Below are 69,626 nucleotides of genomic sequence, written 5' to 3'. Positions count from 1 at the left end.
AGGTACAGGAGTTAGACCCTGACATGCCTTTTTAAGGGGTATATTTAACCATCACCATTACCACCCCCACTTCAGTAAATCTTCATTGACCATGAACGACATGCCAGCCAGGGGCACTGCAGGTGTATTTCATTTTTGAGGCCACAGTCTAGTGGGAGAGGCAGACACACACAGGTGACAGCACAATGGTTTTTAAACCAAGTGTAGAAATAAAGCATATGGGCCCACAAAAGAGAGCAAGTAACAGTATCTGGGGTGAGGTGAAGCAGGGAGCGTGACGTGTGTCCTATCAGTCAGCAGCTCTTTATTAGGCACCTACTATGTGCAAGATATTTTAGGGGAAAAAAAGTATATATATGAAAAAAAAAAAAAAAAACAGAGTAGGAGAATGAGCCTGAACTTTGGCTTTGGAGGCAGAAAGCCCTTTCATGCAGGCTTTAATCTATCTGTGCCTCAATTTCCTCATTTCTAAAATGGGAATTCTAATAGCACTCGCCTCCAAAAGTTATTGTTAGGGTAGAGTGTAATCACTCAGGCATTCAGTCAGCAAATATTTATTGAATATTTTCTATGTGCCAGGCACATCATGTACAGGAAGGGGCTAGCCTGGCATCAAGAAAGCATTTAATAAATGTCAGTTCTTGTCCTCTTTCCCCTGACTCACAAGTTACGTACAAGTTCAGGACAGAAATACGAGAGAGGTCACCAGGCAGGACCAGCTAAAAGCCAAGTGAGGAGCATGGGATCTGTGGTTAGAAATAGTGAAGACCTGGCCAGATAGGTCGGCAAACACATCCTGGGGGAAGTGGGCTTTTAAATCAGACCCTGGAGCACAGATAAGAAGGAAAGGAGGGAAGAAACTCCAAGCAGCGATCATGATGGGAACTGGGGTGAGATTTCTTGGGAAGAAAAGTAGGTTTGGGCCAGATTGTGACTTTTCTGCAGGATTCTAGGGGGCAACTGAAACATCATGAAAGAGAAGTTTTCTAAATTTAAAATTAAAAAAAAAATCAAGGGTAAGTACACAAGAATGTACTTAACCATATCACATGCATTTGCATTTCCTTAAATTTTGCTCCAACTTTGGTGTCACTTTTTATGCAGGCCATTTCCTATAGGGAGTGGTTCCCTATGTTTCCACTACGTTTCACTTGTCCGATTTTCTCACTCCACCAAGCTCCTTGAAGGCAGGGGCTGGATCTTCGCACCAGCATCTCCTTTGTGCTCAGCCCAGTGCTTGGCATTTCGTCAGTGCTCAATAAGAATTTCATTGAATGAATAAATTACTTTGAAGCTTTTGTTTTACATAAGAGCATAACATGGTGAATGGTCTGCTATAATTCATGGAACTAGGGAAAGTGTAATATTAATAGCACAATACCCAGGCCGGGTAAGATTGTTTAGTTGAAGACAGCTACTGGAATGACCAGCCCAGAATGTAGTAGGACAGAGCCATACCTAAACGTACGAAACCCCAGGCTGTGCTGTAAACCCATCAGGCTGTGTTGCTTTAAACTCAGGGTCAGCCAACCAAAGGGGATGCAAAAGACCTTACACAGGCTACAGCTTGAGACTTGAAATAGAACAGAAAGGGAATTCACAGGACTCAACCTTGTCTTCTGGCTGGAGTCCCTGAGGCCTGAGGATGCTGGCTGGGCTAACTCTAGGTTGAGATAAGAAACAGCAGCTTCTTGAAGGTTTATTTTGTTTTTGGAGCCACCAGATCCAGTGGGTGGATTGTGCCTTGAAATAGAACATCTCGAAAGGCCTGCGAATCATTTCTTTGTGCCGGCCAGCAAGGTTTCATATCCTGTTCTCAGAGTTACCTTGGGTACTGTGTGCGTGTGTGCATGCACGGGTATGCGTGTGTATTGTTTTCAGGGGCGTTTGCTTAGGATTTGGTTTTGAAACTTTTACTTTCTTTTAATAGGCTTTTTTTTTTTTTTTTAAGCTGGAAGAATTTTTCAAATGGCTTTTGCGAGAAAGTTCAGACCCTGGAATGACTAAGTCTCTGGAAGAATTTGGACTTTGTAAAAGGAATTTGTTTGTATTTGGTCTGAATCACCCAGTCACTGATTTCTGCAGCTAGAAGATCTTTGGGGAAGTTTTAGGTCAATTCTCTCATTGTACTGGGGAAACTGAGGCTCGGGGAGGGAAAGGGGTTCAGCCAGGGTCACACACATTCTCAGTGGACATGATGGGACTGAAAGGCAGGTTGACTCCCGGAGCCAGATTCGGGTTTGCAAGAGGCTCTCAAGCACCCGGTCTACATTTAGGTGGGCACATTAGCAAGAGCCATAAGGGAAAGAAAGAGAAAGAGGATTCTGGAGAGTCAGAACCCATCCAGTACAGGCCGTAGGAGGACAGTGAAAGGAAGGAATGTATGAAGATACATACCTTGGATGCATTACCTCATTTAATCCTCCCCAGGGATTAACTATTAGAGCATTAGTTCTCGACCAGGGTGCAAGGTGTCCCCAGGGGACATTTGGCAAGGTCTGGAAACATTTTTATTAGGAGGGGAGGCTGCCCTTGGCATCTCATGGGTGCAGCCAAGGATATGCCTTAATATCTTATGATGTGCAAGAGAACCCTCACAACAAAGAATTATCTGGCCCCAGATGTCAACAGTGCCGGAGCTGAGAAACTCTGCTATATAAAGGGCACTCTTCTATAGCACAGCCCCGTTTAACCGCCGAGAAAGCTGAGTCTCAGAGGTACAATCACTCACTAGCTGTGTCCTGGGCAAATGACTTAACCTCCCTGTGCCTCAGTTTCTTGCTCTATAAAATAGAGATCCCAGTACTTCTGTCAATGGTTGTTATGCTGATTATATAAATTAATATTCATAAGCCACTTAGACCAGTACCTGGCACATATTAAATTTTAAATGAGTATTTGCAGACAAAAATAGTAAAATAAAAATAAACAAACAAACCTGTTCAGAATAAGTGGAAGAATTGTAATGAAAGCCTAAAGACACTTAAGGGGATGGGAACTGGAAGACGGAAGACCTTCTGGCGGTCTGGCCATGAGGTTTTCCTTCTCAGGTTCTGCTGCCTTAAATGCAACTTCATCTTTTTATGTTGATGTGATATGCACTGTTAAACATGAATATCTTCAGCAAGTCTGACATGGTAAGCCACGATCATTCATCAGTAATTGCTCAGGATACATGAGTTCAGCTCCCTCCATTACAGCAAGTCAGCCCATGGCTCCCTTTCAGGACTCCTCAAGCAGGCCTCCAGACTAGACCAACCCCATGCCCTGCCCCTCCTTGCACCCAACTTCAGGGCCTGCTCCTGATCCTCCCACCTGCAGCTCTGATGGCTCTTTTACCCAGCTGGGCCTTAGTCTCCTTTCTTTTCCACTTGACCCTCTCATCCTGTCCTCAATCAGGGCTCAGATGCCTCCACTGGCTGCTGACATCTGCCACGTCTCTGAGTGGTTACCATGTACATCCTCCAAGACCTAGCTGCTCAGTCCAGCTCTCTCAGCGAGCCCTGGGAAGGCAACCAGGCAGAGGAGCGTTATGAGAGCAGATGGAGGAAAAGCCAAGGCAAGGATCACCCATGCCTCCCCTCTGCCTGGGCCCACGTTATAAGCCTATTCCCTATACAATAGGTGCCACTTCTTGAGCATCCTCAGCTAAGGGTCTTACATACTTACAACAGCTCTTACCAGCTGTGCCCCACTCCCCCATCCCTAAGAGATGCCCATTTAAACTCTGTTCACTTTCTATTACTGCAATAACAAATCACTACAAATTTAGTGGCTTAAAATGATACAAATTTATTATCTGACAGTTCTGTAGATTGGAGTTCTCCTGTGCTGCAGTGGATTAAGGATCTGGCATTGTCACTGTCATGGCCTGGGTTGCTGCTGTGGCGTGGGTTCAATCCTTGGCCCAGGAACTTCCACATGCTTCAGGCACAGCATCTCCCCACCCCCTCCAAAAAAAGAAGTTTGAAAAGACTCTCACTGGGATAAAAGCAAGCTGTTTGCAGGACGGTGTTTCTTTCTGAATGCTTTAGAGGAGAAGCCACTTCCTTGCTTTATCCACCCTCTAGAAGTTGCCAACATTCCTTGGTTTGTGGCCCCTTCCTCCATTTTCTTTTCTTTTTTTTTTTCTTTTTTTTTTTTTGGCCACGCCAGTGGCATGCAAATGTTCCCAGGCCAAGTATAGAACCACACCACAGCAGTGACAATGCCAGATCCCTAACCACTAAGCAACCAAGGAACTCCCTCTTCCTCCATTTTCAAAGCCAGCAACATGGCACCTCTCTGACCTTGTTTCCATTGTCACATCTCTGAATCTCTTCTTCTCCCTCCCTCTGCCACTTTTAAGGATACTTGTGATTACATTGGAGCCAACAGAAAATCCAGGACAACCTCCCTATTTTAAGATCAGCTGGATTGTTATGATCATTATACAACTACAGATGTGATAAACCCATTTGAGTAATAAAGAAAAAAAAAATCAGCTGATTAACAACCTTAGCTCCATCTGCAAACTTGATTTCCACTTGCCATGTAAGGTAACATATTCACATGACATATTCATGTCCCAGGGATTAGGATGTGGATACTTCAGAGCAGCCGTTAATCTGTGTACCTCAGTAACCAACAGGGAGTGGTGGGGACCATGGCAATCAGAGAGTACATACTCCTTTTAAAGGGAGTACCCGGAGTTCCCGTCGTGGCGCGGTGGTTAACAAATCCGACTAGGAACCATGAGGTTGCGGGTTCGGTCCCTGCCCTTGCTCAGTGGATTAACGATCCGGCGTTGCTGTGAGCTGTGGTGTAGGCCCGCGTTGCTGTGGCTCTGGCGTAGGCCAGCGGCTACAGCTCTGATTCGACCCCTAGCCTGGGAACCTCCATATGCTGCGGGAGCGGCCCAAAGAAATAGCAAAAAAAAAAAAAAAAAAAAGGGAGTACCTGCTACTCAGCCCTAGTTGAGTGCATCAGGCACACATAGAGGTTCAGTGTGACTGGATCTGCCAATAGTTCAAATGAAGCTGGAAAAATCAGATTTTCAGGTGAAAATTTCTAATTATGAAATCACTGGGCAGGCCCAAAAAAGAAAAAGAAATTCTCACGGGCTAGATACGGCCTGAGGCCATCCAGGTGTGACCTCCAGGTTCGCCTCCACCCTATCAGCCACGGTGAGATGATGAGATGTCCTCTGACTTTTACAGGCTCTGTACCCTGCGGGGGGTTGAGGAACCAGCTGGGCCTGGAGGTGGGAGGAAACGTGGTCAGGAGCATAGCAGCTACTGGAGGGGGTGCCTCGGGGGAAAGTTTAGAGGGAGAAGGGACCAACCATTTCCCTAAGGGACCAACCATCACCTGCAAGAAGCAGTGGTGCATCAAAGGGTACAGGAAACCAGGCAGAAGCTGACCTGAAGAAATCAACCAGACTGAGGTAGACTTTATGCCTTGTGGCTTCAGAACAAATCAAGCACACCCTTTCTAATTTCAAAAGGTATCAGTTCTTCCCTTCCCCCTGAAAACACAATAATGCTGGCTGGCTGTGTGGAGAGACTGGCAGGCTGAAGGGATGGCAGGGGTGGGGGTGAGAGGGAGCCTTTTCACCCTATGACTTTTCTCGATGCTTTTCGAATTTTGAACCAGGTGAAAGTGTTACCAATTTAAAACCTTGAAAGCCTTTTATTCATTACAAAAATTTAAAATACAGTAGCTTATGTTAAAGGTAAAAACATGAATGCAGTTGTCATGGCGATTCCACTGCCCCGCCACAAAGATGAGATGTGTGACCTCATAACTAGAAGGTTTAGAAAGGGGAAATGTGAATAATGTTAATAGGAGCTCCCTTGTGGTGAAGTGGGTTAAGGAGCTGGCATTGTCACAGCTGTGGCTCAGGATCCATACCTGGCTCAGGAAATTCCACATGACATGGGTGTGGCCAAAAAATAATAAAAGTTAATAAACTTGGCAATTACTTTGGACCCATCATCTTAAGTGCTGCTTTTCCTCATCTTCACACACCAGGACTTCAATAAACTAGACTGGCATCTTAAGTTCTACTCTTTTTTTTTTTTTTTGTCTTTTTAGGGCTGCACCCACGGCATATGGAGGTTCCCAGGCTAGGGGGTGAATCGGAGCTGTAGCTTCTGGCCTACACCAGAGCCACAGCAATGCCAGATCAAAGCCATATCAGTGACCCACACCACAACTCACGGCAACACCAGATTCGCAACCCACTGAGCAAGGCCAGGGATCAAACCCATGTCCTTGTGGATACTAGTCAGATTCATTTCTGCTGAGCCGCAATGGGAACTCCTTAAGTTCTATTCAATTGTATCCTGAATGGCAAAGAACTAAGGCTCTAAAGTTTGTCAGCTTGCCCCTTCCACATTGGAGACCTTGAGCCAACATATTTAACCTCTCAGAGCCTCAGTTTTCACATCTATAAATTAGGGTAATGATGAAATCATGGTACCAATTTCATGGGTCGTTACAGAGATTCATGAGTTAAAGCACTCGAAACAGCACAAAATCAGTGTCCAAAAATAGAAACAGTACAAAATCAGTGTCCAAAAATGCTGACTTAGTATTTAACTATTTTTGCTATTCTCTTTAACTTTGTTTCTTTTGAGTGGGGTAATTATTAAAACCATAACAACTTAAGACATTTAATGTATGTGGCCAAAAAATGAAGTTCATTTGGTCCCCCAAATTCTTACAACCACACTCTGAAGGAAATACCATTGTCTCCATTTCACAGATGAGGAAATTGAAGCCTGGAAAAGGTAAGCAAGTTGCTCAAGGACAACTGAGTTTGGAGACAGAGAAGCTAGAGACTTGGACCTTGAATCCAAGATTCCAGATCCCATGAGTTTCCATTCAAGTCTGTCCTATGCTGTGATTATATGGTGTGATCACAAAATAACAGGGCTGAGTGGGACAGTTGGATTTCAGTTTGTTAGTTTGGTCTGGGGACAGCTCCTCCCTTGTCATGGCCCCAGATCCAGTAGATTCCAAGGTGGGGGTGAGGTCAGGTCTCTGGCTCTCATTCTGGTCTCAGTTTTGGAGCCAAGTTCCTCTCTCCCCTGGGAGGGAGACAGGGTTGAGGAGGGGGTGACAGAGCATGGGGACTGCCACAGATGACCTTGGCCCAGCTGCTGCCTGTGCTTTCTCACGAAAGAGGCTCTCCCAGTGTCCCAAATCCACCCCCGGCCCTCCGTCATCTCCCTGTGACCCTCGTCATCTAAAGAGCAGTTGTTGCAGCTTGAAAACATGTCTGGCACCAACCTTGGGAATTACATGTCCAGGAACGATGGAGGGCACTGCCCAAGCAGACTTCAGGAAGTGAGAGAGTCCAGTGATCAAGAGCACAGCTTTGTAGGTTTCAAACCTGGCTCCTCTACTTCCCAGCTGAGTAGCTGTGGGCTTCACCTGTCTGAGGTTTCCACACCTGTGAAATGGGATCACCAGAGTATCTATTGAAAATGTGGCTGGGATGTTTTCCTTCTTTGTTTTGTTTTTTTCTGGCCAAACCCTGGCATATGGAAATTCTCTGGCCAGGGATTGACTCTGAGATGCAGCTGCAGCAATACCAGATCTTAAACTCACTGTGCCACAGCAGAAACTCTGGAACACTTTTTATTTATTTATTTATTTATTTATTTATTATTGTTTTTTTTTTTTTTAGGGCCGCACCTGAGGAATCTGGAGGTTCCCAGGGTGGGGGTCAAATCGGAGCTACAGCTGCCAGCCTATGCCAGAGCCACAGCAATGAGGATCCAAGCCACATCTGCAACCTACACCACAGTTCACAGCAACGCCAGATCCTTAACTACCGAGCAAGACTGGGAATTGAACCTGAAATCTCATGGTTCCTCGTTGGATTCGTTTCCACTGCACCAAGATGGGAACTCCAATTATAGAATATTTTCATCACCCCTCCAAAAAAACCCCTGTACCCATTAGCAGCCACTCCCCTTCTGCCTCTCAGCCTGAGGCAACTAATCTACTTTCTACGTCTATAAATTTACCTTTTCTGAAAGTTTCACCTAAATGGAATTATGCTCTATGTGGTCCTTTTTTTCTTGCTCCTTTCACTTAGTCTAATCTTTTTGAGGCCCATCCATGGTTGTATACATCAGTAGTTTGTTCCTTTTTAAATTGCTGAATAATATTCCATCTCATGACAATAATACCACATCTTGTTTACACATAATCAATTGATAGATATTTGGGTCATTTCCAATTTTTGGCTATAATGAACAATGTTGCTATGGATATCCCCTCTACAAGTTTTGGGGTAGACATGGGTTTTCATTTCTCTTGGGTAAATACCTCGAAGAAACACTGAGTCATATGGTCAATTTATGTTTAACTTTTTAAGAAACTGCCAAACTGTTTTCCAAAGTTTTCCATTCCCATCAGCAATATATGGGCATTTGTTGAGAGAATTAAAGGAGATAACACAAAATACTTAGCATTGGAGTTCCTGTCGTGGCGCAGTGGTTGACGAATCTGACTGGGAATCATGAAGTTGCAGATTCGATCCCTGGCCTCGCTCAGTGGCTGAGGATCTGTCATTGCCATGAGCTGTGGTGTAGGTCACAGACATGGCTCAGATCCCTTGATGCTGTGGCTCTGGTGTAGGCTGGAGGGTACAGCTCCAATTGGACCCCTAGCCTGAGAACCTCCATATGCCTCGGGTGCAACCTTAGAAAAGACAAAAAAAAAAAAAAAAGTACTTAGAATTGTGCCTGGTCATAGCAAATCTTCAGTAAATGGTAGCTGGTATTACTAGAAGCCTTACTAGAAGTTCCCATTGTGGCTTAGTTGGTTAAGAAACCAACATAAGCTTTGTGAGGATGCAGGTTTGATCCCTGGCCTCGCTCAGTGGGTTAAGGATCTGGCATAGCCACAAGCTGCAGCTTCCATCCGACCCCTAGTTCAAGAACTTCCATGCCGCAGGTGCACCCCTAAAAAAGAAAAAAAGAAAAAAAAATAGAGGTCTTAATGGAATCAGGTTAGTGATAGCAGCCACAGTACTGCTGCATTCTTCCTTGAAAAGAAAGCAGATTTCCAGGAGACAGTCCCTTGGAAGTATTAATGCCCACATTCTTTATGCTCTTAGCCTGGCATTCAAGGCTCTCCACATACCCTACTTTCATCCACCTATTCAGTCTTGGCCAGCATTCACCCTACTTTCTAGCTTCTGCCCAGCCAAGCTAATTAGCACCTTTGCTCACACCATTCTTGCCCTCTCCTTCCTGCCTTCTTACTGCCTTCTCCTCCAGCATCAAAATCCCACTTAGCCTTCAAGACTCAGCTCAGGGAGTTCCCACTGTGGCTCTGCAGGTTAAAGGCCTGACATAGTCTCGGTAAGGATGCAGGTCCGATCCCTGGCCTTGATCATTGGGTTAAGGATCCAATGTTGCTGCAAGCTGCAGCGTAGTTTGAAGATGCAGCTCAGATCTGGTGTTGCTGTGGTTGTGGCATAGGCCCCAACTGTGGCTTCAATTAGACCTCTAGCCTGGGAACTTCCCTATGTCGCAGATGTGGCCATTAAAAAAAAAAAAGACTCAGCTCCGGTGTCCTTTCCTCTTCAAGGTCTCTCTTGAACTTCTAACTAGATAGACCAGCACTGTCTGATCAGTTACCACCGGCCATAGGTGGCCACTGAGCACCCGAAATTTGTCTAGTCTGAACAGAGGTGTGCTGAATTATGAAGCAGACACCATATTTTGATGACTTTGCATGAAAAAAATAATATAAATTAATAGGACTTGTGGTATTAATTACATGTTCAAATAATATATTGGATATATTGGGTTAGGTAAAACAATTATCGAGGTTAATTTCACTTATTACTTTTTAAAAATGTGACTGCTAGAAAATTTTAAATTACGTATGTGGCTCACATTTGTGGCTGAATGCTAGTTCTGCTGGACAACATTGGTAACGACGATCAATATCCTAACAGCCGCTATTTACTGAGCACCTAATTTCTTACATTGTTACATCTGCCATCTGACGTAATGCTTAGTGCAATCCTGTGGGGTAGATATTATGAATATCTCCTTTTTGCAGATAAGGAGACAGAGGGAGGGCGTGACCTCCCCAAGGTCACACAGATGGACACTGGCAGATTCAGGATTCAAACCCAAGTTGTCTGCCTCCAAAACTCAGTCTTCCACGAGATTTTGCTGCACAGTCTACTAAAGTACCAAGGGCTTTGGGGGGGTCTCGCTGGGGTGTCTTGGCCTGGAATTAGAACAGTTCTGCATGGTAATGAATCATGGTAATTAGGACCTCTGAATGCTTGTCTTTCATAAATACAGAATGAGAAAGCAGATTAATTAATGTAAGGAATGCATTTGGAATGAATCTTGGGATCTGTGGGTATAATAAAAGGTTGAGGACCACTGATCGAAATAAATATCTCATTTTACAGGTGGGGAAACTGATGCCCTGAAATGAGAAAGGATTTGTCCAGGGTTGTTAGAGAGTGGCAGAGCCAAATTCAAATGCTGGGTTTCTGGGCCCCTGGGCTGGGTCCCTCTGCATGTACCTCACTGACTTTACATGGAAGGCCCCTGCCCCCAGCCACCTGGAAGTCTTTTGTCTTGAACCAGCCCCCTTCCTCTCCCAAGACTGTCCCAAAGACCACAGAGGAGGGATCCAGGAGACCCAACCCACTTCCCATCAGGGTCCCAAGGCCACCATCCGGTCCTGGGCCAGGAATTCCTTTCACAGACTGAATTAAACTGAGCTGAAAATAATTCTGAACTCTTGGAAGCCTTCACCAGCTCCTATTCCTACTCTATCCTGGTCTAGCCCGCCAGGCTTCCCCAAGTCTCCTCTCTGCCATCTTCTGGGCTCCCCAAGACTTCCCCTGCCAGTTCCCATCTCCACACATATACATGTGTAGGGAGAGTGATGTTTAAACAGAATGCTGACATCCCGGTTTCCCTCTTCTCTGCACTCTCCAAACAGGCAGGAGAAAGGGTGGCAGAGACTGTGCTAATCCAGCACCATTCCTAGGAGCCAACTGTGCTAATCCAGTACCATTCCTAGGAGCCAACCCCGGCCAGAGGCACAAGAAATAGATAGAGCAGAGGACACAAAGAGCCATAGACTGTGTCTGAGACAAAGAGAGAAGAAAAAGCCTAGATGTTTAGATCAAGATAAAGGCACGGAGCTAGAGACAGACGAAGAGAAGACAGATAAGACAAAGAGAAGGAGCAGTGCTCTTGCGATGCAGCGGGTTAAGGATCCAGCACTGTCAATGCGGCAACTTGGGTCGCTGCTGTGGCGCAGGTTCCACCCCTGGCCGGGGAACTCGCACATGCAGCAGGGGCCAAAGAGACAGAGACAGAGACGGAGAAGGAGGTGAAAATGAAAGGGATTCGTGAAAAGGAAAATTAGAAGAGAAAGCAGGAAGACGAATTCAAAATTGAGAAAGCGGACCGAGGGAGGGGCAGACAGAGCCGGGGCGCGATGGAGGGGAGAGGAGGGCGCCGAGAGCGCGTGGGAAGGCGCTGGGCCTTGGGGGCGCGGGGGTCCCGGGGGGCGGGCCCTCCTCCCGGCGCCTCGTCCCGCCGCGGCGGTCGGAGCGGCCACATTCCTCGGGTTTCCCACACACTCGCCATCAAAGCGTCCCCAAAGCCCCGGCTTTTCCCGCGCCCCTCCCCCGCCAGGGCCGGGGAAGCTATTTTTCACCCCCTCCTGGTCTTTAATCTGTTGTGGGGAAAGAAAGCGGCTTTTGTTGGGCGAGGGGCTGCGCGGGGGGCGGGGCGGGGGCGCCGGCGATTGTGTGGCCCGCAGCTGCGCGCCTGGGGCCGCCGGGGTGGGGCCGCCGGGGCGCGGGGCGCGGGGCGCGGGCGGGGAGGGCACCGAGGTCGAGCAGGGCCGGGGCGGGTCGACCCGGCCGGGGTAGGGGCAGCGGGGGCGCGGGGTGCGGGCGGCAGGGTCGCGGGGCGGAGGGGGGGGCGGTGAGGGAGTGGAGGAAAAGGCCACCCGGGCGCGCAGGCCCATTGTCCCCTTGGCCCTGCTTTGCACCTGGCCCGGAGATTGGGGGAAGATGGACACACGCTCAAAGGGCACACAGGGAGAAGGCTGCACACCCGGAGGAGGTCGTATACCCAGGCAGGGGGCCATGAGAGCTCTGGGAGATACACCACACATTTAAGCAACCCTCAGGGAGACACGCGCATGCACACACACTCTCTCTCACAGACACACAACCCTCAAGAAGGGTCCCACAGCCAGAGAGGGACCAACACACTCAGGGAGAAACACAGATTCAGAAAAGAAAGACACACACACACACTGCCTGACACCATAAAGTTCTGTGGAACAAAATGGATTTCCCATATGAATTTCCTTCTCCTTCCATCCCTAATTTCTCCTTGATACACCCCCATTCTCCACCTTTCTCCCTCCAGGTGGTAGCCTGGCTCATGCTTCAGAGGACACACTCTGGTCACAGGCAGCCCTGCTCTGCCTCTCAAGAGCAGTGTGACCTTGGGCAAGTCACCTTACCTACCTGAGCTTCCATCTAACCCTAACCCTAACCCTAACCCTCTTGAGAGAGATAGTATATGTAAGATGCCTGACTCATTGTTCTATTGTTCATCCTCGAAAGTTAGCTTTAAAGAGCGTGCTGTTGCTTGGGCCGCTGCAACGACACCCAGGAGCAGCTTTAGCCAGCAGGAGGCTCTCTCTGAGCTGCAGCCATTGTCTCTGCTTTCTGGCACCCCTGCATTTCTGCCTCACTGCTCCACTGGGCGTGTAATGGGGGGACCCTTCCCCTCTGGCAGGGTCAGTTCTGTCCCCAGGCCAGATCCCTCCTTTCCTGACCTTTGAAGTGCTGCTAAGATCTGGGCCAACATAAGACAATATCTGGGCAGGGTAAACATTGCTTTTCAAGGCATTTTTTTTTTACCTTCATCTTTTCTTGCCTCAGATGCCATCATCTTTCCTTTTCTGAACCACATTACTGGGAGCTCAAATCCAACTGTCAGCCTCTGTCTGTGGCAAAGAACATTATTCCTGGGAGCATAGCATCAGAGTCATCCAGCACAACTTGCATTTGAGACTTAAATCCTCTAAGCGGTCTCCCTAACGTAATAACTGAAATTAATTCAGTACATCTCTACTAATTGTCCCCTCTGTGCCAGGCACTGTGAGAGATACTGAAGCCAGGGAGACATTTATGACATGACAAAGCGGATGAGCTATAAGCCTCACATGATGGTAGGAAGTGTTCAGGAACCTTGAATGAACGTGCTTTGGAAATAGCAAAGCTTCTGCAATATAGTCCTTTCCTTTTGTTATCTGTTCAGTCAAACTCCCACACAACCTGCTCATGCTCTCAAAAATCGAAAAGTTCCAAACTTTTCTGAGCAGGGAAATGAGGTTATCCCTCTCTGTCCTCATTAGAGGACAGCGTGAGGGAACCAGTCTTTGTGGGTCTGGACACTGTGTGCAGTTTGAATGTCTCTCTCCTTCTTTGTGTGTATCAATGTTTGAGCCACAGGCCTGAGTTCAAATTTTGATTGTTGGAGTTTTTTTTCCTGCCAGCTCTGGAGACAGATCTCTTTGACTCTCACTATCTTTGTCAAATACCTACCCCAAAATTCTCTAGAGAAGATTATACAAGACAGAATTTATAAAGCACCAGTACCAGATAGTTTCTCAGAAAATAAACTCTCTTCCAACTTCCCTGTGGTTGTCTATCCACACACACACCCAGATTCCAAGCCAGTCCCTGGACATCCTATGACCACTGCCTACCTGCTGAAGTAAGGGGTTAGTTAACTTCAGGGTAGTATGGCTGGACCAACCTCAGCTGGCTTTGGGTTGAAAGAAGGAGAGAGGGAAAAATTCAACTCCAAAACTGACTCCTAAAAATAGGAGTAGCCATCCTCCACTTTGTTTAAGAATAAACATTCCTTGAAGCATGGATAAGAAGGGGGTTTTTTTTTGGGGGGGGGGTTCACATTTCCAAGAAATTTCCAATGCTCTCTGATTCTCTCTGCTTAGAAAACATTTCCCCTAATGTCCCCAATACTTTAGCATATGTCTTCCGACATAATGCATGCTGCCCTTGCTTTTGTCCATCCAGTAGAATAAAACCCTCTCAGGTCCAAGCTGCCCTCCCAGGAGGTCATTTGAACGGTCAGAAAGAAAACTATAAACACGGAAGGATAAAAGGTTTGAGACCGGTAGACCTGGGTGCAAATCTTAGATCTGCAACTTATTAGCCATGTGACTGTAGACAAACACATCAACATTTCTGAGCCTCAGTCTCCTGGTGCATAAAATGGGTCCATGAGATGATGTAGAGAAGACAAGCAGAATTTGGTAAATAGTTAAGATTTAGTGAAAGATGATGATGGTGATGGCACCAAGTATTTCTGAACCATAGAGTAGCGCATCTCGGAGGCCCCCGATGTCCCCACTCTAGTAAAGGACTCATGCCTTAGATCCAGATGCTTTGCACAATTCTCTTCTCAGTATTGCCCATATTCCTGAGAACAGTCTTGGCAGGAACCATTAAACTCACTTGGCACTGCCTAGCTCACTCACCACGGGCTACATCACATCACAGCACATGAAAATAACTACTTCCTATGGCACTTTCCATTCCTTGTCCTCTTGATCCTCCCAGCTGTAAGGTAGATGGTTGTTATTTTCTCCCCATTTTACAGGGCAGACAGCTGAGGCAGAGGAAGGACAGGTAGTCCATGCAAGGATTTGAGCCTGGCCTTGATTCTGAATTCTCTGTGCCCTCCTTGTATCACATGAGTCTCAAGCAGTAGTTTGAGGTCTAGCCTTTCTAGGGGGAGGAGATGGGGTATGTTCCCAAGTGTATGGCTGGGAAGTCCTCAGCACATCTTTAGATGTACTTGGTGAGCAAAGAGGTACATATCAGGAAATGCAGGGTCTGAGGTTGTTCTGAGATACAGGGGACCACCCTAAGACTAATGAGAGTTAGAGGGTAGAGTGGACAGGGAGCCAAATGAGGGAGGTGGCCTGGGTCCTGGCCCCAGGTCAGAAGCTGATATCCACAGTAATCTTGAGCAAGATTCAAGGGTTCCTTGATCCCCACTTTTAACATAAATGGCAAAAAAATAGAAAGGCAGACAGATAGATAGAAGCCCAGTTTAGGCAAAAAGACATCTGCAATTCTCATCATCATTACTTTGGCTTTGAAATTGACATCTCAGAGACCCCCCACCAATTTTTAAAATTTTAAAGACAAAACAGTATAACTTAATACTTTTGCCAACTTTTAAAAAAAGAAATCAGAGAACACAACACTGACTTTTTTTCTTTTCTTCTCTTTTTTTTTTTTTTTTTTTTTTTTTAATTTTGGCAAAGGAAGATTCAGTTCCTGGAAATGCTTACAAAATGATTCCTGACACTGGGAGGAGATAGTTAAAAAAGGAAGAAAATGATGACAAAAAAATTATAAACATATATAGATAAAGGAAGAAGGTGTAAAGAAAGAATAAAGGAAAGAAAAGAAAGAACTAAAGGAGAGAAAGAGAAGAAAAAGACTTTAAAGGGCTCCAATTCAAGGAACGTTATCAAGTTCTCAGCATCTGCAATTCACAAGCCGCTCGCCGGCAGGGGCGGTGCAGGCCCCGCCCCTTCCTCGGGTGTCGAGCACTCATTGGTGGGGGCGGCAGTCGCCGGCCGGTGACTGCCCGAGGAAAGGTTGCCTGGGACACGCATCCCTGTGTGAACGCATGACGTCCCACCCTGGCGCCAGGCTGTCTGGGGCTGAGTCTTAGATCAACACAGCTGTGGGACCGGGACCCACAGCTGGGCAAAGGAGCGGATTCCTCAACAAAAAATAGGATTGTGAGAAAAGTTCTGAAACAAAAACAGCGCAGACAAAAGCCTTAATGACATCCTTTCATAAAAATAAAAAATGCAAGAGGGGGAAAAAGCTGGTAAAAGGAGCAGAACTGGGAACAGAAAGTTCAGAGGCATTTGGAATAAGAGACTGAGGCCCCACCACCGCCAAACAAGTTGCAGAAGGCCTGAGCTAGCTCTGGCGTCTGACGTTGGGAAAAAGAAATCTTTGGGGTTCAAACTTTATTCAGGATTCTCAGTCTTAACCTGTTTCTTTCAGAATCAGGATCTTACTTTGGAGAGTTCCCGTAGAGGTCATTTGCCCCCCCCCCCTTCCCTCAATTTTACAGAAAATGAAGCCCAGGAAGGAAAGAAATTTCTTTCAAGGCTCTTTGCAGGTTATTGGCATGACCAGGACAGAATTCTGCTTGCTGATGCCCCTGCATCCCTCTCGGGTCTATGTCACCCAGCTCATGGGCATTTCAGCCTGAATGCATCTTGGGAGATAATGTAAAGGTGCTTTGCAGATGGCTGTTCAAGTCTAAGGCATCAGTGGTAGTAATGGAGGAGGGAAAAGGAAAGAAGGGAATCTGTGTGGACCTGTGGACTGAGCACACAGCACTCAACCATCCCCCTGCTGGGTCCTCAGCCACCAGGGAGAGGAACAGGTCTGAGGGAGAGAGAGCATGTCAAGTGCCTTGCTAAAGATATAAGGTGGGTCTAGTTAGTTCCATTTTATAAACTGGAAAATGGAGGCACAGAGAGGTGACTTACCCAAAGTTCCCATTCTTAGTAAAAGAGAATGGGGATTTGAACAGAAATCTGCCTGGCCCTGCAGGCCGTGATTTTTATAGAACCTGGGCTTGACTGTTTTACACAAACCACAGAAATCTGCATGAGAAAAGGAAAGGGTTTTCTACTTGGTCATTCAGGAGTCTTCATAGGCACCATTTCCCCTTCCCCCATGACCAAATATAGCTGGCACACTCTTCACTTGATGTCTGTAGCATATATAGGCTGATTTGTCCATTCACAGGACATTTTCACCCTCTTTCTTATATTAAAGAGGTCCTTGAAAACATTCATATTTCAGGAAGAAATCTTTTCAAAGACCTCTTTTTGGGGGCACAGAGCCCTGTGGTATGATGGCAAAGAACAAGACTTCAAGTCTGGCTCTGCCATTACTGGTGGTGTGGTGGTGTGAACTTGGAAATATTTTATAGCTCCTTTCTGAACTTCACCATCCCATACCTGCCTGTCCAAATTTCAGAAAGGGTTAGACCTCCCTTTATGAGTTGGAAAGCTTTTTAAATAATCACTTCGCATCATCTCCCCATTTTATTCACAAGGCAACTAAACAAAACCCAGAGTACCTGGGCTTGTTCAAGATCACATCACAAATGAGTGGCAAGCTAGGATGTTGAATCTAGGACTCCTAATTCCCCATCTAGTGTCCTTTTTACTATGGTTATTTTGAGACTCTCCTCACTCTGAGCTCCCATTGTCCTGTTAATCAGTGCCACATACTATAAGAACTCTTAATGGTTTCCTGTGTTAATCTTGTCTCCCCAAATTGTGAGATTCTTGAGAGCAGGAGCCACTGTTTTATGTGGAGTGACTCCATAAATATTTACCAACTAATTGATTAAGGAAGCAACCATTGGGGGCATCCCACTTGGTCAGTTCCGAGATGGAAACCAGTATTTCCATGCTTCAGATTCCCCAAAAGTCCAGAGACATAACAAGAAGACAAAAAAAGAAAACCTAATACAATGTCCTGTTGCAATAGGAGGCTTACTTGCCTGTCTGCTGGTCCTTTCCTGGGCTTTCTGATAGAGCTGGAGCCATTTCAGCAAGACTAAGAATAATCAAGTCCAGGTGGCCTGCCCTTCCATAGCAGAAAAGCAGTCGGGTGATGAAATTACTAAACTATTGTTTTCTGCATAGAGATGTGGAGAATAGGGAGAAAGGAGAGGGTTAAAAGAGATTCACTGACCCAGTGGGAGCTCCTAAAAAGGTTATCTAGAAGTCATTCCTCTGTCACCCCATATTCAAAACTCTGTCCAAAATTCTAATCAAACTCACTTCCAAAACATAACTGGCATGTATCTGGCTCCTTATGGAGTGCATAGGGCCAGAGAGTGGGAGCCCTTTCCTTCCCCACGGAAAAATCACGAATTCAGGCTGCTTTCTTCTTCTTTTTTTTCTCTTCCTCCCCTTGCTCGAATAAATAGTGTTCTTTGCTCAAACCCCCTTCCCCCCCTCTTTCTGCAATCTCAGCGCCTAGCTCAAATCTGTTTTCTTCATTGTAACCTCAGCTTCACCGCAATTAATTTTTTCCCCCTCTGGTCACAAGATAATTCCTGACGCCAGTGAGTCTGGAGGTCAGACGAACAGCAAATTGGGGAACAAGGCGGCACTAATTCCTTACAAGTTTCCCTTGAAAAATCTTTTGCTTAAAAAAAAAAAAAATCTTCTTTGCTGTTCGGATTTATGACCTCGGAGGACTGTGGGTTCGAACCAGTGTGGGGCTGTGGGTGGACTGGCAGGGGAGCTCTAAGATCTGGGGCGCTGCCAGGAAAAGGCAAATTCTTGAAGTTAATGGTTTTAAGCGATTTTTAAAACCCTTGCTGGCAAAGAGGCCCGCCTCTCTTCAGTATCAGCGCTTCCTCATTCTTTGAACCCGCTGCTCCGCGGTATTCGGCGTCAGATCTGCCAGAGGAAGCCTGTTTGCAATTTAACCGGGTTGTGAACGCCCAGGGTTGGCAGAGGCGGGGCCGAAGCAGGCTGTTTTGCATAAAGGGGCGTGTCTCCCAGGCGGGCTCTATAAATGCAGACATCGGCGCGTGTACGCGCATTGCAAGCTGTTTAAGGGGTTCTTTGGGTTTTTTCTTCTTTTCTGTACTTCCAGTCTCATTCCTCAGTATGAAGGCGCTGAGCCCTGTCCGCGGCTGCTACGAGGCGGTGTGCTGCCTATCGGAACGCAGCCTGGCCATCGCGCGGGGCCGCGGCAAGGGTCCAGCAGCTGAGGAGCCGCTGAGCCTGCTTGATGACATGAACCACTGCTACTCGCGTCTCCGGGAACTGGTACCCGGAGTCCCGCGAGGCACTCAGCTTAGCCAGGTGGAAATCCTGCAGCGCGTCATCGACTACATCCTCGACCTGCAGGTGGTCCTGGCCGAGCCCGCTCCCGGACCCCCAGACGGCCCGCATCTTCCCATCCAGGTGCGCGTGGGCGTGCTCGGGAGCCGGGGCGGGGCTCAGCTGAGCTCCAGGGCAGGGATACGGCGGGACCCCGAGAACTTCCAAGTGCCATGCCTTAACTCTCTCCTCTTTTCCTCTTGTCAGACAGCCGAGCTCGCTCCGGAACTTGTGATCTCCAATGACCAAACGACCTTCTGCCACTGACCTGGCGGTCCTGGTGCTTCCAGGTGAGTGTCCACGCCTTCTCCCTGGGGCGGGGGAAGCGGCTTGTGCTTAAACGGCAAATCCGGGAGTTAGTAGGCCTTTTGCGGGATTACTAACCACTCGGTTTAGGGAAATCGAGGCCAGAGCGGTGCAAGCGACTTGCCCGTGGTCCCATCAAATGAATGACGGAACCAGTTCCCATCCAGTGTCCGTTTCAACCTGAAACGCACGTTGTCCCTGGCCTTACCCATGGCCAAAGACGCGCGAAAATAGGCGCAGTGCCGACTAAATAAAATAGCTAGTCTGTTTGTAGCTTGGAGTGGTAAAAGGAGCGATGTTTTCTTCAGCCCCCTCCTAATTAGTGCCAATTCCAAAAGGGAGGGGTGGTGCAAGCTCGCCTGTGGTCCTTTGGCGCCAACTGGGTCGGGGGGGAGCGTGGGGCGCGGAGTTATCAGCTGGAGGTAGAGACCAAGTTTCCTCCCTGGCGCCGGCCAGTCTGCGGACGGCCCCCGCCTCGGCGCGCTCGGCGGAAACTGACGGCTCCCTGGTCTTCTTTCCTCCCCCGCCCAGAACGCAGGTGCTGGCGCTGGTTCCGCCTGGGACCCTGGGACCCTCTACGGCCGGAAGTCCTAGGGCATGGATGGGCCCCAACTTTGTCGTGCCCACTTGACTTCCCCAAATCCCTGCCTCGAGGCTGGACCTGCGCCCGGGAGCGAAGGACTGTGAACTTGGGTGGCCTAAAAAGCCAGAGCTAGCTCTGGCACCAGCTGGGCGGCCTCCCGCAGCCTCCACCCCACCCCCAAGTTTTAAAGACTGTCTTTCAGTGTGTGGAGGTGTAGGGGGGTGGTGGCTACACTCCAAACTCTGCCAAGGCAGCGGTAGAGCTGGTCTTCTGGTCTCGGAGAAAGGCTCTGTTGCCCTGATTATGAACTCTATAATAGAGTATTTAGCTTTTGTACCTTTTTTGCAGGAAGGTGACTTTCTGTAACCATGCGATGTATATTAAACTTTTTATAAAAGTTAACATTTTGCATAATAAACGGTTTTTAAACACTTGTGTTTATAATTTGATTCATTAAGTGCTAACACTTTCTCACAAGGGTGAATTTAGGGAGAAATAAATTAATGTCTTTCTTGGAGCTTGGGAAAAGTAAACTTGCCTATTCCCTTAAAAGGGAGATGAGGGAATACCCAGCTAAGACTGGTGGGTAAGAGGGGGGAGTAAAGAGGGCTCATAATGGAGCCCCACATCCACTGGGTGCAGAGGAGACACTTGCCCTGTCCCCTCCTTTTACAGATGAGGGAAGACTGGAGAGAGTAGGTGACTGGCGCGAGCTCACCAGCAAGTTAGGGGCTCAGGGTCTCAGCTCTTAAGGTCCCTTGATAGTTGTTTTGCTAACTAGCAGGTGGCTATCCTCAATGGCATTAATTATTCATAATGTCTTTCTAGCAGAGGATGTGGAAGAGGAGCCTCACCTGGTACACAGACAGGGGTGGTGGTTGATAGACCCGTTTCAGAGATGAGTAAACAGATCATTGGGGCTGGTTTCATTTTCCTCCTCATATTCTCTGGTTTAGCCTCCTTTTGGGATTCCAAAGTTGGACAAAATAGGAGAGGGGTCTCTTCCCTCAAATCCCCAGTCACTCTGATCAGAAGGAGTTTGGTTGGGAAATATGGGAACCAATCCCTCTACTACCAGTTAGATGGAGACTCTAACCCTAGACTAGGAATCTAAGAAAGAGGCCTTAACAGCCCTCACATCTGGTACTTCCTTCCCATCACACCTCCAGTAGGAACCTACTCTAAGCATCTTTAGCCCTGTTTCAGAAATGGAGATATTGGGGCTCAGTGGATAATGGGTCTGAACCAGATTTGCATAGCCCTCTGAGAGGCAGAGATGGGATTTTTGGCTTCTTTTTTTTTTAGGGTCACACCCACAGCATATCCACTACAGGTGTGGATCCACAGCAATGCAGGATCTGAGCCTCATCTGTGACCTACACCACAGCTCATGGTAATGCCGGATCCTTAACCCACTAAGCAATGCCAGGGATCAGACCTGCATCCTCATGGATGCTAGTCAGATTCGTTAACCGCTGAGCCATGACAGGAACTCCAGAGATGGGATTTTAATATTAACGTCAGAGACTACAATTGTAGTGAACAAGAGCAAGGGCTGAGACTAGTTCTTCCATGTGGCCAGGCCTGGGAGTCTAGCAGAAGACAAATCCCCCAAATCATGCTATCCTCCTTTTCCCCCAAAGTAGCAGTTCCCCAGGTGGGTTCTACCAGGCACCTGGCCTCACTAGATTCCCGTTTATGATATGATCTCATCTATGTGTTGGCCCCTGGCATGAGTTACTTCAATATTTCATAACAAACAGGACACGTCATCACCCTTCATGCCTGGTGAGCTTTTGGGGGTGAACAGGGGTATGTCATGTGGGGAGGCAAACTTTGTCTTTGCCAACCATCCTCCTAGCTGACCTGGTCTCCTCCAATGAGCTGATGGAAGGTATGAGCATTTTCTTCAGAAAATAAACACACGCACATACAGCTTTTCAGAGCAATGCATTCCTCCAATGCCCTGGGAAGCACTCAGTCCCCATGTGAGGAACTCTTGCTTCAAACCAAGAAAGTATCCAGGCTGGATCATTTGTTAGGATTTCTGTGCTAGCTCTGGAGTCAGCCATTCAAGCATGCAGGTCCTTGCTCTGCCACATACAGGCTGTATGACTGCCAGCTAGCAGCTACCTCGATTGAGCCTCAGCTTCCACATCTATATGAGATTGCTGATCTTGAGGATACAGTTCGGAGGCACCTGGCCCCACATTATACCATTAATTGCAATAGAGGCAGGAACTGCACTCGAGGTCCCATGCCCTTTCTGCCACTGCATGCAGCTTCCTGCTGGCTTGAAAGTTGTGGGACTATGGAAGGTTAGGAACAGCTGAATCGCTTATCTGCCATGTGACCAGGAGCAAGCCACCTCACCTCTCCAAGCCTCTCTCCTCCCTTGCTCAGCAGTTGGTGATTCTTATACTGCTGCCTCCCTGGACAGAAGATAATGGTGGGAAAGTTCTTTGAAATGCATCACACACCTACAAGGTATTATTAAGCTAATTCCAAGGAAATTGCCTGTCAGGTCCGCTGAGACTGAGCCGTTCAGGTGGCTGGGACAAAAGCTGAAACCAGCATGCCAATTCATTAGTCATTAGAGAGTGAAAGCAATTTGGCCCTCGGTCGGAAAACTCTGAGAGGGGAGAGCTGTCATAAACACCTATTGAGTGCCCACCAGGTGACAGGCTCTATTGATCTTAGTTTTTTTCTATTCCTCACCACAACCCAGCAAAGTGGGTATCATTATTCCCATTTTACAGAGGAGACAGATTCAAAACAGCTGAATAACTTGATCCAGGTGACACAGCAAGGAAGTGGTACAGCAAGGATTAGTGTATCCAGCTCCATGTAGCTTTAAAGCCTATGTTCTCACTTCTACTCCAGGCCAAACTTACCCCTCCACAGTCCCTGCACCTGGCACATATTTGGCCCCAGTAGGTGCTTTTGCTGAAAGACCTAAGCCCACCCCAGCTCTCCTTCTCATTTATGGAATGGGGTGATGGTACTCTCTTTACAGGTTTGTGGTTGGAATTAAAGATAATACTCAGGAGTTCCTGTCATGGCTCAGTGAAAACGAATCTGACTAGTATACATGAGGACCCAGGTTTGATCTCTGGCCTTGCTAAGTGGGTTAAGGATCCAGCGTTGCCCTGAGCTCTGGTGTAGTTTGCAGAAACGCTTTGGATCTGGCATTGCTATGGCTGTGGCGTAGGCCAGAGGTTACAGCTCATTTGATCCCTAGCCAGGGAACCTCCATATGCCGTGGGTGTGGCCATAAAAAGATTAAAAAAAAGAAGTAACATTCATAAAACACCTACCAGGCTCCCTGAAAACACAAGATCCACTATTAACAGAGTCTTAGGTTCACTGAAGCATCAGCTCTAAAAAACGGACTTTTGGAAGGGGTTTTTACTTTGTAAATTAGAAAAAACAAAACAAAACAAAACAGGTTCAGAACAGACAAGTAACTTGCCCTTGCCCACACAGCTCCTAAGTAACAAAGCAGGGATTCAAATTCATGCCTGTGACACTGGAGATGGTGCCCTTTCCGAGAAGGCCAGTTATAGCTCTCCTTAGCTGTGGATGCGCCAGACAACCTTCAATTATCTGTCTTCCCGGCCTCATCACCTCGCACAGCCACCACTCTTCTCTGTTCCCCGAGCTACATCCTAAAAAGCTCCTGCCGCTCTCTCTTTCTCTCAGAACTGCTCCCCGCCCTTCTGGGAGAGATGCTCCCCACCTCCACTTCCAGGCGCCGGGGCAGGGGCGGAGCCTCGGCCCACGTGGCCCAGAGCCCAACTGGGCGGAGCCTATCTGGTCACGCCCTCGCCCCGCCCCGCCCCGGCGACCCGCGCTCCCCCCCTCGGGCCCTGGGGGCCGCTCGCAGGTGTTCGCTGGCGCCCGGATGTCTGAGCTCTGGCTCCGCTCTGGCTCCGGCTCCCTCCGCAGCCTGCGGGCGGGGCTCCCAGCCCATCCGGAGCCTCGCGGCGCCCCTGCCGCTCTGCCAGCAGCGCGGCCTCCCGGTTCCCAGCCTCCCGGCCTGGGGGGCCCCCCCGCCCAGCCGAGTTGCTGACCCGACTGCTTTCCCGCTGCCCCCAGCTGCGCTCGGGCCGCTGCAGCCTCGGCGCGCCCCCACCCCGCTTCCTGCCTCGGCAGCTTTGCCCGGACCGGGCGGCCGCCCTGGATCGCACCCCGTTCCTTCCTTCCTTCATTCTTTCAGGCAACTCGCATTCCTCGAGCGCCTGCGACGTGCCCCGTACAAGGCCTCTCCGACCTTCGGAGTGTGGCCCACCGGGGTCCTCCCAGAAGCCTCTGCCCTCCTCACCCCGCCCTGGACTCTCCTCTCTGATGTCCTGTTTCACTCAGAGGGTAGCATTTAATTGTTCTCTGATTATTTCTCCTGTTAAGGGTCAGTCGGTGGCAAGGTCAAGGGAGGGCTTTGTGACCGAAATCAGGGGTCAGTCTGAAAGTAGGGTGAGGGATCAGAATGTGGCCAGAGTTGGGGTTCAGCCAAACCGTGGCAGGATTTGGAGATAGTGTGGGTAGGAGTTGGCAGCGCTCTGTCTATGGCCAGGCTTTATAGACAGGGAGGGTGTGAGGGTTAGTGTGAATAGCATCAGTAGCCAAGATTAGTGAGTCAGTCTTTCGGTAGGGTCAGTGGACAATCTGGATCAGGGTAATAGGTCACCCAGAGACCAGGATTTGGGGGTTGACTTTGACAAGCCAGTTAAGGGGAGGAGGGCGCTGTAGCTTTCTGAACTCACATTAGTGGTTCCTCTGTGGGCAGGGGGTGGGGGTGGTGGTGACCATAGCTTCCCCCTGCATCGTCCAGGTGGAGCTGGCCTTCCGTCTAGGACACTCATTGTCCTCAACAACACCCTGCTTTGATCATGTGCCAGATGTAGGGGAGGGGTAGGTAAGGGGGGCAAAACTCTCATTGGATCAGACCATGGTCAGAATGGCAGTAACACTGGCCATGGCAGGGAGGCCCTAGGTGTCCCAGGAACCCCATCTTGGAGTCACCCATGTTTAACAGGTAAGTTGATGCTCTTCCCTGGACCCTCTGTCATTTTTTCATAAATCTAAAAGTTATCAGGGACGGAAGGGCCCTTAGAGGTCACACGTGACCCAGAGAGGAGAAGGAGCCTCCTCAGGGACACACAGTAAGTTAGTGGTTAAGACAGGGCTCGAACCCATGCCGCTGTCTACATTCTATCTAGGACATTTTCTGTGATACTCCGCCTACCCTGGGCCAAGATTTTTCTTCCCACTCTAGAAGTGGGGCAGCTGAGGCCCTGCGAAGTTTCGGGACTCACACAGCTCTGACAGAGGGGCTCCTGGAGGCTGGTGGACAGCACAGCACCTGCCCCCTACCTGAGGATCTGGAAATGTGAAGTCAGGCAATGGTGGTTCCCCAAAGCATCGTCTCCTTGTCCCTGCCACCCAGCCCCCCTCCCTCACACCCTCATTAGGAACAGATGAAACAAGGGTGGCCAAGCAAAGCTGGGGAGGGGAGAGAACACTTTTTAAGAACGGCTGGGGAAAAGCTTAGCTGGGTTCTTAGGGAAACATGTGGAACTCATTACCCCAAGTCGAGGTGGTCGCTGGCCAGCTGGCAGTTGGTCGGTTTGGGGCTAAAAGTGTGTGTAGTGTGGCACCCAAGGGCAGACTCCCCAAAATAATCGGCTTGCTCCCTGATCCAGGCTCTTCCTGAACCTGGTTTTGTTTACAGCCTATGCCATTTTTAGCATTTGGAAAAAAAAAAAAAAAAGGTTTTAAGACACCTAGTCCTGGACCGCTATGGGTTTTGAGGGGAGGAGACAAGGACTTGGGGGTCATCAAGACAGACACCCCACCACCATCTACACCCTGACTCATACCTGTTCCTTTCCCAGCAGGGCCCCTGGCAGGTCTTACAGTGGGACCAGATGTATGAAGGCATTGACTTAAAAAATATGCACAACCTTAAAGGTGAGAGTTAAGTTTTATTTGGGGACAAAATGAGGACTGTAGCCTGGGAGGCAGCATTTCAGAGAGCTCTGAAATCCTGCTCCAAAGAGGTGGGGGGAATGTGGGTGTAGATGTGATTTTGGTGAAGGGAGAGGTTCCTGCAGCCATGCACACGCTTCACAGAAGTTAGCTGCTTGTCTCCCGAAGGTCACTGCTAGTCCCGAGGAGCAGGTGTCACCATGAAGGATTTTAGTGCTTTTCTAGATACGAGGAGACGCAAGAATCGGGCTCATAAAATCTCCTGAAAGCATCTATCTATCTGAAGACCTGTTCTGCCAGTTTTCCCAGAACACAGGTTTGACTCCATAGTCAAATACAGCAGCAAGAAACTCTTCAAAAGAGGCCATTTGATAGGGCACAGCATTTTCATCTCTGTGGTAATAGGAGATGGGGGTTGGGGGCTGCCTCCATTTCAGCCTTGCAAGGCTCACAGATATTAGGGGACCTGTCAGATGTCACCCTGGGGTAAGTGTCAGAGCCCAAGTCTCTAACCTGTTGATGTCTGCAGCTCTTTTAAATCTTTGTACAAACCAACGCCGCATAGAATGGTCTTCAAACAGCCATCACAGCCCTGCTGTGCTTTCTGTGAGTTCGGGAATCAGACAGATGCTGGTTGAAAATGCGGGCTTTGTCGTCTAGCAGCTTTCCCATCACAGGTAAGTCATTTATGCTCCCAGAGCCTCCGTGGTTACTGTGATGATTCAAGTAGATGACATATGTAAAGCACCTGGCACTTGGGAGGCCCTGGGTGACCCCCCACCCCAGGGCCTGCTGGGCATGGTTGTCAGATTCCTCACAGAATTCTTCCATCATCTCTCCTGGTGGTGGTGTGGTTGGCCCAGTCCAGTCACAGCATCTCAGCACTGCCTGTCCAGCCTCTGTGCTCTTCAGAGCCCTTCCACACACATGCAGGAGTATCTGATCAGCAGGACAGCTCGGTGCAGGGACTGAAAAACTGGGGCTGCACCCCGGGGTCCCCACTCTTAGGCTCTGCCACTTCGAACAAGCTCTTTCACCTCTCTGAGCCTCAGAGAGCCACCACAGAGCCCTGCTGAGGGTTTAGTGAGGAACTAAAGGCAAGCATCTAGGGGCCTGCTAGCACGTGGAGGCACTCAGTAAGTCAGAGGCAGAGTTAGGAATAGTCCTATTTCACAGAAGAAGAAACTGAGTCCCTCAGGGGGTAAGTGATTCATCCAGTGTCATGTGGAAAGATCCCTTCACAGACCTGGGATTAAAAACCACATCTTCAGAGTTCCCCTTTGTGGCTCAGCAGGTTAAGAACCCAACAATTGTCTGTGAGGATGTGGGTTCAATCCGGGGCCTTGCTCGGTGAGTTAAGGGTCTGGCATTGCCACAAGCTGTGGTGTAGGTGGCAGATGAGGCTCAGAGCTGGCATTGCTGTGCCTGTGGTGTATGCCAGTAGCTGCAGCTCAGATTTGACCCCTAGCCGGGGAACTTCAATGTGCCGCAGGTACAGCCATTAAAACAAAACAAAACAAAACAAAAAAAAACGGAAAAGGAAAAAAACAGATCTTCATGCTCCCAGTCAGTACCCAGTTACGACTTTCTCGTTATTTGAATTTGTAATTATTTCATGACAATCATGTTTGCAGTTGGTTGGAAGGACAGAGCTTCAGACCCTGTGAGCCTGTCCTGGCTCACCCTGATCCAGAACCAGCTCACCTATGAAAGCACCCTCCCTAGAAGAGAACAGGGCTTGGGGTGTGGGGTAAGAAGGACGTGACCCAGAGGCCAGAGGACCTGGAGGCCAAACTTATTATCATAGGTACGAGGCAGTAGTTTTGTGATCAGACTGACCTGTCTCTGCCACCACTAGCTGTGTGACCAGCTAAATGACACCACCTCTCAGCCTCAGTTTTTCATCTGTAAAACTCCCAGTAGGGTCTCTTTCATAGGGTTTGTTGTAGAAATTAAATAAGACATCAGAGGTAGAGTACCTGGCACAGGTGAGCTGCTTGAAATTGGCTGCCCTTATAATTTTATCAAGATAAAGTCCAGGAGTTCCCACCGTGGCTCAGCAGTAATAAACCCAACTAGTATCCATGAGGACTTGGGTTCTATCCCTGGCCCCGTTCAGTGAGTTAAGGATGCAGGAATGCTGTGAGCTGTGGTGTAGGTCACAGACCTGGCTCAGATTCCATGTTGCTGTGGCTGTGGCATAGGCCAGCAGCTACAGCTCCAATTCAACCCCTGGCCTGGGAATTTATGCCAAAGGTGCGGCCCTAAAGACAAAAAAAAAAAAAAAAAAAAAGATGAAGTCCAGCAGGAACCATCCACTTCTTTGTCATTATTCTCATCTGTGAATCTTTTTGTAAAGTTTCAATTAAATAAAAAATGAATAATACAGATGTTCTAATACTTGGCTACTGAAATGCCTGTGAGTGCCCACACTCCTCCACCTACTTGTAAATTTGGACAAATCCCTTAACTTCTTTTGTCCTGAGCATATGCATCTGTAAAATGGGGATAATAACGGAGTTCCCTGGTGTCTTAGCAGGTTAAGATCCAGGATTGTCACTGCTGTGGCTCAGGTAGTTGCTGTGGCGCAGGTTCAGTCCTTGGCCTGGGAACTCTGCATGCCATGGGCATGGCCAAAAAGAATTTTTTTTTCTTTTCTTTTTTTTTTTGTCTTTTTCCTGTTTCTTGGGCCATTCCTGGGGCATATGGAGGTTCCCAGGCTAGGGTTAGAATCGGAGCTGTAGCTGCCAGCCTATGCCACAGCCACAGCAACAAGGGATCTGAGCTGCGTCTGCGACCTATACCACAGCTCATGGCAACGCTGGGTTGTTAACCCACTGAGCAAGGCCAGGGATCGAACCCCGCAACCTCATGGTTCCTAGTCGGATTAGTTAATCGCTGGGCCACGACGGGAACTCCCAAAAAGAATTTTTTAATAAAAAAATTAAAAATATAAATAAAACAAGGTAATAAAAGTCCTTGCCCGAGGCAGTTGTGAGGATTAAATTAGTGAACACATAGACCTCTTAGACTAGCTCTTATGTCACATAATAGGAAGTGTCCCCAAATGCTAGCTGTCATTCATTATCTTAGGATACCGTGTGAAGTTTTTCTCTATATTCTATAGCCATGTAGGCTTTTATATAAAATTGTAATGTCTGGATTTTTAAAAAATAAAATTAACATTTCAGAAAGAGGTATGGATTTTTATCACATGGTTTTGTGAGACCAGGCACCCAGCCAGCTTCACACCCAGACACACACACATGCATGCATGAAGACACATATATACACACACTTTGAAGAGGGTCATGCTATGCTGCGCTGCTTTCCATATGGGCTGAAGCAAGCCCTCTTAGCCTGAGGTACTGCCTGCCCACTCCCTCCTGCTCATCCTGCTCTGCAGAGGGAGGCTAGATGCTACCATCACCTTTCAGCAGGAGAATTCCTTGGCAAAACTGACCTGAGAGGAAGCCCTGGCTCCAGGTCTCAACCTGTCAGAGCCCAGGACACAGTCCTGGTTCTATCCCCCCTTGCTGTGCAACCCTGGGCATGTAGCTTCCTCTCTCTGAGCTTTGGCTTTTCATCTGTGAAAGGGAGCTGATTGTTTCTACTTTTCAGGATTGTTGTGAGAATTAGAGAAAAGCACAAAACATGCCTGGCACATAGTCATTGCACCGTAAATGAGAGTTCTTCAAAGCCTGGCTGTTTTTTTTTTTTTTAACTCAGGGAAAGCTATCTTTGGCCTTTTTTTTTTTTCTTTTTGGCTGTGTCTGTGGCATGCAGAAGTTCCTGGGCCAGGGGTAAAAACCCTCCCTATGGTAGTGACCTAAGCCACAGCAGTGACAACACCAAATCCCTAACCCACTGAGCCACCAGGGAACTCCAATTTTTCTGTATATTCTTAAATAAAACAGAATTATAGTCTGTGTGCCTTACAAAGTTAATGCGCTTTATTGCTTTTTAAACACATCTGCTAGGAGTTCCCTTGTGGTACAGCAGGTTAAGGATTCAGTGTTGTCACTGCAGCAGCTCAGGTTGCTGCTGTGGTGAGGGTTCAGTCCCTGGTCGGGGAATTTCCACATGCTGAGAATGAGGCCAAAAAAACAAACAACAACAAAAATCTATTAATCCAATAAAGGTGGTTTTCCTCCTAAAATCATTTTCTATTTTATTCATATGTTACAAACTATAGAAATGATCCTTGAAAGTAGAGTCTTTCATATTTTACAATGTCTGGGCACATCACTGAGGCCCACTGAGCCTCAGTTTCCTTATCTCTAAATTAGGGGGGAAAATGCCTTCCTTACAAGGTTGTTCTGAGGAGTCAGTGAGATGCTGTATGTAAAAGTGCTTTGTACCTTTTAGTGTAAGTCCAATGGGAATAAGAGATTATTATTTCCTATTTTATTTATTTATTTGTCTTTTGTCTTTTTAGGGCCACACTCATGGCATATGGAGGTTCCCAGGCTAGGGGGTCTAATCGGAGCTACAGCTGCTGGCCTATGCCAGAGCCACAGCAACGCCAGATCTGAGCCACACCTGTGACCTACACCACATCTCACAGAAACGCTGGATCCTTAACGCACTGAGCAAGGCCAGGGATTGAACCCACAACCTCATGGTTCCCAGTCAGATTCGTTTCCGCTGAACCAAGACCGGAACTCCTCTGTTTTATCTCTTTTTTGGCCGCACCCACAGCATGAGAAAGTTCCTGGGCGAGGGATCAAATCGGCACCACAGCCACAGCAGTGACAATGTGGCGTCCTTAACCTCTAGGCCACCAGGGAGCTCCAAGGTTATTATTTTTTTGCACCCTCCCCTTCCCTCTCACTAGACTGAATTCCTCAAAGACAGAAGGGAGTTTTATTTACCTTTGTATCCTCAGCATTGAATGTGTAGTAATAAATTGGATAATGACATTAATGACAATAAGAACATTCATTTCCTGAACACTTAACTGTGTGCCAGATTCTGGGCTGAGTGCATCTTGATGGAGAGATGAATGATAGACATTTAAGTTTTGGGTTCCCTCTGCTGATTCTTTAAAGGTGAAGACAAGAGATGCTTTTACTTTCCCCTTGGGTGAGTCTGTCTTCCATTCTGCAGACAGGTTATTTTCATTCTTGGGTCTTCTACATTACTTGGCCAATCCCGTTGAATAACAGTAAGAGCAATCTTTAGTTTCCTTATCTATAAAATGGGGCTAATGATCAACTTGCCTCATATAAAGGTGTCTCATAAATGACAGTAACTTTCCCTTACTCCTTCCTTTCCTCCCCACCTATCCACACCCTTTTCCTGGAGAAGAAGGTGGTGACAGGACAAGGTATTAAACTTGGTGGCAGAGAGCTGTGACCCTTCACCTCTCTGGGGTTTTGTTTCTTTCTTTCTTTTTTGTTTTGTTTTGTCTTTTTGCCTTTTTTTCTAGGGCCGCTCTGGCGGCACATGGAGGTTCCCAGGCTAGGGGTCCAATCGGAGCTGCAGCCACCGGCCTACACCACAGCCACAGCATTGCGGGATCCAAGCCATGTCTGCAACCTACACCACAGCTCACGGCAACGCTGGATCCTTAACCCACGGAGCAAGGCCAGGGATCGAACCCGCAACCCCATGGTTTCTAGTCGGATTTGTTAACCACCACGCCATGACGGGAACTCCCCCCCCCTTTTTTTTTTTGATCATGCTGGTAGATCTTTCAGGGATAATTCCCCGATTCTGGGACCCTCCAGGTCTTGCTTCCTAAATAATCTCCTTTATCTGCAATAGCACCAAAGATTCAGTTTACCTGAATACTACTTGCCCCCCTCATCATGTGCTGGATATTCCAAGTAGATTTAAGTCCTAAGTCTGAGAAGGCAGAGTTGTATGTTAAGAGTTTGACTTCTATTTTTCCAAGCATTTTCTTATCATCGTCTCATCTCATCCTTTATAAACCTTTCAAATCCTCTAAGTCACACACGAGGCTGCTAAGGCCCAGAGAGAAGGGAGGGAGCCCACCCTATGATCCGAGACACTCCGTGAACCCGTCTGAGCTCAGGTACCCTCAAAGCACCTTCCTGACACCAGGCTTTGTACTGGATGCTTCCTCACAATAATTTTTGTAAAGCAGGTGCTGCCCCCACTTTCTACATGAGGAAACTGAGACTGGGGCAGGTAAAAATCACTTGCCCAAGTCACACAGCATGGAAGATGGAATCGTGATTTAATTTAATACCCTGAGGTCTCAAGCTTTGCTGTTTCTTTCTTTCTTTTCTTTTTTTGAAAAATTTTTTAATGGAGGTTCCCAAGCTAGGGATCAAATCGGAGCTGCGGCTGCCAGCGTACACCACAGCCACAGCAACGCTGGATCCTTAACCCACTGAGGGAGGCCAGGGATGGAACCTGAGTCCTCGTGGATATTAGGATTCATTTCCACTGTGCCACAATGGGCACGCCCTGTTTTGGAGCCTCAGAGATAGCCTTCTCTGAGTCTCTGCAGCAGTAGTGTTTTAGCCCAAAGCAAAGAGTGAGTTCCAAGTCTGACCCCCACACCCAACTCTCTCAGCCCCAGCAGAAGCCAGGGTCAGGGGATTCATGGAGCAGGGCACACAAGGGCCCTGCATGCAGTGATATGCATGGAGGGCCCCCCATCCCTAAATCCCATTGTCTCCCCAGAAGACAATACAGATAAAGGACCCAGCCTAGTGGGCTGCCTGCATCAATCTGTAACCATGGAAACCCCTAGAGAGACATTTCCAAAGCCCTTCCCATCACCCTCCACCCTGCAGCTGTGGCTCCTGGGAACCCAGCCTCCAGCAGGAGGGGCATTGCTGATAATTACCCCACCACCACCACCAAATATGACAGAGTTGAGCTCCCCTAACATGTATCCTCCCTGAGCTAGTGTGGGCAAAGAGGCCCTGGTTGGGTTTAAGGCCTTAACCTTATTTCTCTTGCAAGAAAGTTAGTTCCTGTGAGACTCCACACCGGTGAGATGGCATTGATTGGCACAAGGTTGGGCATGGGGAAAAAAAGACCTCAGCAGAATTCTTAACCTTTGAATAGGGCCCCTGGGGAAGGTATTAGGTCTTCAGCGCATGACTGCCCCTTAGTGGCCAGTTGCTGCAATAGTCAGTTTCGGCTCTAGATAAACAAAAACTATTGCTTCTTTTTTCTGAGTATCTCCTGGGTTCCAGGCGCCCACACAAGTTAGATCTAAACCTCACAACTGCCTTGTGAGGTGAGTGTGCTTATCCTACTTACATATGCTGAAGCCAGGGCTTTCAGATGATATCCAGAAGGAAATTTAGATGGCAGAGTGGTTGAGAGGGTGATCTCAGACTGTCCTGGCTCAAAATCTGCTCCACCATCACCTGCCTTATGATCTTGGGAAAATTACCTAAACACTCTGAGTCTCAGTTTCTTCATCTGTAAAGTGGGAGTGATAACAATACACACTTCAAAGGGATGTTATGAGGACTTTACAAGGTCAGAACAAGTGGCACATTGTAGATAAAACTCTCTGCCCTGACATTTCTTAAGCTGTGTGCCTTCAGGCATATCATTGAGCTACTTCTGGCCTTAGTTCTTTCACCTGTAAAATGGGGCTAATTGGGACTTCCTCTTAGGGCCATTTTGGTAACTAAAGTGAATTTGGGGTATGAATGCTTTGCTACTGTTAGTATCATTCTTTTTCTTTTTTGGCCACACCCATGGTATACAGAAGTTCCTGGACCAGGCATCAAATCCAAGCCACAGCTGCCACAACCCTGGATCCTTAACAACCAGGTTGGGGATCAAACCCACTCTGCTGCAGAGATAGCGCTGGATCCCTAACTTGCTGCACCACAGAGGGAACTCCGATTAGTATCATTTTTAATCTGCCTTTTGGGGGAAGAATGATCATAGGGGCAGTGATGAGCAGAGGGTGCTCTCCTCGCTCCACAGGCCAGGAGAAGGAGATGTCTGAGAGTTCTGGCCCCTGCGACCTCTGGCTTGCAGTCTTAGAGCCTCTGACGGTGATTTTCCTGGGAAGAGATTGGGAGTGGCCTCTTAACTATTCCAAAAATCTTTCACTGAATTCAGTTCAGTAAGCAATTCTTGGGCTTCTCTGGGATGGGCACTGGGCTGGATGTTAGGGTGTGAAGATCAAGACAAGGAGTGGCTTCAATCGGACTGAGAAGGACAGAACAGAAATAGAATTACAATGTGAAATGATGACAGAGGCCTAACAGGACAAGGGATCAGAGTCAACTTCTGAGGGATGGGTGCTGTCACCTATTGCCCCTCAATCTCATGCTGTGGCCTACACCACTTGGTCTCCCAAAGAATGTCTTGCTTATTTAAAAAAAAAAAATATCCAAGTCTTATCTCCATTCTTTTCTTCCTCCCTTCCTTTCCTTCTTTTTTTGCTTTTTAGGGCCACACCAGTGGCATACAGAGGTTCCCAGGGTTAGGGTCAAATCGGAACTGCAGCTGCTGGCCTACATCACACCTACAACAAAGCAGAATCGACCTGTGTCTGCAACCTATACCACAGCTCACAGCAACACTGGATCCTTAACCCACCGAGCAAGTCCAAGTATTGAACCCTTATCTGAATGGGTACAAGTCAGGTTCTTAACCCACTAAACCACAACAGGAACTCCCTGAGCCTTATTTTTCAATGTTAGCAACTGCTCTGGATTCTTGGGGTTTTTTAAATTTGTTTCTGTGGCTGCACCCACATGTGTAGAAATTCCCTGGCCAGGGTTTGAACCCACCCCACGGCAGTAACCTAAGCCACAGCAGTGACAATGCTGGTTCCTTAACCCGCCGAGCCACCAAGGAACTCCTGATCTAGAGTCCCGATGTTTCGGTCCCAGGTTTGAATTCTGTTAGACTGAAGAGTTAAAATACACCCACTTTCACTGAGCACCGTTTGAGATCACGTATACAAATAGGGTACACAGCATGTTCAGTGACTTGTGTATCTAGAAACTTGTGTCTGAGAGCAGGCCTTTTTATTTCCTGGTGGAAGAGGTGGAGAGAAGCACCCCAAGCAGAGAGAACAGCATGGGCCAACATGGAGAGCAGGGAGGTCAGAGGGGGTGTCAGAAAAAGTGTGTTTGATCAGAGGGGCTGGCAGAGGGTGGGGTGGGGTGGGGTGGTCAGGCCATACTGGGGAGCTATTTGCAAGACCTTAAGCCAGAGAGTGACAGAGTTAGGTGTGTGTTTTAAAGAGTTCCTTCGTAGAGAATATATCTACGTCCAGATGGCCATTAATTCCTAACCCCCTGTGACTCAGTTTCCAGGAAGAAGAGGGCAAAGAAACCATGAGACTTATGGGACATTTCCACCCCTAGGACCCCTATTGGACAAGGACTAATATTTGGTAACTGGGTAAGGCCAATGGGAGAAAACCACATCTTTCTGGACCTCACGTTGGTACCCCTCCCATCTTTAAGGGATAAAAACCCCTATAAGACCATGGGGGGGGGCTCTTCTCCCCCTTCTCTATTAGCTGTCCTGGGAGCTATTTGCTTTCCAGTAATGAAGACTTTGCTTGCATGGAGTTCCCGTCATGGTGCAGAGGTTAGTGAATCCGACTAGGAACCATGAGGTTGCGGGTTTGATCCTTGGCCTTGCTCAGTGGGTTAAGGATCCAGCGTTGCCATGAGCTGTGGTGTAGGTCGCAGACACGGCTCGGATCCCGAGTTGCTGTGGCTCTGGTGTAGGCTGGTGGCTACAGCTCCGATTGTACCCCTATCCTGGGATCCTCCATATGCCATGAGAGTGGCCCAAGAAATGGCACAAAGACAAAAAGACCAAAAAAAAAAAAAAAAAAAAAAAAAAAAGACTTTGCTTGCTTGCAAAAAATAAAAATAAAGACTTCCTTCAGAAAAGGGAGGGAGTAAGTTGATGATCCCATGAATTGTAGGTCGTGCTTCCCCAAGTTCCTCTGGGCACCTCTAGTGGCAGAGTGGGGCCACATCCACCATACCCAACATCTGTGAAAAATATCTTCAGGGTCTGGAAACATCTGGAAGGAATCTGGCCAATCTGATTGCCGTGGCATTCCCAGCAGGGCTGCATCTTTCACATTCTTTTTCTCCTCCCTCAAGTCCATAGGGAGTTAACCTGTTGGATAGGTAGGGAGTGCCCATTGTGGCTCAGCTGTAAAAAATCCAAATCTGAATAGCATCCATGAGGATTGCGGGTTCAGCCCCTGGCCTTGCTCAGTAGGTTAAGGATCCGGCATTGCCACAAGCTGTGGCATAGATCGCAGACGCGGCTCAGATCTGGCATTGCTGTGGCTGTGGTGTAGGCAGGAAGCTACAGCTCCAATTCGATCCCTATCCTGGGAACTTCATTATGCCACAGGTGTGGCCCTAAAAAGCAAAGCAAAACGAAACAAAACAAAAACAGAACTTGTTGAATAGGTAGTCTCTCATGCTTTTGGCAATTACCAGAGTTCACCTCTAGATGGCAGCCTTAACCCTTAAATGGTGCCAGCTTCCACCCAAAGGCCAGAGAGGAGAGAAAATGAACAAATGTGAAGGATGGATGGGCAACCACCCTCTCAGTTGTCCATCATCATCTCCGTTTTACAGTTGAGAAAACTAAGGCTCTGAGAGGTGAAGCCACAAGTCCAGTGTCACACAGGTTGGTGGGCCCAGTGGAACTCATCCTCCCTGAGCCTTAGTTTTCCCATCTGTAAAACAAAACTGATCCACCCCTGGCAACGCTAATCTACTTTCTGTATCTATAGATTTGCCTTTTCTAGACATTTCATATAAATACAGTAATTTGCCATGTAGCCTTTTGTGTCTGGTTTCTTTCACTTAGCATCATGTTTTCAAGGCTCATCCATATTGTGGTGCACTCAGTACTTCATTGCTTTTTATGACTGCATAATATTCCTTTGTATGGATAGACCAGATTTCTTTATCCATTCATCAGCTGATGGACATTTGGGTTGTTTCCACATTTTGCTTATTATAAATATTGCTGCTATGAACATTCACGTATATGTATTTACATGAACATTTGTTTTTGGTTGTCTTGGGTATCTGTCTAGGAGTAGACTTCCTGGGTTATATGGTAACTCGGTGTATAACTTTTGAGGAACTGTCAAATGGTTTTCCAAAGTGGCTACACCAATTTACATTCCCACCAGCAAGGTATGAAGGTTCCAATTTATCCATATCCTGGCCACCACTTGCTATTGTCATTCTTTTTGATTACAGTCACTCTAGTGGGTGTAAATCTTGTTATGGTTTTGATTTTCATTACCTTGATAAATAATGATACTGAGCATCTTTTCATGTGCTTATTGGCCTCTGTATATCATCTTTGAAGAATTGTCCACTCAAATCCTTTATCTTCTCAATATATTTTGGTAGTATTATTCCAAACACACACACACGCACATACCATCTTGAATTTGCTTCAACCATCACAATAGTCCTATGAGGGCAGCTGTGATTAGCTCATTTCTCAAGTGAAGAAACTGAGGCCCAGAGTAGTGGAATGATATACCCAAGAGTGCACAGCTTAGGGAGTGTTAAGGCCCAGAGTTTTATTTACTTGGCAAACATTCGTATAGTATTTACTATGTGCCAGTCCAGAGATGTCATGGACCTCACTTTCCAACAATTTGCCAGTGAAAGTATTATTGTCACTAGCAGAACCTCCCTGACGCAGAAACTTATTTCTTTCCAAAAAAAAAAAAAAAAAAAAAACTTTTTACTCCAACTGCTGAGGTAATACTTTATTTTTTACTTTTTAGGGCCACACCTGCGGCGTATAGTTTCCAGGCTAGAGGTTGAATTGGAGCTGCAGCTTCCAGCTTATACCACAGCCACAGCAATGTAGGATCCGAACCATGTCTGCAACCTACACCACAGCTCACAGCAATGGTGGATGCCAGGGATCAAACCTATATCCTCATGGATACTATTCGGGTTCATTACCATTGAGCCACAATGGGAACTCCAATACATGCTTACTTTAGAATGGTTGGAAAAGGAGTTCCCGTCATGGCGCAGTGGTTAACGAATCCGACTAGGAACCTCAAGGTTGCGGGTTTGATCCCTGGCCTTGCTCAGTGGGTTAAGGATATGGTGTTGCCGTGAGCTGTGGTGTAGGTCACAGATGCGGCTCAGATCCCACGTTGCTGTGGCTATGGCGTAGGCCGGTAGCTACAGCTCCAATTAGACCCCTAGCCTGGGAAGCTCCATATGCCACAGGAGCGGCTCAAGAAAAGACAAAAAGACAAAAAAAAAAAAAAAAAAAAAGGTTGGAAAAGACTGTACAGAGAAGCACAAAGACGATGGAGCAGACATTTTCCTCTCTTCCTCCCACAGCTCCGTCTTATTTTGAATTTTTGTGAACGGACACCACAGTGGGGAGCCCCAAAACAAGAGGTCTGTGCTTTCAGGAAGCTACTATCAAGCATTTTGTATTTAATAAGTAGGACTTTGAATCGAGGGAATCAGAGGCATTTTTAGCAGATACACCAGGCACAAGGTACACCAGCTGGGATGCAAGTTTGCTTTGGTTTGGGGGCTTTTCCAGGGCATTGGGGTCTGTCTAGAACGGGGGCTCCCTCCCTTACCAGCTGTGCAGCTTCAATTAACGTCCCTCATGCCTCAGCTTCCTCATCTGGAAAATGGGACAAAGCACCCCTAACATATCCAGCTGTGGGCACACTCTTCCCAGCCCCAACAATGTCTGCAGCACTGGAACCTCTGCTTCACTGGCAGAACATACCATACCCTCCTTCAATGGGATTGGTTCTGGGGCTGAGTTCTATGTCCAAAATAGCTCAGAGATCTGAGTGCAGATTCTGGTTTCATCTTTAGCCAGCCCTTGGTGAAGTCCCTTACATATCTGAGACTCAGTTTCCTCAATGTACCTACGTTGTAGGCCAGTTGGGAGGTTTCAATATAACGAATGCATGTAAATGCCAGGCTGGTGCTTTACACTGAGGAAGCGCTCAGGAAATGTAAGCTCTTATCTCCATCATCACTTACTGCGGGCCTACTGTGTCCCTGGCCTTCTCGGAGAGGAGGGCATGAAGGTGAAAACAAAGCATGGGTCCTGCTCCCAAAGGGTTTGAAGTTTTATTGGAGGTCTGACTTTCGACGCTACTCCTGCCATTCTGCCATTTGAGTTGGGCCTTGAAGGATGGGTAAGATTTGTCACATGGAGGAGTTCCTGTTGTGGCTCGGCAGAACAAATCTGACTAGTATCCATGAGAACGCAGTTTTGATCCCTGGCCTTGATCAGTGGGTTAAAGATCTGGCATTGCTGTGAGATGTGGTGTAGGTCGCAGGCACGCCTTGGATCCGGAGTTGATGTACCTGTGGCATAGGCCAGCGGCTAGAGCTCTGATTGGACCCTTAACCTGGGAACCTCCATATGCCGTGGGTGTGGCCCCAAAAAGACAAAAAAAAAAAAAAAAAAATTAAAAAAAAAAAAGACTTGTCACATGGGGATGGAAGGAAGGAAGGGGGCCTTGTGGATATGGAGCCATGTAAGCCAAGCCTGGGAAACAGAAGAGTATAGGGCATGAATGGCTCAGTGGAAAGGAACCCCTCTAGTTTCCATGAGATTGCAGGTTCAATCCCTGGCCCTGCTCAGTGGGTTACCCTGCTCAGTGTCATTGCCCCAAGCTGCAGTGTAGGTCACAGGTGTGGCTCGCATCTGGCGTTGCTGTGGCTGTGATGTAGACAGGCCGCTACAGCTCTGATTCAACCCCTAGCCTGGGAACTTACGTATGTCACAGGTGTGGCCCTAAAAAAAAAAAAGACAAAAAAGACAAAAAAGAAAGAAAGAAAATTGCAGGAGTTCCCATCGTGGTTCAGTGGTTAATGAATCCAACTAGGAACCATGAGGTTTCGTGTTCTATCCCTGGCCTTGCTCGGTGGGTTAAGGAACCGGCGTTGCCATGAGCTGTGGTGTAGTTTGCAGACACGGCTCGGATCCCGCGTTGCTGTGGCTCTGGTGTAGGCTGGTGGCTACAACTCCGATTCGACCCCTAGCCTGAGAACCTCCATATGCCGTGGGAGCGGCTTGAGAAATGGCAAAAAGACAAAAAAAAAAAAAAAAAAAAGGCAACTATTTTAGTTCAGTTCCATATGAGGCCTCTCTGGTCCATCTCACACAAATCTCAGTGGAAAAATATATTTATATATATATTTTTGCTTTTTATGGCTGCATCCACAGCATATGAGAGTTCCCAGGCTAGGGGTCGAATTGAAGGGGCAGCTGCCTGCCTACACCACAGCTACAGAAATGCCAGATTGGAGCCATGTCTGTGACCTACACCACAGCCCACGGCAACTCCGGATCCTTAACCCACTGAGGGAGGCCAGGGATCAAACCCGCATCCTCATGGATCCTAGTTGGGTTCGTTAGCCACTGAGCCACGAAGGGAACGCCATCAGTGAAAATATATTAAATACCTATTATGCACTCCTCAGAGGACTCCCTATCCAACACCTTAATGACTCCTCATTGTAAGTGGAAAGGTCACTTTTGCCATTCCCATTTCAAAGATGAGTAAGTTGAGGCTCAGAGAGGTCCAGCAACCTAAGAGCACGACGCTAAGGAAGGAATGGGGCAGGAATTCAAATTCAGGGTGACAGACTGCAGATCTGTGTCCCACACCTCTTACAAGAATTAGTCAGTTCCCAGGCAGTGAAACTCTAAAGCCAGCCCCAGCTGCCCGAAACTCAACCACAGAGAGCTGGCTCTCAGCCCCCTTGCTGGCTCCCTTCGTTCCTCTCAGCCCCACCCTGCCACCCCCATTTCCCTTCCTGGCCCTGGGGCCCTGCTCCTTTCCCAAACCTGCTCTGCCACAATTCCTTCCAGGTTCCCTCATCTGTAAAATGGGGATAATAATAGTGCCCGTTTCAGAGGGTGTCATGAGGATCAGAGGAGCTTGGCACATAGTAGGTTACAGAAATATTAATGGTCATCATCTCCATCTTTTTTTTTTTTTTTTTAGGGCTGGACCAGGGCATATGGAGGTTCCCAGCCTAGGGGCTGAATTGGAGCTGCAGCTGCCAGCCTACACCACAGCCACAGCAACACGAGATTCGAGACACAGCTGCAGCCTACACCACAGCTCATGGCAATGCTGGACCCTTAACCCACTGAGCAAGGCCAGGGATGGAACCTGAGTCCCCATGGATACTAGTTGAGTTTGTTACCTCCGAGCCACGACAGGAACTCCACCAACATCATTTTAATAATATCCCTGAAGTCCTGTGACATTAGCCAAGCAGAAGCATTATCAATATTTGATGATTGAGGAAACGGGACATTGAGAGGTGGAGCAGTAGCCTGTCCAAGGGCGCTCAGCTGGAAGGGTGGAGAGTGGGGCTTGAAGCTGGGCCTGCTGAGTCTCTGACTTCAGATCTAATTCATTTCTGCCAGTTTTTGCTGGGAAGATGAGTGAATCATTTAATCAATATTTGTTAGCCATCTTCTGCATGCCAAGCCAGGCTCTGGATGCTGAGGGGCATGGAGAAATACCACCTGGTCCCTTGATGGAACTTACCTAACAGATAAACATGACATGAAAACAAAGCTTCGTTTGTTGAGGTAGAACACAGGAAAGGTCCCAAGAGGGAAAGAGGCACTCTGACCATGAGAGGGGAGGCAGGCGGGGAAGGCTTCCTGGAGAAGGTGACATTTAAACTAGGTCATGAAGCTTTTTCCAGTGTGGCTGCTGAGGAAAGAAGGCACCCGTCAGCCGTATGGATGGGGCAGCAGTGCCTAGGGGCCTGTCACCAGGCTCTTCAAGGTGCAAAAGAGCCTATAAAGTTGAAGGCGAATGAAGATTGTCATGACAAATGTTTTCCCAAAACTTATCATCAAAGATGGCTGTAAGAAAACCACTAAGAGCACAACTGCATGTAAGAAGCGTATGGGTACTTGCAGATGAATGTTCAGGTTCTTAGCTGTGGTGTTTAAAATTTCCTCATTGGAGTTCCCATTGTGGCTCAGTGGTAACAAACCTGACTAGTATCCAAGAGGACGCGGGTTCGATCCCCGGCCTCATTCGGTGGGTTGAGGATCCGGCATTGCCATAAGCTGTGGTGTAGGTCTCAAACAATGTATGTTGCAAATGTGGTTGGGATCTGGCTTTGCTTTGGCTATGGCTAGGCTGGTAGCTACAGCTCCGATTCCACCCCTAGCCTAGGAACTTCCATATGCTACAAGTGCAGCCCTAAAAATACCAAAAAAAAAAAAAATTATTTAAAAAAAATAAAAATTCTTTATTGCCTGAAAGGTGAGGCATAAAATATTATGGAATAAAAAATGAAGACTTGGTCAAGAAGACATGCATTGAAGCAAATGATGAAAATTAACATTTTATTTAACATTCATTGATCAGCTCGCAATAAGTTATGTAGAAAAATACATGCTTGAATGATTTTAATGGCTAAGGAATAAAATAAAATAGTAATATCAAAAAAAGTAAAATAAAAAAGTAATATCAAAAAAGTAAAATAAAAAGTAAAATAAAAAAGTAATATCAAAAAAATTAACTGGGAGCTCCCTCGTGGCTCAGTGAATTAAGGATCCTGCATTGGCACTGTGGCGCGGGTTTGATCTCTTGCCAGGAAACTTCAATATGCCGTGGGTGCGCCAAAAATAAATAAATAAGTAAATAAATAGGCTGGGCCATGAAAGTCCAGTGAAATGCATAGACTGGAGTAAAGGGGTCTGTGTACTAGAGATAAGGCCAGAGATGTAACCACAGCTGCTGTTTCTTAAGTGCCTAAGGAACTAGGCTGGGTGCTGAGAGCTTTACATGTGGTATCTCATGAGATTCCCCCACAATCTTATGAAGTGAGTGTCACTAGGGATAAGGAAACCCGAGCTCAGAGAGTTTACAGAACTTGCCTGGGGTCACACAGCTAGTGAAGTGACAGTGCCTGGGATTGAACCCAGGGCTGTCTGCCACAAAGTCTGGGTTCTTCATCCCCATGAATTATTACCACCTCATCCTGGAGATCTGAGGATCCGGTAGGTAGTAAGCTGGAGACTGACTCCAGAGTGCTTCGAATGCCAGGCTCAAACTTGTATAAAAATCACACAGCACCAGGCAGGAATCAGCAGATATGGAATTTAGCAGCAACTTCTGGAGCCTCTGCCACTCACTAGCCAAGGTCTCTTCTCTGAGCCTTGGCCTCCCTAAATTTGGAGAGATGAGGAATGTAAATGGATTATCAGCAATGAGGGAAGGAAGACCTGTGACTAAAGGATTGTTTAGGAGAAACCTGGAGATGTGCAATTATTTACTGAGTGATGGGCTCTGGGCATACACTGTGAACAGGTTGGAGCCCTGCAGTCTGAACTCCCAAGCAAGCCTGCAAGGGGCCAGGCACAGCTTGGGAGAGTGAGGGAGGAGACTTTTATTGGAACAAATAAGGGCCCAGGAGCTGGCCTGTCCCATGTTGAACTGCCAGACCTCAAGTCGCTGATCTCTCTGTGTGACCTTGGGCAAGTTACCTAGCCTCTCAGACTGTCCATCTTTGCCACGAAGAACATTGTTCCTCTTCTGAGGGTTGTTGGATTAAATTAAATGAAATAAAACGAAATCATCTAGCCAGGTGCTTAGCATAATCAATATGCCAGGTTATGGGAGCTCAATAGATGTCAGTAGCCCCCTTTGAAGAGGTACAAATGTTAGGTTCCGTCTTTCACCCTCTTGCCAGGAAAGAGTACAGGTTCCTGGCTTTCAGTTTCATTTTGGCTCTCATTTCATTTCATTTCATTTTAGCGGGGGGAAAAGGATATAAACACACATATGTTATCTGAACTATACGCAAACAAAAGGCCTGCGTCCTGGGCAGTGTACTGCTTGCTGGGTCTGGGCTCTGGTCAGGACTCCACGCCAAAGTGTTTTCCCTCACCTCCAGGGAATTCGGACCCAGTCCTCAGCTTGCGGCTGCCTCTACCCTGGGCGGGAACCATCCTCTCAGTCTGTTTCTCCCTCAGCTAGCGCTGGCGGGCGCCGAGCAACAGCAGGTGTAGCGGCCCCTTTAAGCCCCAGGCTCTTGTTGTAATCACCGCCTAGGGGTCGGGTCCTTTCCGGGGGGTGGAGCCTTTGCCTGTGTCAGCGACCAATCAGAGCGCGGCATTTTCCGCGGGAGATCCGAATTTCGCGGCACGCAGTTTCGCGCTAAAAAAAAAAAGAAGAAGAAAAAAAAGAAGCAGAGAAAGGTTCAGGGACTCGAGAGCGAGGCGAGAGGGAGTCGGTGAAATCGGTCTCTCTCCCCGATCCCAGCGCATCGCGTTTCTGCCGAGCCCGCGGGTACCCCAGAGACCCCTTCCCGGAGCCGGCTGGACCCCAGGCGCCTAAGCCTTCGGGGGCTCAGGGCCCTTGCTGGTCGCAGCCGTCCTCGGGGCGGGACAGCCCCTGGCTGTGCCGCCGCCGCCGCCGCCACCAAGCGATCTCCAAGCGGCGATCTCCAAGCGCTGTCCGGCTCGGCGGCGGGCCAGGAGGGGAGGGTCTGGCCTTGCCCCGCCGGCGTCCATTGGCGGCTTCCCCCGGCCTCCGCGCCATGCCGCGGGTCGTGTGAGCCACCCTAGGCTCCGAAGCCCGCAGGTGCCTGCGGGCGCGCCAGGCCCGGCTGGGGAGGGGGGCGCTGCACTCGCCATGCTGCGAGGGCCCCGGGTCCTGGCTCCTGCCGCGGGGCCGCCCCCCACTGGACTGCCCGCGATGAGCCCCACCGAGCTGTGGCCGCCCGGCCTTAGCAGCCCCCAGCTCTGCCAGGCCACCACCACCTACTACACCCAGCTGTACCCGCAGACTATGCCTCCCGCCGCAGCGCCGGGCACCTGCCTCGACGCCACCCCCCACGGACCGGAGGGCCAAGCTGTGCGATGCGTGCCGGCTGGCCGGCTGCCGGTAATGCTGGGGACCCCCCTCACCCACCGCTTCCCTCTCTGCTTATCCGGGTGTGGGAAAGGCGGGAGGGACCCAGTCTGAGTGAAGCAGGTTGAATCTGGGGAGGGAGAAGGGGCGCTTTCAGCTTCCAGAACAACACATTTCCTAAATATCTGAATAGAAGAGCCTTTCGTTTTCAGACTTGGGGTGAAATAACCTCATTTCTTGGAGTGGAATGGAATGAGCACTGGATCAAGAGTGTGGAGACCCAACACTATCCTCAGTGCACCCTGGGGAAGACCATGGGATCAATTTGCTGTCATTCATTCTTGTGTTCATTGTTTGGCCCAGAAACCAGTGCTGGGCACCTGCTATTGTCCAGTCACAGAGCTGAGCCTGGGGACAGTAACAAGGGACTTTAAAATAGGGGGAGGTCTCTCAGGTCCAGTCGGGCTGAGATTCCAAATTTTGCACTGAGCCAACTCTTTCCTGACTTTTGCCCTAGGTCCTCCCCCAGGCTCAATCTTCTGTTCCAGACAGCCAGTAGCAGGTGCAAGTTGGGGGCAGCCCTCTGGGGTTCCTGTTCAGATTGACTGTTCCTTCTTCAAGCCCCCAGGCCCGTTGCCAGGGAGGGGCCAATGTGTGGTGGCACCAGACACAGGGTGTGTTGTGTGGGAGTGGAATTCCTGGAGCCCATGAGAATCGAAACAACCATAGGGTGGGGATGGAGTTGGAAGAGCCCTGAGGGTGTGGGGGTGGTAGTTAGCGAGCCTGGTTTCTCGTCCTGATTGCCATTTATTCGCTGTGTGTCCTTGGACAAGTCTTGGCCCCAATCTGAGTCCCAATTTCCTTGTCTTGAAAATGTGTGTCTGCATGGGGTAGCTGTGGGACTAACTCACCTCGAGTCTCTTCCAGCTCCAGGTCCTGGGTTTTGGAAGCAGGCTCCAAGGAGGGGAGATGGGGCTCTTGTGGGTTTGCTTTGTTGTGAGTGGTGAAGTAATTCAGGTACAGGGATAAGACCACCCCTCTGCCCTAGAGGCATCTGGTCAGACCTGTGTCAGTCAGCAGGCATAGGTCTCCAGCCACCTCTGGCTACGGGCAGAGTCCCCCACTCCCTGCTGCTTGAATCCTGCTTTGCCCATGCTCAAGGCTTAAAACTTTTCAGGGCTCCTTCCTGAACATTATTTCCAACCAGGAGAAAGGAGCAGGAGGACTTTTCCTATTTCACAGGTCAAACAGCCAAGGGTAACAAGGACTCTGCACCTATATTTTATTCAGCATTTTACAGCCTAAAACAGTTTTGAAACCTATAAAGTAGGTGGTATCAGTGTGCAGGGAGGGAAATAGTCTTGCAGAGGGGATGGGACCTGTCCAAGGTCACACAGAGAGATGTATGACCCACAAGGCAAGTGATCATTAGTTTCTTCCCGCAGCCTTGACTTTCCCCAGTACTGCCTGATGTAGGAGCTGGGTGTCCCCACGGAGGGGGCTCAGCGGTGGGCCCAGTCTCTCCTCTGGCCAGCTGCTTTCAGGCAACCCGGCAGAGTTTCAGTAACAGCTGTGGTTTTGAACTGCTTCCCTCCCAGAGGAGTCGAGTGCATCTGTCCGTCCCTCCCTCCCTGAGAGGCTCAGTGATCACAGCAAGAATGACTCTCTTTTATTGAATGCCTCTGATGTGCCAGGCACTGCTTGGCACTCTTCGCTTTCGTTATCTTGGCCAAGATGCCTGGCAAGAGGCATCTTACAGATGAGGAAACTGAGCATAGACGTGAAGTCACTTGTCCAAGCTCCAACCCAAGACATGGTAGCATCTCTTTGCATCAGACCACCCTCAAGGCATTTGGGGCCTAGAACCCCCCTCTTCTGTTGGTCCCCAGCTGCCCTGTGCCCCTGAGTCCCCTGGGCAGGCCTTGGCCCCCTGCTTACTCATTTTAACAGGGTGTGACCTGGAATAGCTCCAGACCCAACCCTGGGTGTGGCCCCTTGCTTTGTGGCCAGGCTGCAAAGTGCAGGGTGAGCAGGATTTGTTGGGGAGCTGCTGTTTAAAGGGACCTTAGGCACTGCCCAGGGATGGCAGCCAAGTTCAATGGCAGAATGAAGGCGGGAACCCAGGTCTCCAGAGCTCTCTCCGCCACCTCTGGAGAAAGTGTGGGATGTTCCTTGGTTAAGTTCCTACTGCGCCAGGCACGTGGCCTCACTCTATGCCTTTCCTGCAGGAACCTGTGACGAGGGTAGAATTCTGCATAATTTGTCTGTATTTTCCAAATTTCCTCTGAGAGCCAGGAAAGAAAATGAACATTTTAATGAAAAGCCTACAAGGCGGGTCAGATGAGGAAATGAAGGCCTAAGGAGGGAGGCAGCAAGCCCCTCTCAGGCTACCAGGCAGAGCCGGGATCTGGAAACCAGGCTCTCAGCAACTTACACTGGCTCCTGCTCCCACTGTCTAGCTTGGGACTTGGGGCTTAGGCAACACCTGCTCCACTCCCTGTGTGACCTTGCACAAGTCACTTCCCCTCCTTCGAGTCCCAGTCTCCTCACCTTGCTGCCCATCCAGGGGCAGCATCTGGGGCTCTGGCCCTCTCACTTTGAGGGCTGCCCGCTCTTCTCCCTTGGGGTTGGCAGAGTACTTTCGAATCCTAACCAGGCCTTTAAGAAACAGCCAAAGGGGCTGCCTAAGAGGTTAGAGGTCAGGTTAGAGCCAGCTGGCCTTTGCTCTTGGCACATCCCTGTTGCTTTTCAGTTCACCTCCAAGCTTTCCCTTTGTGGACTTTAGCGATTGCGGCTCCCCGCATGAGCAAGAGCTTTGAGCTGTGTTCTCAGTGGATCCTCGCCAGGAGAAGGTAGAGCGTCCCCGTTTTACAAGCAAAGCTCAAGAGGTCAGCAGACTTGTCCAGCTTACCCAGCCTAGTCAGGAACCCAGATGGCTTTGACTCCAAGCTCTGGGTTCAGCTTCTCCTTGGTCCTCATTCTCCTGGGCTTGGCCTCCGTCACTTCTGTTCTGCAGACTCAGGCCCATCCCTGATGAGCCGACTTTTCTCTGGGCAGTGTTCAAAAGGGGCAGAGAGACATTCTCGGGTGGGGGACATTTTGCTGCTCAGGGACCCTGAGAGCGCAGGATAAGGGTGAAGGAGAAGAAGAAAAGGGAGGGGGCTGGTGCGTGCATGTGTGTGTGTGTGTGTGTGTGTGTGTGTGTGTGTGTGTGTATAAAGTGATGGAGGCAGGTGGACATAACCAGGCCTTGTTTCAAATGTCAGCAAATTCTGGGCCAGTGTATGTGGGATGGAGCTGAGCAGCCTGATACATGGCTTTGGAGTCAGACAGACCTGGGTTCAAACTCTGGCTCTGCTCTTTGTCTGGGTGGCCTTGGGTGTGTGGCTTAACCTCTCTGAGCCTCCATTTCTCAACTGCCAAGTGAGATTACCATACTGAGTTAGGATGGGTGAGCGTGTGATAGGCCCAGTACAGGTATCCTGTCCAAGGTCCTCTCCTCCTCCCCGCCCTGTAGGTAGTGAGGTTCTTCTGGTGTGTTCTGTGAACTCAGCAGGGGCTGGCTTCTGTGGGGTGAGGGAGGTGGGTGGCACTGGGGAGACTCTGGGCTGCCACCTTTGCCTCATGTAGAACTCAGCCTTCCTCTCCTTGTCCTTGCTGTACCTTCTGAGGGATGGATGAAGGATTCTGGGATGGACAACCTTGATCAGGACTGATAAAGGCCTTGGAGCTTACCAGGTCTCAGCTGCTTCACCTGTGAAATGGGTGTTGGGAAGACTCAATGAGGTGATGAATATTGGGACTTAGTTAAAGGCAGGCGGAAGGTCTCAGTGAATGATTGGGACTTTATAGATTGGGACTAGAGCAGGTCCCTTTCCCTAGAATCTAGCATTTTACCAGTTGGGAGGTTAGAAAAGGAATATTCCATAGAGACTTCAAGAGGAATGAGCAGGGAAGTGTGGTGTTGGGATCCATCCAGGCCTGGGTAGGGATGGAGGAGAGGAGCGTCCTATCCAGGCTCCTCACATCAAGGAGCAGGAAGTCCAAGAAGACTTCCTGGAGGAGGCATGAGTAGAGGGGGAGGGAGCTGACAGCAGGAAGAACCATCACCACCCCCCACACCTGTGAGCCCAGCTGTGCTCAGCAGCGGTTAGAAGTGTCAGCCCTGCCGAGCATAACCTCACCACCAAAGGTTAAAATAGGCCTCTCTGTCTCAACCAGGTTGGGGTGACTGGGGGAAGGGGAGAGGAAGGAAATGGGCTCCATGACCCCCAGAAGAGTCTGTCAAGGAGGAGGCTGAGATTGGATTTTAGGGAAGGGACTCTGCATTTCCTGAGCAACTCCTGTCTACTGAGCACTTTACAAAACTTATCTCCTTGAATCCTCGCAACAGCCCCTTGCTATAGGCATCTTCTACCCCAATTTACAGAGGAGGAAACTGAGGCTCCTAGATGTGGAGCATTTCCCCAGATCACAGAGCAAGTCTGTGCAGGAGTGGGGAGATTCAAGCCCGGGTCTTTGACCTGCGCCCCAGTGCCCCAGCCCTGCCTCAGCCCAGCCCTAACAAGGAGAGAGGCCCCTTCCGGGCCAGCACAGCTTCTGGGCGTAATTGAGGCCGGGTGGCAGTGGGGTGGAGAGGAGCAGATGGGTCTGTGGTTTGATTTCCCCAGCAGGTGTTTCCCAAGCTTGGCGGGAACAGGGGGGGGGTGAGAAGGGGGACCTCAGCTGCTTGTCCTTAAGACACAGGGGAAGGATTCATTGTCTGCCCCTCTCAGCAAAGAAAGAATGGCAAATAAGAGTCTATTCAGGAGGCCTTGGGGCCCTTGAGCTGGAGCCCAAACATGGGGGTGGGGTATGTTTGCACTGCTTCCCAATGTGGGCACCACCCTGGGGTGTGGCACTGAGCCAGGAAGTCCCCTGGGCCTGGGCGGATGCCCAGCCCCACCCTGATAAGGACCAGCTGTGGGGCTGTGATGGGCACTCTGTCTGGCTGGGCCAGCTGCTTCTGCAAGGGGAGAGGGGGGAGGCGGCAGGGGAGGGGGGTGCTCCCCAGCCTGATGTGGTTTAGGCCCCACCCACTCCTTCCTCCCCATATCCTCCTGGGAGGTGGGGGGGGAGAGGCGGATGTAGAAGTGACTTTGCGGCCTGTTATTAAGGAACCCCAAGTTAAAACCCCCTCTGGCTTTGGTCGTCTCAAGTGCCTGGGCCTCAGAAGATGGGAGTGTTGTGGGCCCCTCAGAACTAGGACTTCCTTCCCCTGAAATCTCACTTTTCAGGTCACTGATATTTCCTTACCAGGTACAGTGATTTTTCACCCAGGACTGGTGGGAAACTGATGCAGGAGGTGGCTGCTGGTGGCTCCAGGTGGAGGAAAGGCTAAAGAAGGAATGATTCTCAAACTCTGCCTCTCTCTCCCCAAGGCCAAAAGGAAGCTGGACCTGGAGGGGATCGGGAGGCCTGCGGTCCCTGAATTCCGGACTCCCAAGGGGAAGTGCATTAGAGTGGATGGCCTCCCCAGCCCCAAAAGTAAGCCCTGCTGCTGGGGTATCTAAGGGTAGGCTCAGGAGACTCGGGGTGGGGTGGGCAGGGACAGAGGGCAGCAGCCCTGCCCACATCACCAGGACTAATATCTGAGGCACACTGTCTGGTTTGCAAAGCACTTTCTCGTGTGTTTTCACTGGATCCTGCTTGGCAGGTGGATTATTTCCTTTTACTGATAAGGCAGCTAGAGACTCAGAGCTTCAGTGACTTACCCAAGGTCACACTGCTAGTAAGTGGAGTCAGGACCAGAACCTAGTTTCTGCCTCTTGATATTTTCAGTCAATATTCTGATTAGAGAGAGAGAGTTTAAGCAATTGTGTTAGGAAGGAATGCTAATTTGGCGAGGTTGGGATAGACAGAGACCTAATGAAGAAGGTACCTGACCGGTGGGAAGCGTGAGGGTCTGGAATTTGGGGGTCTGGGCAGGGCTCTGCCCTGACCTGACTGGTCACTTCTCTTCTGTGAACCTCAGTTGTTTCATCTGTAAAACAAGGCACAGCTAGATCAGGAATAGCAAAAAATTCCCTCTCCAGGCGATTAGTAGAGACTGCCCAGAGCTCTTTATTGAAGAATCCTAGTGTACTAATCAATTAGTAATGTCTGCCATAGATACAAAAATTGACAAAGCTGTCTGTGTGCCTAATACTTGCTTGTCTATATATTGAGATTCTAAAGTCCCTTCTAGAGGAATCTGAGACTCTCTAAAACTCAGTTTCCAGAACTAGTTTGACCATTAACTTTCTGTATGACTTTTGCAAGTCACTACATTGCAAAAGTCCTCTTGTGGTTTAAGATGCTGCAGCTGAGATGTGGTCTTGTGACATCAACCTCATTAAGAAAGGGACATTTTTCATGAACCTACCGCATGTGACATAATAGGACAGATTCCTCTCAGATAACCATTGGGCTACCATAGGGGAAAAAAGCAAGTCTTCACCTTGAATTTATACAGTGCTGTACACCAATTATATCTCATTAAAACTGGAAGAAAAAAATCAAGTCTATAAAGATGTTCTCAAATCCAAGCTTGTCATCTCCTCCCTACCTTAATTCTGAATTCTTTTCTTTTCTTTTTTTTTATTTTTTTATTTTTTTATTTTTGCCATTTCTTGGGCTGCTCCTGCAGCATATGGAGGTTCCCAGCTTGGGGTCGAATCGGAGCTGTAGCCACCGGCCTACGCCAGAGCCACAGCAACTCGGGATCCGAGCTGCCTCTGCAACCTACACCACAGCTCACGGCAACGCCGGAACGTTAACCCACTGAGCAAGGCCAGGGATTGAACCTGCAGCCTCATGGTTCCTAGTCGGATTTGTTAACCACTGAGCCATGACAGGAACTCCTTTTTTTTTTTTGAATTCTTGACATAACTGGCAGGATAGGGTGATGGTTAGGAAGGGACACACTCTGGAGCCAGACTGCCTGGATTTACATCCCAGCTTTGCCACTTTCTAGCTGAGTGGAGCTGGTTACTTCCTCTGTCTGTGCCTCAGTATTCTCATCTATAAAATGGGGCTGAATATACACCAAACTTATACGGTGTTATAAGGATTAAATTTTTTGTATATGGAAAGTGCTCAGAATACTTTCAGAAAGCGCTACACAGAGTGAGCATTTGTTATTGGTTGTGGGGTGGGCAGGTATGGCTGCCCTGAGCTTAGGTGGACAGGTGCAGTATTTGGTTTCCAGCCCTGATGCTGTCCCCTGATTGTGGGACATTAAGCAAGTCACTTTCCCTCCCTCATTATCAGTTTCCTTGTTTGGACAGTGGTGGTGAGTGACCCCCTCCCTCCCAGTGCTCTGTAAACTGGAAAGTGGGTGGTATGTAGTGGGTCCAGGTCAGTGGAGGAGGTTCCCCAGGGGGTCCTTTCAGATCAGACCCTGAGCCCCTTTCCTCTTCAGCCCCCAAGTCTCCTGGGGAGAAGACTCGCTATGACACGTCGCTGGGGCTGCTCACCAAGAAGTTCATTTACCTCCTGAGCGAGTCCGAGGATGGGGTCCTGGACCTGAACTGGGCTGCTGAGGTGCTGGATGTGCAGAAGCGGCGCATCTATGACATCACCAATGTGCTGGAGGGCATCCAGCTCATCCGCAAGAAGGCCAAGAACAACATCCAGTGGGTGTGAGTGCCTGGGCTGGAGCCAATGGCATCCGTGGGTGCACATGCTTGGGTGGAGCCAGGGGCAATATCCAGAGGCTGTGAATGCTGGCGGCGGGCCTCAGAGCAACAGCCAATGGGCACAGGTGCTGGTGGGGGAACCAAGGGCAGCATCCAATAGCCTTCCATAGGGGAGTGGAGCCAGTGTATTTAAGTAGGGGCGGAAGAGCAGGTATACATGCTGGAGCGATTGTAGGAGAGCTTGGCAGGGGCAGATGATGATTTCTAGGATGTAAAAAGGCTAAGAGGGAGTTCCCGTTGTGGCTCAGTGGGTTAAGAACCAGACAAAGATGAGGATGTGGGTTCCATCTCTGGCCTTGCTCAGTGGGTTAAAGATCCAGTGTTACCACAAGCTGCAGAAGTCGTAGATGTGACTTGGATCTGGTGTTGCTGTGGTTGTGGCATAAGCCAGTGGCTACAGCTCCAATTTGACCCCTAGCCTGGGAACTTCCATATGCCACACATGCAGCCCTAAAAAGGCAAATGAAAACAAGTCTAAGAGGACCCCAGATTCTCTTGAGTCGGGGATCCCAGGATTCATTTCTTCTAACTTAGGAAAGTTCCCTGAGATCTGAGCAGTAATAACCCAGACTCCTTCCAGCTCTGAGATGTAAGTACTCCAGACTCCCTCACTTCTGCAGGGGCTTAAAGAACAGAGCTGCAACCTCAGGTGTGAAGTCTAAGAGAAGCCAGGCAGAGGAGTCAGGACTGATCTCACTCCAGCTCCCTGCCATTTGGGGAAGCCTGGGGCATAGGGTGGATGTACATGAAAGCCCCCCAAAAGTGGGGTTGGGCCCTGACTTGTTTCTTTTCCCTAGCCCAACCCCCAAACCTCAAGTCCCAATTCCTGGGAGCTAGGTGGGACCACTGATTTGCACAACCCGGGAGGCACCATCATAGACCGCTCGAATGACCCCTTCCTAGAATTTCGCCCTCACCATGTGTGCAGCTTTGCACAGCAGCCCTGGGGTTGGGGTCCCTGGATGTGACCTGAGACTGACACTGAGGGACTGCTCTGTTCCCAGAGGCAGGGGACTCTTTGAAGACCCCACCCGGCCTGGGAAGCAGCAGCAGCTGGGGCAGGAGCTGAAGGAGCTGATGAGCATGGAGCAGGCCTTGGACCAGCTCATCCAGAGCTGCTCTCTGAACTTCAAGCACCTGACGGAGGACAAGGCCAACAAGAGATATCCTTTTTGGTTGAGGGGAAGGGGTCCAGGAGTAGGTGGAGTTGCTTCGGTACCTCTCTGCAGGAACTGATCCAACCTAGGGGGCTGGCATATCTGTTTCTTCCTTCCTCCATGGCTTTTCCTCTTGGGTCTATTGAAGTTACTTTCTCATTCTAAAAATAAAGTATGTTTCTGTAAATCTGGAAAATGGAGAAAATAAAGGAAAAGCTGTCACTTTAACACAGCCATCATTCCTTAGCTATTCACAGGGTGTGTTATTTAAATACATTGTGTACCTGCTATATATAAAGTTTTTTAAAAGAGGAGTTCCCGTCGTGGCGCAGCAGAAATGAATCCGACTAGGAACTGTGAGATTGTGGAATCCATCCCTGGCCTCGCTCTGTGGGTTAAGGATCCTGCGTTGCCGTGAACAGTGGTGTAGGTTGCAGACTCAGCTCAGATCCTGCATTGCTGTGGCTGTGGCGTAGCCCGGCAGCTGTAACTCCAGTTTGATCCCTAGCCTGGGAACCTCCATATGTCACGGGTGCAACCCTAAAAAAAAAAAAAGTAAAAAAAAAATTTTTTTTTAATTTTTTTATTATATTGATTTGCAATGTTCTGTCAATTTCTACTGTACAGCAAAATGACCCAGTTATACATTTATATACATTCTTTTTTTTTTCACATTATCCTCTATCATGTTCCATCACATAACTTTTTATATCCTGCTTTCCTCCACTTAGTATACTACCATAGAGGGTTTTTATGTTGTTACATACTCAATTGCTCCACATGAAACTGCTGATATTACCCATAAGAAGAGGGGTTTCATGTGGTTTAAACTCATGTTAAATGGCTTGAGAAGGTCCCTCTCAGACCAGTATGGTTTGTTGATAAGGCCTAGAGTGGACCTTCAGATCGATTTTAGGTTTCTGCTTTTATAAAGCAACAGTGTGATGAATAGCTTTATAGATAGAACCTTTTCACAAGTTTTTACTTATTTCCCTAGGTTAGATTCCTAGGATCGAAATAGTGCAGTCCAAGAGCCTAGACTTGCAATGGTTTTATATTCGCTTTTCCAAATGGTTTGACCCTCTAATTAGTATTTGGTTCTGACCTTGTATTTTTGGAAGGATGGTAAGCATTGTGAGAAATATAAAGAAGTAAGACACGTCTTCCTGCCTTCTCAGAGCTAACAGCCCAACTTAGCAGATGAAGCCATTATGTAAAAAGCTGATGTAAGGCAGCATTTTTTAAAAAATGATTTATATCCCCATTTGCTTTCTAAAGAAATCCAAGGTAGCTTATGCTATTAACAGAATAGTGTTAGTTTTTTTGTTTTGGGGGGGGTTTTGTTTTGTTTTTTTGCACCTACAGCATATGGAAGTTTCCTGGCTAGGGGTTGAATCAGAACTGCAGCTGCCAGTGTACATCACAGCCACAGCAATGCCAGGTCGAGCTGTGTCTGTGATCTACACTACAGTTCATGGCAATGCCAGATCCTTAACCCGCTGAACAAGGCCAGGGATCCAACACACATCCTCATGGATACTAGTGAGATTTGTTTCTGCTGAGCCACAACAGGAACCCCCTAAAAGAACAGTTCATAAGAGTCCCCTTGTACATCACGGTAAGGATCTGGCATCTTAACTGCAGCGGTTCAGGTCGCTGCTGTGCCACACGTTTGATCCCTGGCCCAGGAACTTTCACGTGCCATGGGCACAGCCAAAACAATAACAAAAAAAAGAACAGGTTATGGTTTGGGTTATTTCTAAGCTGTGTAAGGACTAATAAAGAAATGTTTAAAGGTTTCAAGAGGTGGGTTAGATCTCTTCCTGGTAGGCTAGGGGTTTGAATTTTTGACCAGTCACTTCTCTTAACTCTCCTGTCCCTACACTGGCCTACGTGACTTACCAGGACATCCGAGCTGTGGGCAACTTTAAGGAGCAGACGGTGATCGCTGTCAAGGCCCCTCCACAGACAAGACTGGAAGTGCCTGACCGGAGCGAGGTAAGAGGGGAAGCATTTGGTGGAGAGCAGGTTAAGAGTGTTCCAGGCAGCTTGCAGTTTCCGTTCCTGGCACCGCCCAATCCCAGGCTTCCCGGGTCTATTCTGGTGGCCATGGCAAAACCAATGGTCTCAGAGCTGGGACAGAAGTGGAGGAAGCTGGAAAGAGCATCAGGTATTGGGTACTGGCCTGAGAAAATCTGTTGCTGGTTTCTTGCTGCATCCCTCCAGCCCTGAGTTCCCACACACACGCACACCTGCCCCCACAGCGCTCACAATAATCTTTCCGTGCCCTCCTAGGTTAAAGGCCAAAATTCTTTGTTTTTTTCCCCCACTCAAGGGGCTTTTATTATTAAAAGGAAAGGTAGAAGAAATTATTATATAGAATACATATGGACACATGTGAACAAAACAAACATTTACAAGAAGCTATAACTGAAGTCATAACTATGACCTAAAACACACATAGCTGATTACAGACTCTCAGTAAATGTCTATTGAATGAATGAAAAAATGAGTGAAAAACGAATAAGTAGTAGTTCCTGCTGTGGCACAGTGGGTTAAGGATCCAGCATTGTCTCTGGATGGTGAGGGTTTGATCCCCAGCCTGCTGCAGTGGGTTAAGGATCTGGTGTTGCCACTGTTGTGGCATATGTTACAGCTGTGGCTTAGATTCTATCCCTGGCCCAGGAACTTCCATATGCTGCGGGTGAGGCCCCCCCAAAAAAATAAATAAATATAATCTGCATCCCAGCATTCTGCTGTTTATGACCCATCAATTGATACAGATCAATTTCTTTGTCTTTTTTTAGGGCCACACTTGTGGCACATGGAGGTTCCCAGGCTAAGGGTCGAATCGGAGCCACAACTGCCAGCCTACACCATAGCCACAGCAACACCGGATCTGAGCCTTGATTGCAACCTACACCACAGCTCGTGGCAATTCCGGATCCTTAACCCACTGAACAAGACCAGGGGTTGAACCCGAGTCCTCATGGATCCTAGTCACGTTCATTAACTGTTGAGCTATGACAGGAGCTCCAAATACAGATCATTTTCTGACCTGTTAGTTTTTTGTTTGGTTTTGTTTGGTTTCGTTTTTGTCTTTTTAGAGTCACACCCGTGGCATATGGAGGTTTCCAGGCTAGGGGTCTAATCAGAGCTGTAGCCACCAGCCTATGCTACAGCCACAGCAACGCCAGATCCAAGCAGCATCTGCAACCTACACCACAGCTCATAGCAACGCCAGATCCTTAACCCACTGAGCGAGGCCAGGGATCGAACCTGCAGCCTCATGGTTCCTAGTCGGATTCATTTCCGCTGCGCCACGACGGGAACTCCTGACCTATTAGTTTTTAACATTAGTTTGTGAGTTCATTTTCCTCTAATAATGACCACAATTCTTTATACTTCCTATGAGACTGTCTATGCTCTGACCTCGCCGGCTTCCTCTCGCATGATGTCCCCATCCTGTCTTTACATCTTCACTGACCTGCAGCTCCCCATCACTCTAAGTTCGACCCCTGTATAAGACCTCAGATGCTGTTCCCTCCAGCTGAAATGCTTTTCCCTCCGTCTGCCTCATTTACTGGTATTCATTCTACAGGTCTCAACTTGAACATCACCTCCTCAAGAAGCCTTCTCTGATTACCCCCAGGCTTCATAACCACCTGTCCTTTTCTGTCATGTTTAATAGATGCTCCACTTCATCTATGTTAGCACACAAATACATGTTCCACCCATCTGGTACCCTCAGCCCAGACTCTGAAGATAAATAAGGCCCTACTTCACCCTGGAGGAGCTCAGGACCTAATTGGAAAAAGACTCAACCACACCAAGCAGTGATGCTGTCATTTGTAGACCGAAGATGTGGGCTGAGGGCCTGGAGAAAGGACAGTTAGGGGAAGGGTCCACAGGTGATAACAGTTAAACTGATTCCTAAAGAATGAACAGGATCTTTGCCAGGTGAAGGAGGGGCAGGCAGAGGAGCTGCCTGAGTGCTGGCGCAAGGACCTGAACGCCAGCTGAAATGGTCATGTGATCAGTCATGGCTTAAGCTGCGGGTGTGAGGTAGGAAAGGGGCAAGGGCGGAAAAGCCAAGTGTCAGGTCTCTTGGTGACAAAAAACAGGAAGCCAAGTCCTGCCAGCTCAAGTGGCCAGGGCCTGAGGGGAACCAAGTGACAAGTCCAGGGGAAGTTTTGGACATTGCAGGCAAGACTGGACGCAGTGGCTCAAATCATGATTTAAAGTGGGCCTCACGCTCTGCATGTCTCACTCTGCCATTCCCTGTAGCCAACTTCGTTCCCAGGTGGGCTCTCCCCCTGCTGCAAAGACAGCTTTTATGATACCAGCTCAGGCCTGAGCATAGGGAGGAAGAGTGAATTCCTGAAGGAAAATCAAGGCGTTCTCTCGAAAAGAAGGGGGTCTAGGGGCCAGACAGATGTCTACCACGGGCCCCAAGAGGCAGCCCTAGTGCCCAGGTTAGGAGCTGAGCTTGCTTGCAGGGGTGGTGGGGATCTTGTGTATCTGTCCATGCGCCCTGATCCGCCAGTAAGTGTCCAGCTGCCCAGAGCCGTAACCTGGCTTCTCATCCTGCTCCAGGAGAACCTGCAGATATATCTGAAGAGTACGCAGGGGCCCATCGAGGTCTACCTATGCCCGGAAGAGGTGCAAGAGCCTGACAGTCCTACCAAGGAGCCCCTCGTCTCCACATCCGCTCTCAGCCCCAGCCCTGACTCCACCCAGCCCAGCAGCAGCACCAGCCCTGGGATCACAGAACCTACCGCATCCTCAGGTAAGATGTCCAGGGAGTTCCCGTCGTCCTGCAGCGGAAACGAATCCGACTAGGAACCGTGAGGTTGCGGGTTCGATCTCTGGCCTTGCTCAGTGGGTTAAGGATCCAGCATTGTCATGAGGTGTGGTGTAGGTCGCAGACGAGGCTCGGATCTGGCGTTGCTGTGGTTGTGGCATAGGCTGGCAGCAACAGCTCTGATTGGATCTCTGGCCTGGAAACCTCCATAAAAAAGACAAAAGATTAAACAAACAAACAAACAAAAAGCCTCTGTTCAGAGGGACAGGAGGTGGGAGAGTGACCAACCTTGGAGTTTCCTCTTCCATAGCAACATGCATTGGGTACCTACCTTCTATCCAGCAGTAGGAGATACAGGGCCCCTCACCCCGCACATTGCACTTTACACTTTATAAAGCACATTCCTTATCTCAGTGGGGAGGCTGATCAGAGCCTGGGTTTGAATCCCAGCTCTTCCACTTTCCAGCTCTATGATCTTGGACAAAGTACTTAACTTTTCTTTGCCTTAGCTTTTTCATCTGTGATTTGGGCACAGTAAGAAATACCATCTACTTCATAGATTGTGAAAATGAAATGAGTTAACGTAGGTGACGCACTTAGAACAGTGATTGGCACTGTTAGCTATTATTATCATTATTTTGGCCACCGCTACTGGCACTGCTACTGCTGTAGCAACTCCTAATGGCAAAACTCCCAACAGTCAATGAGCCCATAGCAAATGGAAACTATAGGGTTTTTGAGGAAGGTTCAGCACTTTCTTGGGAGATAATAACAAAGAGTTTTTGAACCACGACTCTGTGCCAGGTATACCTGTTATAGCATTATTCTTCATAGCAGTTCTTGAGGTAGGTTTTATTGTTCCCCGTTTAGAGATTAATAAGTGAAACAGGACTTGCAGCTGGGAGACAGCAGAGCTGTGTCTTGAATGAGGTCTCCATATTCCCAGCCCAGGGTTCTCTCCACAAAGCACAGACCAAATCAAGGAAGGACAACCCTGGGAGGTGGAAGGTACAGCTAAAAGCTGTCTATGACTGGCAGGAAGTAGCATGAGGCAGTTGGCAGGGAGCAAAGAGGTGGGCAATTCCCTAAGGCATTCCCAGGGAGGGTGGGAGTCCAGTAGGAATGAAAATGGGAACCTGGATCCCGTCGTGGCGCTGCAGAAACGAATCCAACTAGAAACCACGAGGTTTCGGGTTTGATCCCTGGCCTCGCTCAGTGGGTTAAGGATCCAGCATTGCCATGAGCTGTGGTGTAAGTTGCAGACTTGGCTTGGACCCTGCGTTGCTGTGGCTGTGGCGTAAGTCAGCAGCTGTAGCTCTGATTAGACCTCTAGCCTGGGAACCTCCATATACCATGAGTTTGGCCATAAAAAGCAAAAAAAAAAAAAAAAAAAAAAAGAATCTGTAAGGCCCCTCCAGAATGTTTTTCACCCTGTACTGAGATCAGGTCAGACTGGCAGGATCCTTTGAGGCCGCGTAGGCCAGGATCCCACTTTGTTTTCTTATCAGCAGAATTCCCCTAAGTAGAACCCTGGTGTTTCAACAATTGGTCTAGTGGAAGAGGCTTTGTGTGTATGTGTGTGCTTGTGTTGCAGGGCAGGGGTGTGTCTACAGCACAGACTGGATTCCATTTCTTTAACTCAAGGGTTAATAAAACTATTGCCTGCAAGCCAAATTTGGCCTGTTTTTATATGACCCATGAGCTAAGAATGGTTTTCACATTTTTAAGTAGCTCAAGGATTCAAGGGAGGGCAAGGGACTGTGTGATAGAGACCATTAGTTTCCTGCAAAGCCTAAAATACTATTTGGCCCTTTACAAAAGTTTGCTGGCCCTGTTCTAACTCAACTGCTCGTTTTACACATGAATAAACAGAGGCCCAGAGAGGGCAAGCGACTTCCCTAAGGTCACACAGCAAGTCAGTGGCAGAGCTAGACAAGAGTCCAGACTCCCAGTTCTTCTCTAGTGATCTCTCTTGTGCCCTGGCCTGGTCTAGGGACCAGGGTTCTCCCCGTACCAGCCATCTGTCCCTCTGGACACCTCCCAGTGCCTATCTCCCACTCCAGACCTGTGCCCCACCCTGATCTCCCTCCTCCTGTGCTCTGCTTTCTCACTTGACTGTCAACATGTGCACAGCTCTCCAAAGTTAGAATCTTCACTTGTCTTCTGAGACCTTGGGCAGAGGTTTTTATCCCAGTTGTACAAGTCAAGAGCTTATAGAAGGAGTAAGGCTTATAGAACTGTCAGTGGCGGTGCCAGCCTAGAAGCCAGCTCTGTACCAGGGCCCCTGCCCTTGCTGCCCCTCTCCACCCTTGCCACGTGGCCTCTTAGTGTTGCCCCTTCTGAAAAGAAGTTTTCCAGAAGGTGTATACACACACACACACACATGCACACACACATACTCCACATTCTAGCCTGAAGCAGGGTCACTCTGAGGTCTGAGCGCCAGGGGCCTGTCCCAAGAGGCCACTGTAGTCTTAGGACCCAGGTTCCTGTCCTAGTTCTGGCACCACAATCACTAACACTTTGGGGCCTCAGTTTCCTTCATCTGTGTTGGGAGGGGTTTGAACATGAGTCATCTGACATCAGGCTGTGACATGCTGGCTTAAACCCGGGTGTGGCTGAGGGCGCAGGAGCTGAAATTGGGAGACTCGGGTTTGAGTCTGCGCCTCACCCCCTATGACGGGGTGACTGTTGGGGAGTCACTTTAACCCCTCTGAGCCTCTGTTCCCACCTCTGTAAAACGGGGACTCCTAAAACTCCCTCATGGTTATTGGGTGGGTTTCAGGCGATGATACAGCATGATTGTGACTTTCCAAAACTTTATGTGGGGAGTTTCCACCATGGCACAGTGGGTTAAGAATCTGACTGCAGCAGTGCAGGATCCATCCCTGCCTGGTGCAGTGGGTTAAAGGATCCCAAGTTGCCACAGCAGCTGCTTGAGTTGCAGCTGGGGCTTTGATTCAATCCCTAGCCCAGGAACCTCCATATGCTATAGATGTGGCAATAAAAATTAAAAATAAAAAGCTTATTTGAACTGAACACCTACTATGTGAGGGTTTGGAGATATTTAAGTGATAGAGAGCGAGAAGTTGAGAAAGAGAAAATGAGTGGATGGATGGATGGATGGATGGAGAGGGGTCCGACTTGAAGTACAGGCTCTCACAGGTAATATCTCAGTTACTGATTGCTTCCACAGCTCAGTGAGGTGGGGCCTTATTTTCCCTGGTGAGGTGCTGAGTCCTGGAGCTGGTGAGAGGGGCTGGGGTCTGAGCCCCTGTCCTCTTCCTCACTCCCAAGCCAGGCCTCTTCCTTGAACACCTGCAGCCTCTGCAATATGCTAAAAAAGAACTTTTTTTTTTCATTCATTCATTTTCTTTTAACTGACTTCTTTGAGCCTCAGTTTCCACATCTATAAATTGATGTAACAATAGTGGGCCAGGGTAGGAGAAGGTGCACAGCGGTCCAGGGAAACAGAGACTGTTCTTGTTCTCAGAGGCCTGACCAGAGGCTTTTGGGCACCAGGCATAACCCTTGTCTCTTTGTCTCCAGCGCCAGCCCTGACGTCCCAGCAAGTCCCACCACCACCCCCGCAATCCCTTGTCCCCCTGGAGGCCACCGACAGCATGCTGGAGCTGCCACACCCACTTCTGCAGCAGACTGAGGACCAGTTCCTATCGCCGACCCTGCCAGGCAGCTCCCCTCTGCTCAGCTTCTCCCCACCCCTGGACCAGGATGACTACCTGTGGGGCCTGGATGGTGGGGAGGGCATCAGTGACCTCTTCGACTCCTATGACCTTGGAGACCTGCTGATTAACTGAAGGGCCCTGCCTGCCCCCAGCAGCCCCGCCCCACCTCTGCCTCCTCACAGATGGACTGACAGGCCTTCTGCCTGCACAGGATGTGGGATGCGAGGTGCTGGCCTCAGGTTATGGGGAGGCCTCCCCCTTTCCTACCCACCTGCCAGCCAACATGGTCCCGGGGATGGGAGGATACGGGTGAGGAGCCTGTTGGGGGTTGGGTCCCTTCCTTCCTAATGGAAAGGCCTAGCCAGTCTTCTGACCTCCGACCTCTCATGTGATGGGCCACAAGGGAGGTGACCGGGTCCAAAGAGAGGTCCCGCACCTGCCTTTGGAGGGGCAGTGAGGACCCTCAACTTATTGAGAAGCACTTAATGCCTTTGTATTTATTTCAGGTTGAGTCTGTTTGTTTGCCTTCCCTGAATTTTAGCAGGGAGGTTGTTCTAGTTTCTAGTAAGACTTCTCCTCAGACAGGCCCAGCGCTGTCCCTGTCCAAGGGTGGGCTGGGGCTTCCAGGGCCCAGGCCATCTGCCAGAGTCCCCAAAGCGTGGGGCGCTGGGCCTCTGAGGAGCCGTCCAGTCTGCTGGAATGCTGATTGCACTTAGGCCTCCCAGTTCTAGCAAAGGGGGTGGGGGTGGGGGACTGCAGGATTCCTGGTCCCCTTTGTCCCAGAGTTGGTTCTAGGGAGCCACCCCGGCGCAGGCGATGGCCAGTTAAAGAGACCTCTTCCTGTGGAATTCCTTGCTCCCCCTCCCCTTAGAACCTAAAAACCATCCTTTGGGGATTCAGCCCAGAAGAGCCTCTGGGGAACTGCGGAAGCAGCTGCAGTGCTGCTGTGGACACCTCTCCTGCTGTTGTCACTGCCCCTCACTGGGTCAGTGAGGACCTGGGAGGCAGGTCACCCACTGCAGACGAAATAAGCAACTGCCAAAAGCACTTCCTAGAGCAGCTGCCCATCCCGAACCTGGAAGGATTTTTTTTTTTTTCCCTGCATTTGTTGAAGGGGGTGAGTCTTTACAGACCTCCCCTTCCCCTCGGTCCTCACACAGACCTCTAGGGACAGAAATGACCATGCGTTGATGGCATCTTGGCTCCTTTTGTCACAGGAATGCTGAAGGGGTGACAGGGAAGTGTCTTCCTTGTAGACCAGACTTTGGCAGCTAATGGGGAGATGGGCTCCTGTTATCTTTCCAGGCTTGGGGTCCCAAGAAAGTCTTTTGGCCTCTCTGTCGCCCCATCCCCCGGGGGCTTGACCTACATCGTTCCTGTAGCCCAGCTGGGTAGGGGGGAGTCAGCTCTCCTTCCCCATGCAACTTGGAGAAAGGCAGCCAGGCTGGTGGTCTGAGAGACCCGTCACCCACCCTCAGGGAGCTGGGTTTCCTCAGGGGCTCACCTGGGCAGCACTTTTTTTTTTTTTTTTTTTAAGTTTGTAGCATTAAGTTGGCTTCAAATATGAAGTTGGCTCTGTGGGGTTGCTCCTAAGCTGACCTACTGGCATCTGAAGTTTGGAAGGTGGGCTTCAATGTGAGCTCATGCCCACCTGGGGACAGTCATACCTTGTCATTTGCTCAACTTCCTGGGCCCCCAAATGAGTGCCCTCTCAGGAATGGTCACAGGCGCTCTGTTCTATAAACGGCTAATTTTGTACGCTTTACAGAGGTGCCTTTGCACTCCTCTCCCCAGATACTCACAGGGGTCTCATCTTTCTCCTCGACTTAAATCTGAGAGAAGGGAGAAGAGGCTGGCAGGACCCACCAGGAATGAATTTAATGGTGAAGTCTGGCCAGAATGTCAGCTCATTCTCCAAACGCCCAGCCATAGGCCTGGACAGAGGGGCTGCCCTTTGTCCCTTCCTGCTCTGTCCCCTCCATGCCTGGTCTGGCCCAGGGGCTCAACAGCCCAGGCCAACCCCCAGGCTCATTTAGGAAACAAGCTTGTGTCCCCTTCTTACCGGTGACACCTGAAATGTCCCAAGTTCCATCCAGTGCTTTAAGAAGTATTTTGAATGGAATTCCCTTTAGGGGCCCAGTACCTTTTCAATCCAGGTAGAAGAAAAGCCAATTTCTTTCTAAGGTAACTTATTTCTGCCAGGAAATTTTCCAATCCCTCTGGCAGCCCCTACATCACTCATGTCCCCAGAGGCATCCAAGGTTCGAGGGCTCCAGGGAACCCAGTAGCATTAAATTGTTCAGGAGCGTGGGAGATGCAGAGATTTCTTAAAACCAGAGTGACATCCTTTCTCCACGGCTGTGCTGTGGTCTGAGCAGCGTGGCAGCAGGGAAGAGGAGGCTGGTGGAGCATGTAGGACTGCATCTAGCGTGGTGTTGACTTTACTTTCTCTTCCCACATGTTCTCAGCCTCAGTTCTGTGCAGGATTTAGTTTTTGGTGAAAGGGTTTAGGTGTTCCCGCACCCGAGTGTTGTGTGGCTTAACGCGTTTGAAGTAAAAGCTTTCGGGGGGTGTTTACAGCAGCTTTCTGGTTCTTGTCACTGTGTCCTCAGGTCCCTGCCTCATCATGGGACCCTGTCCTCCCACTGGGACCCTCAGGGACCAGAAGCCCAGCCAGCCTGCTGGCTCCTGGGTAAGTGAAGAAGCCTTGTATGTGCCATGTGCCACACGTGTCTAGAGGGAACCTGGTCTGTGTGCTGGACTCAGTTCGGGTCTCTTACCTCCAGCCTGATTTTGCCCTGGGTTCTGCCTCAATGACCTCCTTGTGTTGTGATGATCAGGCATTAAATGACAACTCTACGCACCTTGTCTTGGTTGTGCTTTCTGAAGGTCATTACCAAGTGTGAATCTGGTCTTCCCAGATCAATGGTGGGAGGTGGGGACTTTTCTAACCAATTGGCCGATCTCTCCCCAGAAACAGGATCCCTTTCCCACTTTCCTTCCCTCATTGTAATAGGCCTATTACCATGCCAGAAAACTCACTGATACGGCCCTGAAGTTGGCAGCCCCAAGATCTAAGATGTGGGCCCCCGCCCTGCACGTCTCCATCACCTCTCACCTGAGCTATTTCAGCAGCTTCCTTAATACTCTCACTGCCACCATTCTTCTCCATTCCATCTGCATATCAGTGGTTCTCAAAGTATAGCCCTCAAACCACATTACCTGGGGAGTTGTGAGAAATGCGTGTCCTCAGGCCCCACCCCGGACCTTCTGAATGAGAAATTCAGGGAGAGGGAACCAGAATTTCCTTAACGAGCCTTCCACGTGATTCTAATGCAGCTGAAGTTCAAGAAGCATGCACCCACCTTGATCCAGAGAGGTCCTTCTAGAACACAGCTCTCTCATGTCACTTCTCTGCTTAATGGATGGCTCCCCTCTGCCCTCAGGATGAAGTGCCCCTTCATTTGGCATGAATGTCCATTCCCACCCTTACAACTGTCTTATCCTGCCTTTCCAGCCTCACTGCCACTCCTTCCCACCATCCACAGCCACACTGGACTTCTTGATCAGTTCCTGGCCACATATTTTCCCCTTCTCTGCATTTCATCCTAGCAGTCTCCTGCTTTATTCTTCAAGGCCCAACTCAGTTTTTTGTAGGGTTTTCCTTGATACTAATACATAATCTTTAATACTTTGTACACAAATATGGTTACTTATGGGTTATTGAATACCTACATGTGCTAGCACTGGGGAGATAGAAGTGAATAAGAATAGGGAGTTCCCTGGTGGCCTAGAAGTTAAGGATCCAGTTAAGTTGTCACTGCTGTGGCTTGGGTTCAGTCCCTGGCTTGGGAAATTCCACAGGCCATGAGTGTGGCCAAAAAAATTTTTAAAAAGAACTGAATGAGAATAGTCCCCATCCTCAGGATGCTGACAGGTCGCAGATGCATAAAAATGTAATTACAGGAGTTCCCGTCGTGGTGCAGTGGTTAACGAATCCGACGAGGAACCATGAGGTTTCGGGTTCGATCCCTGGCCTTGCTCAGTGGGTTAAGGGTCCGGCGTTGCCGTGAGCTGTGGTGTAGGTTGCAGACGCGGCTCGGATCCCACGTTGCTGTGGCTCTGGCGTAGGCCTGTGGCTACAGGTCCGATTGGACCCCTAGCCTGGGAACCTCCATATGCCGCGGGAGTGGCCCAAGAAATAGCAAAAAGACAAAAAAAAAATGTAATTACAAATGATATCTCAGTTGCAATAATAATCATCATAGGCATTGGATGGGGAGCAGTCATGAGGGAAGACTTCCTGGAGGAGGTGATGCCCAAATTATGTCTTAAAAGATAAAGAGGAGTAGCCTGGAGTTAAGGCAGTTGTGGGATGAGAGACCTTTCCAAGCAGAGCAATCAATACATTCCGTCCTGCCATCCAGCAGATGAGGGTAGTAGCATCACGGAGCACTGCTGCCCCAACTCTGCCAATTTGCAGCTCTTGCCCTGGGAAAGGCCACTGAGCCACATGCTCAACACAGACCCTAAGGGCAGTAGGATTAGGGAACTAGGTCTATAAGTCCTGTTAGGCCATAGGGCACGGATTAATGAGAAGGGTCTGGAAGTTGACGCTAAGAGATCAGCTTACACGGAGGGCATGAAAATACTCTCACCTAGGAAAGCAAAGAAAGTACTGAGGTTTGAGACGTTAGCACAGACCAAGGAACAAAAAAATATGCTTTTTTTTTTTTTAAGCCTTTAGGTGTGTCAGGACCCAGTTCTGTGCTAAGTCCTTCACACATGATGATTTCATTTAATGTTCGCTTTATGAAGTCAGTCTTCTTATTGTCACTACAGATGAGAAAACATGCAGTTTAAATAAGTTCCTAGGTAACCCTTGTATTTTGCTGGTGGGAATGCAAGATGGTACAGCCATTTTTTGAAGTTTGGAGTTCTCAAAAATACAAAAATAAAACTATCATGGGACCCAGTAATTCTACTCCTAGGTGTCTGCTCAAGAGAAATGAAAACATAAGATTTCCTACTGTGGCACAGCAGGTTAAGAATCTGGTGTTGTCTCTGCAGTGGCTTGGGTCACTGCTGAGGCATAGGATCAATCCCTGGCCCAGGAATCTCCTTATGCGGCAGGTGCAGCCAAAAAAAAAAAAAAAAAAAAAAAGAAACAAAGAAAGAAATGAAAACATATTCCATGCAAAAGACAAGACTTGCACATGAATGTTCATAACAGCATAATTCATAATAGCATCAAGCTGGAAACATCCAAATATCCATCAACTGGTGAAGAAATAAAATGTTCAATCCAGATAATGAAGCGCTCGCTATTCAGCCACAAAAAGGACTGAAGTACTAACGCGCTATGGATGAGACGGTCTTCAAAGAACAAGATGCTGGGATTCCTGTCATGGCTCAGCGGTTAACAAATCTGACTAGCATCCATGAGGATGCAGGTTTGATCCCTGGCCTTGCTCAGTGGGTTAAGGATCTGGTGTTGCCATGAGCTGTGGTGCAGGTCACAGATGCAGCTTGGATCCCAAGTTTCTGTGGCTGTGGTATAGACCGGCAGCTGCAGTGTAGACCAGCAGCTGCAACTCCAATTCGACACCTAGCTTGGGAACCTCCATATGCCACAGGTACAGACCTAGAAAGCGAGGGAAAAAAAAAAAAAAAAAAAAAGCAAGATGCTAAGGGACAGAAGCTAGTCACAGAAGATCACGTACTGTTGATTCCATTTGTACAAGATGTCCAGCGTAGGCACATCTACAGAGGCAAAAAGGAAATTGGTGGCTGCCTGAGATTGGAGGTAAGAATGAGATGAACTATAAATGAGGGCACTTCTGAGCAGAGATGAGAAAATCCTCAACCCAGTGCCAACAAACCAAATTCATCAACATATAAATAAAGATTATATACCATGGGATTTATCCCAGGAAGACAACATTGGTTTAAAATCTGAAAATCAATTAATGTCATACCCCATACCAAGAGAATAAAGATCTAAAATCATCCTCTCCATAGAGGCAGACAAAAATTTTTTAACTAAGTTCAACACGCCTTCATGATTAAAAAAAAATTTCAATACACTAGGAATAGAAGGAAAATTTATCAACCTGACAAGAAGCATCTGTGAAAAACCTACCATTAACACCATACTTTATTGTGCCTTTTCCCCTAGATCAGGAACGACACAAGGATGCCTACTCCCTCCATTTATTTATTTATTTATTTATTTATTTATTTATTTATTTATTTATTTATCTGTCTTTTTAGGGCTGCACCCATGGCATACGGCAGTTCCCAGGCTAGGGGTCAAATTGTAGCTACAGCTTCTGGCCAACACCACAGCCACGGCAACTTTGGATCAGAGCCTTGTCTGTGACCTACACCACAGCTCACGGCAACGACAGATCCTTAACCCACTGAGCGAGGCCGGGGATCGAACCCGAAACCTCATGGTTCCTAGTCGGATTTGTTTCCACTGTGCCATGACAGGAACTCCTACTCCCTCCATTTCTATTCAAAATTGCGCTGAAGAGTCTAGCCAGGACAATTAGACAAGAATAAAAGGCATCCATCCTATGTGCTAAGTAATGTTATTAACCCCATTTTTACAAGTGAGGAAACTGAGACTCAGAGAGGTTAGGTAATGTGCCCACGGTTACACAGTAAGTGAAAGAGCCCAGGCTGCAAGTCCCCAAGAGTCCCTACTCTTAACCTCTACTTAAACTGCACATAAGTAATTTAATGAGGTGTTCTAAACGTTACCACTAAGGAGACAATAGAATGCTTTGAGAAACTAGATGGACTCCATCTATGGAAGGATGAACTCAGAAAGCTCACGTTGGGGATGGACTCAAAGGGGACATTTACCAATGGAAAGAGCTGCACAGCAAGTAGAAGGAACCACTTTGGAAAAGGCCAGGTGGCTCCATGGTTAGAGTGTATAGAATAGAGCGTCCCACTGGTCTCAGGCTTGTGCCAATTCTCTAGTCACCACAGAGACAAGTGAGCAGCAGGATGCCCAGCGTGTCAGTTAGCCAGTGGTGGGGTTTATCCAATCTAGCCCCATATACACTTTTGGTGCACCTGTATGTGGGGGGTGTGTGTGTGTGTGTGTGTGTGTGTGTGTGTTCCCTAAAAGAAATCATAGATCACCAGGAAGGTTATTTTCCCAGCATGGGGACTACCGCCCTCTGGTGGCCACTCTGCCAAAAGCCGAAATTAGGAAAACTACCCCTACTGAGATCATTAAGGACCCAGGTTTTTATCTTCCCAAACCTTATAGAATAGGTATTATTATTCCCAATGAGGCTCAGAGAGGTGAAGTTACTTGCCTGAGGTCACACAGGTAGACATGGTGGACAGGGCTGTGACTAGGGTGAGGCAAAAGAGGCAATGGGACAGGACTGGAATCTGGTCTATCCAACTTCAAGGCCCCTGACTGGCATTTTAAGGGTTCCATTCTGACCTTGGACGTTTCCTGTGTATGTACAATGTTAGATTCCGGGGAAACCAAGACACAGCCCTTT

The 69,626-nt window shown here is 48.7% G+C and overlaps 2 protein-coding genes, 2 long non-coding RNA genes and 1 pseudogene across 8 annotated transcripts; 3 read left to right on the top strand and 2 right to left on the bottom strand.

Moving 5' to 3' along the window:
* Nucleotides 1-18,680: 18,680 nt before the first annotated feature.
* Nucleotides 18,681-20,310, top strand: ID3 (inhibitor of DNA binding 3). The gene is made up of 3 exons (NM_001243602.1): nucleotides 18,681-19,074; nucleotides 19,198-19,280; nucleotides 19,828-20,310. The coding sequence occupies exons 1-2, from the start codon at nucleotides 18,775-18,777 to the stop codon at nucleotides 19,255-19,257; spliced, it is 360 nt and encodes a 119-aa protein (NP_001230531.1). The 5' UTR covers nucleotides 18,681-18,774; the 3' UTR covers nucleotides 19,258-19,280; nucleotides 19,828-20,310.
* Nucleotides 20,311-23,749: 3,439 nt separating this feature from the next.
* Nucleotides 23,750-38,359, top strand: LOC110261114 (uncharacterized). Of its 2 annotated transcripts, none has more exons than XR_014807267.1 (4): nucleotides 23,750-24,914; nucleotides 25,774-25,849; nucleotides 26,397-26,544; nucleotides 38,197-38,359. It is a non-coding gene; the product is annotated as an uncharacterized LOC110261114 (long non-coding RNA). The 2 variants fall into 2 exon arrangements; XR_014807266.1 differs by lacking the exon at nucleotides 38,197-38,359 and adding an exon at nucleotides 35,136-35,230.
* Nucleotides 29,999-30,087, bottom strand: LOC146402602 (small nucleolar RNA U3; annotated as a pseudogene).
* On the bottom strand, nucleotides 38,288-44,033 carry LOC110261115 (uncharacterized). Of its 2 annotated transcripts, XR_014807269.1 has the most exons (3): nucleotides 43,765-44,033; nucleotides 42,752-43,042; nucleotides 38,288-41,281 (listed from the first exon to the last, which is right to left on the bottom strand). It is a non-coding gene; the product is annotated as an uncharacterized LOC110261115 (long non-coding RNA). The 2 variants fall into 2 exon arrangements; XR_002344941.2 differs by having other exon boundaries at nucleotides 41,276-43,042.
* Nucleotides 44,034-44,078: 45 nt separating this feature from the next.
* E2F2 (E2F transcription factor 2) lies at nucleotides 44,079-64,957 on the top strand. Of its 3 annotated transcripts, none has more exons than XR_014807262.1 (7): nucleotides 44,079-44,762; nucleotides 50,150-50,255; nucleotides 52,171-52,390; nucleotides 53,452-53,610; nucleotides 55,488-56,001; nucleotides 56,735-58,393; nucleotides 61,958-64,957. XR_014807262.1 is itself a non-coding variant. In XM_084963312.1 (7 exons), exons 1-7 carry the CDS (start codon nucleotides 44,511-44,513, stop codon nucleotides 62,224-62,226), a joined length of 1,308 nt encoding a protein of 435 aa, XP_084819438.1. In that variant the 5' UTR covers nucleotides 44,079-44,510; the 3' UTR covers nucleotides 62,227-64,957. The 3 variants fall into 3 exon arrangements, 2 of the variants coding, with proteins under 2 accessions (XP_084819438.1, XP_020951186.1); XM_084963312.1 differs by having other exon boundaries at nucleotides 52,171-52,384; nucleotides 55,488-55,602; nucleotides 58,201-58,393; XM_021095527.2 differs by having other exon boundaries at nucleotides 55,488-55,602; nucleotides 58,201-58,393.
* Nucleotides 64,958-69,626: the final 4,669 nt, after the last annotated feature.

The sequence above is a fragment of the Sus scrofa genome, chromosome 6 (assembly GCF_054392235.1).
Source record: "Sus scrofa isolate SSC_HxYL_T2T_F1_AM1 chromosome 6, Sscrofa_HxYL_maternal_Yorkshire_Landrace_v2.0, whole genome shotgun sequence".
NCBI classification, from domain to species: domain Eukaryota; kingdom Metazoa; phylum Chordata; class Mammalia; order Artiodactyla; family Suidae; genus Sus; species Sus scrofa.
The sequence above is the reverse complement of the archived record's forward strand: the minus strand, read 5'-3'. Positions and strand labels throughout refer to the sequence as shown.

What these genes read in the sequence shown, in the direction of transcription:
- E2F2 (XM_021095527.2), top strand. Translation starts at nt 44,511, where the DNA reads ATGCTGCGAGGGCCCCGGGTCCTGGCTCCTGCCGCGGGGCCGCCCCCC. An exon ending in TGCCGGCTGGCCGGCTGCCG is followed by an intron (nt 44,763 to 50,149) that starts GTAATGCTGGGG and finishes TCTCTCCCCAAG; the next exon opens with GCCAAAAGGAAGCTGGACCT. An exon ending in AGAACCTACCGCATCCTCAG is followed by an intron (nt 58,394 to 61,957) that starts GTAAGATGTCCA and finishes CTTTGTCTCCAG; the next exon opens with CGCCAGCCCTGACGTCCCAG.
- ID3 (NM_001243602.1), top strand. Translation starts at nt 18,775, where the DNA reads ATGAAGGCGCTGAGCCCTGTCCGCGGCTGCTACGAGGCGGTGTGCTGC. An exon ending in GCCCGCATCTTCCCATCCAG is followed by an intron (nt 19,075 to 19,197) that starts GTGCGCGTGGGC and finishes TCCTCTTGTCAG; the next exon opens with ACAGCCGAGCTCGCTCCGGA.